The 72,089-nt window shown below is 43.1% G+C and overlaps 1 long non-coding RNA gene across 6 annotated transcripts; it reads left to right on the top strand.

The window, feature by feature from the left end:
- The first annotated feature begins 13,466 nt into the window (after positions 1 to 13,466).
- Positions 13,467 to 34,891, top strand: LOC119565586. 6 transcript variants are annotated; one of them, XR_005224320.2, is made up of 4 exons: positions 13,467 to 13,888; positions 13,985 to 14,052; positions 23,656 to 26,664; positions 32,813 to 33,361. It is a non-coding gene; the product is annotated as an uncharacterized LOC119565586 (long non-coding RNA). The 6 variants fall into 6 exon arrangements; XR_005224319.2 differs by having other exon boundaries at positions 13,985 to 14,070; XR_006288507.1 differs by lacking the exons at positions 13,467 to 13,888; positions 13,985 to 14,052 and adding an exon at positions 15,429 to 15,482.
- The last annotated feature ends 37,198 nt before the right edge of the window (positions 34,892 to 72,089 follow it).

Raw genomic sequence — 72,089 nt, 5'->3', positions numbered from 1 at the left:
AGGTACTTCTGATTCACTTGCCAAACGACCTCATTATTCATCTTCAAATTCCTCCTCAAAACTCTTCCATGACAACTACAAAAACTTGACACGGGTCAGATTGCTGGTGTGCTGAAACCACTGCCTAGCATGCTGTCATAAATAGAAAGGGAAGGGTAACCACCTTTCTGCATACAGTGCTATAAAATCCCTCCTGGCCAGAGGCAAAGTCCTTTTACCTGTAAAGGGTTAAGAAGCAAGGATAACCTCGCTGGCACCTGACCAAAATGACCAATGAGGAGACAAGATACTTTAAAATCTTGGGGGGCAGAGGGGAAACAAAGGGTCGGTCTGTCTGTCTGTGCGATGCTTTTGCTGGGACCAGAGCAGGAATGCAGGTCAGAACTCCTGTAAAGAGTCAGTAAGCAATCTAGTTAGATATGTGTTAGATTCTGTTTTGTTTAAATGGCTGATAAAATAAGTTGTGCTGAATGGAATGTATATTCCTGTTTTTGTGTCTTTTTGTAACTTAAGGTTTTGCCTGGAGGGATTCTCTATGTTTTGAATCTAATTACCCTGTAAGGTATTTCCCTTCCCGATTTTACAGAGGTGATTCTTTTACTTTTTCTTTAATTAAAATCCTTCTTTTAAGAACCTGATTGTTTTTTCCTTGTTCTTAAGATCCAAGGGTTTGGGTCTGTGTTCACCTATGCAAACTGGTGAGGCTTTTTTAACCTAAGCTGGTAAGAATAAGCTTAGGGGGTCTTTTATGCAGGTCCCCACATCTGTACCCTAGAGTTCAGAGTAGGGAAGGAACCTTGACACATGCTGACCAATATTGTCTCATTGCTTCCTTTTCCTCCCCTAGCTGACTGTGGATCCATTTGTTGTCTCTCTGTCACAGTTCATGGCAACTACACCTGTACTTCCCTTCAGTGGCCCAGCTGGGACACCCACCCTCAGGCTTCCAGCTCCACAGCAGTCGCCTTTCTTGCTGGGGGAGACCCGCAACTCGCTCCCTGCTGACTGGTGTATTTCCGGGCTGCACGGTTCCCTACCTTCACTGTTGTTCCCAGCAGAGAGAGGCTAGTCAAAGACAGCTGCTGGCAGAGACAGTTAGCTGTGTGATTGCCTATCAGTTATGGATACCACACAGCTCTTTTTACGCAACCTATTTTATTCTTAAAGTAAAAGCACTATAGAAAAACAATATATTTAAAATAACCTATACACATGCTAATAAACTCACCAGAGATCCCTCCTCGCTCTGATAAGAGTTTGGGTTGGTAATTAATCCTTCCGACCCTTCCATAAGGATTGGGGCCCACCTTGGACCAGAAATGCTATCCGTATGCTGCATCAGAAAAGGGGCCATGAGTCTGTTTAAAACCAGGCAATTTACCCAGAAATCCTTTCTTTGTCTGTTGGTCACTGGAGAGTCTAGTTTGTAGTAGTATATATGGACCTCTCCAGGGGGATGGCTTCAAAGGAGGAATTACATTTGCATCCCCTTCCTAGAAAGAGGTTATAATGCTGTGTACACAATTGTATTTTTAATAAAATGGACCGAAAGGTATTAACTTAATCCTTATTGAATTAGTTTTAATTCAGTAAAGTTTAATCTTAATTGTGTAAGGCTTTTCCAGGCTTGAAAGGTATTGTCAGTCTTTCATAGGCCAAGTCTACACTAGCGAGCTTACAGTGGTGCAGCTGTAAGATCACTTGTGTAGCTGCTCTATGCCAATGGGAGAGAGCTCTCCTGTCGACATAATAAAACCACCTCCACGAGTGGCCGTAGCTATGTTGGTGGAAGAGCATAGCGCTGTGCAAGCTACCACTTAGGCCAGTGAAACTTACGTCGCTCAGGGGTGTGAGGAACAGTCACATTTAAATAGGACTCATTTATGTTTAACACATGAAGGCAAGCACCTGAATATTGATAAAATGTACAACTGCTTATCTAAAAATGCTGGAAATCTAAATACTAAGATGAGTGCACTAGAGTGCCTGGCACTAAATGAGGATTTTGATATAATCGGTATCACAGAAACTTGGTGGAATGAGAAAATCAATGGAACACAGTAATACCAGGGTACAAAATATATAGGAATGATGGAGTAGGTGGTGCTGGTTGGGGAGTGGCACTATATGTGAAAGAAAGAAAGTCAAATGAAGTAAAAAATCTTAAATGAATCGAACTGTACCATTGAATCTCTGTAGATAGAAATTACATACTTGAACAATGAGAGTATAAGCAGTAGGAATATACTACCGCCTACATGTCCAGGATGGCAACAGAGACTGTTAAATGCTCAGGGAGAATAAAGAGGCTACAAAGGCAGAAAACACAACAATAATGGGGGATTTCAGCTATCCTCATATTGACACTGTATATGTCATCTCAGAAAGGGATGCAGAGATAACATTTCTAGACATCTTAAGCAACTGCTTCGTGGAGCAGCTAATACTGGAACCCACCAGAGGAGAGGCAATTCTTGATTTAGTCGTAAGTGGAGCACAGAATCTGGTCCAAAAGGTGAGTATAGATGAACTGTTCAGTAATAGCAATCATAATGTAACTAAATTTAACATCCTTGTAGGTGGAAAAATTCTGAAGAAACCCAGTGCAGTAGCATTTAACAAAAAGGGGTACTACACAAAAATGAGAGAGTTAGTTTAATGGAGATTAAAAGGAACAATCACCAGGGTGAAATGCCTGCAAATGGCATTTAAAAACACCATAATGGAGGCTCAGACTAAAAGGATACCCAAAATTAAAAAATAAATAAATAAAAGAACCAAACAAAAAATGCTACCATGGCTAAACCACAGAGTAGAGGCAGTTAGAGACAAATTCATTCTTTAAGAATTGAAAGTCAAATCCTACTGATGAAAATAGAAAGGAATTGGCAAGTCAAGTGTAAAAGCATATTAAGGCAGCCCAAGAAAGAATTAAGAGCAACTAGCTACGGACACAAAAACGACCAGCAATTTTCTTTTTAAGTACATCAGAAGCAGGAAGCCTGCCGCATGATCTGTGGGGCTCTCAAGGAAGACAAGGCTGTTGCGGAGACGCTAAATGAATTCTTTGCATCAGTCTTCACTACAGAGGATGTGAGAGAGATTGCCAAACCTGAGCCATTCTTTTTAGGTGGCAAATCTGAGGAACTGTCCCAGATTGAAGTGTGAATATAGGAGGATTTGGAACAAATTTGTAAGTTAAACAGTAATAAGTGAGCAGGACCAGATGGTATTCACCCAGGAGTTCTGAAGGAACTCAAATATGAAATTGCAGAACTACTAACTGTGGTTGTAACCTACTGCTTAAATCAGCCTCTGTACCAGATGATTGGAGTATAGCTAATGTAATACCTATTTTTAAAAAAGGCTTCAGAGTCAATCCTGTCAATTACAGGCCAGTAAGCCTGACTCCAGTACTGAATTGGAATTAATTTGCAAACTGGATACAATTAACTTAGGCTTGAATAGAGACTGGGAGTGGATGTGTCATTACAAAAAGTAAAACTATTTCCCCATGTTTATTTCTCCCCCCCCTCCACCCCCCACTGCTCCTCGGACGTTCCTGTTAACTGCTGGAAATGGCCCACCTTGATTATCACTACAAAAGGTTTTCTCCCCCCCAGCTCTCTTGCTGGTAATAGCTCACCTTACCTGATCGCTCTCATTACAGTGTGTATGGTAACACCCATTGTTTCATGTTCTCTATGTATATAAATCTCCTCACTGTATTTTCCACTGAATGCATCTGATGAAGTGATCTGTAGCTCACGAAAGCTTATGCTCAAATAAATTGGTTAGTCTCTAAGGTGCCACAAGTACTCCTTTTCTTTATAGTAAAGAACAGAATTATTAGATGTGTAGAGGAACATGATATGCTGGGGGAAGAGTCAAAACAGCTTTTGTAAAGGGAAATCTTGCTTCACCAATCTATTAGAATTCTTTGAGGGCAACAAACATGTGGGTAAGGGTGATCCAGTGGATATAGTGTACTTGGACTTTCAGAAAGCCTTTGACCAGCCTTGTCAAAGGCTCTTAAGGTAACTCTTAAGAGGCTTACCAAAGGCTCTTAGCCCATGACTGCTTAGTTGGCTTAAAAGGGAAGGGCCTGTCATGGACAAGTAAGTGGTTAAAAGATAGGAAACAAAAAGTAGGAATAAATGGTCTGTTTTTATAATGGATAGATAAATAGTTGGGTCCTCCTAGGATCTGTAGTAGGACCTGTACTGTTCAACATACTTATAAATGATCTGGAAAAAAGGGTGAATGTGAGGTGGCAAAATAAATACAAAATTACTCAAGATTGTTAAGTTCAAGCTGACTGAGAAGAGTTACAGAGGAATCTCACTAAACTGGGTGATGGGTTGGATCACAGAACCCCCCTGGGAGTTGCCATCTGATGTGCCAAGACTACTATTGCTCCTGCTTTCCTGCCTGTCAGCTTAAGACTTTAGTGCCCTGCCTGGTTTGAGCCAGACCCACTAGCCTGCTGCATACCCAGACCCAGGTCTGAACCTTGTCCCCTGACAGCTATAGGCTTAATTGAAAGCAACTTAGGAAGTGTCCTATCCTTGACACTCAGATGCCCAACTCCCAATGGAGTCCAAACCCTAAATAAATCAGTTTTACCTGGTATAAAGCTTATACAGGGTAAACTCATAAATTGTTTGCCCTCTATAACACTGATAGAGAGGTATGCACAGCTGTTTGTTCCGCCCACCCCCCAGGTATTAATATATACTGCAGGTTAATAAGTAAAAAGTGATTTTATTAAATACAGAAAGTAGGATTTAAGTGGTTCCAAGTAGTAACAAACAGAACAAAGTGAATTACCAAGCAAAATAAAATAAAAAACAAGGAAGTCTAAGTCTAGTACAATAATAAAACTGAATACAGATAAAACCTCACCAGTGCCAGTAAGCTTTCTTTTACAGACTAGTCTCCTTCTAGTGAAACTAGGTTCACCGGGGGAAGGAGATCAAAGCCCTGAGGTAAGTGAGGAAGCGGGATACCAGGAGGAAGCATGATCAGGAGCGTGTGAGAGGGGAGGGCTCCTGCCTCATACTGAGAATGAGGGGCGATCAGCGGGTCATCTCAAGTGCCTATACACAAATGCACAAAGCCTGGGAAACAAGCAGGGAGAACTGGAGGTCCTGGCAAAGTCAGGGAATTATGATTTGATTGGAATAACAGAGACTTGGTGGGATAACTCGCATGACTGGAGTACTGTCATGGATGGATATAAACTGTTCAGGAAGGACAGGGAGGCCAGAAAAGGTGGGGGAATTGCACTGTATGTAAGGGAGCAGTATGACTGCTCAGAGCTCAAGTATGAAACTACAGAAAAACCTGAGAGTCTCTGGATTAAGTTTAGAAGCGTGAGCAACAAGGGTGATGTCGTGGTGGGAGTCTGCTATAGACCACCGGACCAGGGGGATGAGGTGGACGAGGCTTTCTTCCGGCAACTCACAGAAGCTACTAGATCGCACGCCCTGGCTCTCATGGGCGACTTCAATCATGCTGATGTCTGCTGGGAGAGCAATACAGTGGTGCACAGACAATCCAGGAAGTTTTTGGAAACTGTAGGGGACAATTTCCTGGTGCAAGTGCTGGAGGAACCAACTAGGGGCAGAGCTCTTCTTGACCTGCTGCTCACAAACCAGGAAGAATTAGTAGGGGAAGCAAAAGTGGATGGGAACCTGGGAGGCAGTGACCATGAGATGGTTGAGTTCAGGATCCTGACACAAGGAAGAAAGGTAAGCAGCAGAATACGGACCCTGGACTTCAGAAAAGAAGACTTTGACTCCCTCAGGGAACTGATGGGCAAGATCCCCTGAGAGAATAACATGAGGGGGAAAGGAGTCCAGGAGAGCTGGCTGTATTTTAAAGAATCCTTATTGAGGTTACAGGGACAAACCATCCCGATGTGTAGAAAGAATAGTAAATATGGCAGGTGACTAGCTTGGCTTAACAGTGAAATCCTTGCTGATCTTAAACACAAAAAAGAGGCTTACAAGAAGTGGAAGATTGGACAAATGACCAGGGATGAGTATATAAATATTGCTCGGGCATGTAGGAATGAAATCAGGAAGGCTAAATCACACCTGGAGTTGCAGCTAGCAAGAGATGTTAAGAGTAACAAGAAGGGTTTCTTCAGGTATGTTGGCAATAAGAAGAAAGCCAAGGAAAGTGTGGGCCCCTTACTGAATGAGAGAGGCAACCTAGTGACAGAGGATGTGGAAAAAGCTAATGTGCTCAATGCTTTTTTTGCCTCTGTCTTCACTAACAAGGACAGCTCCCAGACTGCTGCGCTGGGCATTGCAACATGGGGAGTAGATGGCCAGCCCTCTGTGAAGGAAGAAGTGGTTCGGGACTATTTAGAAAAACTGGACGTGCGCAAGTCCATGGGACCGGATGCATTGCATCCGAGAGTGCTAAAGGAATTGGCGGATGTGATTGCAGAGCCATTGGCCATTATCTTTGAAAACACATGGCAATCAGGGGAAGTCCCGGAAGACTGGAAAAAGGCTAATGTAGTGCCAATCTTTAAAAAAGGGAAGGAGGAGGATCCTGGGAACTACAGGCCGGTCAGCCTCACCTCAGTCCCCGGAAAAATCATGGAGCATGTCCTCAAGGAATCAATTCTGAAGCACTTAGACGAGAGGAAAGTGATCAGGAACAGTCAGCATGGATTCACCAAGGGCAAGTCATGCCTGACTAATCTAATTGCCTTCTATGATGAGATAACTGGTTCTGTGGATGAAGGGAAAGCAGTGGACGTGTTATTCCTTGACTTTAGCAAAGCTTTTGACACGATCTCCCACAGTATTCTTGTCAGCAAGTTAAAGAAATATGGGCTGGATGATACACTACAAGGTGGGTAGAAAGTTGGCTAGATTGTCGGGCTCAACGGGTAGTGATCAATGGCTCCATGTCTAGTTGGCAGCTGGTATCTAGCGGAGTGCCCCAAGGGTCTGTCCTGGGGCCGGTTTTGTTCAATATCTTCATTAATGATCTGGAGGATGGTGTGGATTGCAACCTCAGCAAGTCTGCGGATGACACTAAACTGCGAGGAGTGGTAGAGACGCTGGAGGGTAGGGATAGGATACAGAGGGACCTAGACAAATTGGAGGATTGGGCCAAAAGAAATCTGATGAGGTTCAACAAGGACACGTGCAGAGTCCTGCACTTAGGACGGAAGAATCCAATGCACTGCTACAGACTAGGGACCGAATGGCTAGGCAGCAGTTCTGCAGAGAAGGACCTAGGGGTGACAGTGGACAAGAAGCTGGATACAAGTCAACAGTGTGCCCTTGTTGCCAAGAAGGCTAACAGCATTTTGGGGTGTATAAGTAGGGATATTGCCAGCAGATCGAGGGACGTGATCGTTCCCCTCTATTCGACACTGGTGAGGCCTCATCTGGAGTACTGTGTCCAGTTTTGGGCCCCACACTACAAGAAGGATGTGGAGAAATTGGAGAGAGTCCAGCGAAGGGCAACAAAAATGATTAGGGGTCTGGAACACATGACTTATGGGGAGAGGCTGAGGGAACTGGGATTGTTTCGCCTATGGAAGAGAAGAATGAGGGGGGATTTGATAGCTCCTTTTAACTACCTGAAAGGTGGATCCAAAGAAGATGGATCTAGACTATTCTCAGTGATAGCAGATGACAGGACAAGGAGTAATGGTCTTAAGTTGCAGTGGGGGAGATTTAGGTTGGATATTAGGTAAAAACTTTTTCACTAGGAGGGTGGTGAAACACTGGAATGCGTTACCTAGGGAGGTGGTGGAATCCCCTTCCTTAGAAGTTTTTAAGGTCAGGCTTGACAAAGCCCTGGCTGGGATGATTTAGTTGGGATTGGTCCTGCTTTGGGCAGGGGGTTGGACTAGCTGGCCTCCAGAGGTCCCTTCCAACTCTGTTATTCTATGATTCTAGTCTGGGTCCAGCAATCACTCACACCCCCAGTAGTTACTGTCCTTTGTTCCAATTTCTTTCAGGTATCTTTGGGGGTGGAGAGGCTCTCTCTTTAGCTAGCTGAAGACCAAATGGAGGGGTCTCCCAGGGGTTTAAATAGACTTTCTCTTGTGGGTGGAGACCCCCTCCTCTCTCCTATGCAAAGCCCAGCTGCAAAATGGAGTTTTGGAGTCACCTGGGCAAGTCACATGTCCATGCATGATTGAGTTCCTTACCAGCCAAGCCACATTCCTGGGAAAGCACAGATGTGGATTGGTGTCTCCAAGTTCATTGTTGGCTTAAGGGCTTCTTGATTGGGCACTTACTGAGAAAAGACTATTCTCAGCAAGTTGACCAACTGCTTCACTAAAACCTGCTTAGAATCAGACAAGTATACAGCAAATATTCATAACTTCGAATACAAAAATGATAGATGCATACAAATAAGATTAATAGATTCAGTAGATCATAACCTCTACAGAGATATGTTACATGGCATATGTAGCATAAAACATATTCCAGTTATGTCATATATATACATTCATAAGCATATTTCCATAAAGCATTATGGGGGGCACCATCACAAAATTTAGTGTTGAAAAGTGCATGAAGGAAAGTGCAGGGGAAAACAAATCCTAACTATACACACAAAATAATGAGGTCTAAATTAGCTGTTACCACTTGAAGAACATGGAGTCATCATGGATAGTTCCCTAAAACCAACTACTCAATCTGCAGTGGCAGTCAAATGAGCTAACAGAATGTTAGAACATTAGGAAAGGGATAGATAATAAAACAGAAAATATCAGAATGACACTCTATAAGTCCATGGTCCACCTTGAATACTGCATGCAGTTCTGGTCACCTCATCTCAAAAAGGATGTATGAGAAGTGGAAAGGTGTAGAAAAGGGTAACAAAAATGATTAGGGGTATGGAACAGCTTCTGTATGAGAAGAGATTAAAAAGACTTGGACTTTTCACTAGAAAAGAGGTGATCAATAGGGGGATGTATGACAGAAGTCTATAAAATCATGAATCATATAGAGATAGTGAATAGGGAAGTAATATTTACCCCTTCTCATCACACAAGAACTAGGGGTCACTTGATAAAATTAATAGGCAGCAGGTTTAAAACAAACATAAGGAAGCATTTCTTCACACAACGCACAGTCGACCTGTGGAACTCATTGCCATGCAATGTTGTGACCCCCCCCCAAACCCTCTCCCCCCTCCCCCCCCCGGGGGTTCAAAGAAGAAATAGATAAATTGATGGAGGATAGGACCAGCAATGCCTATTAGCCAAAATGTCAAAGACGTAACCCAGTGCTCCAGGTGTCCCTAACCTCCAGCTGCTAGAAGCTGGGACTGGACAACTGGAGATGGATCTCTCGAAACTGCCCTGTTTTGTTCATTACCTAGGAAGCCTCTGACACAGGGCACTGTCTGAAGACAGCTCACTGCCAGAGCCTTTCCCTGCTGCCAGTGTCTTTCACTGTGGTGGGGAAAGGCTCTGGCAGCAGGACACTACACTATTAAAAACATCAGTACTGATATGGGAGCACTGCTTGGGCTTATAGGGTATATACCCTGGAGCATAGGTGCCGACTTCTAATGGCGCCGGTGGGTGCTCGACCCCTCTCTGGCCCTGCCCCAACTCCACGCCTGCCCCGCCCCTCCAGCCCCCATTCCAGCCCCTTTCCCAAAGTCTCCGACCCCTCCCTGCCCCATTCGACTCCTTCCCCAAATCCTGGCCCCAGCCCCGCCTCTTCTTTGCCTCCTCCCCTGAGCACGGCATGTTCCTGCTCCTACCCCCTCCCTCCCGGAACTTGCTACAGCTGTTTAGCGGTGGCAAATGCTGGGATGGATGGGGGAGGAGCGGGGACGCAGCACGCTCTGGGAGGAGGTGGAGGAGGTGAGGTGAGGTGGTGGGGCAGGGCAGGGCAGGGAGCTGCTGGTGGGTGTAGAGCACCCACTAATTTTTCCATGTGGGTGCTCTAGCCCCGGAGCACCCATGGAGTCAGCGCCTATGCCCTGGGGTTCAGGTGTGTAGGACACTCTACTCACCTTAGCCAGGCCTCACCATCTACATTGCTATTTATACCCATGCTAGATTGGCAGGCAGTGTCTGTACTCTACACTCTGCCGCAAACGTAGACCTACCCTAAAAGTCCCAGTGAAGAAGAGAAACTATTATTCTTTATCAGCTCTCCCCACCCCCCATAGTCTGATCTTTTGTCTCAGTGCCAGATCCAATTCCCATAGTAGTCTACTGGAGTTTTTCACTGATTTTAGTGAAGCAGTGTTTTGGGCCTTAATAGACATTTCGGTGGTTCTCTGCAGCAGAAAGACTTTGTATCTACAATCTGCCAGCAGATGGCAATAGCGTAGGAGTTTGAAAATATCTCTGTTAAGAAGAGCACCTTTGCCACCAGTTGTTCGTGTTCTTGGTGTGCAGAATCCTGTTCTTAAATCTGACAAAGAATTGTGAATGCAATATTTTTCCTGTAAGAAAGTTTATCATCTCAGTAGGAACTTTTTCATCTATTAGTGAATTTTTGAAGTGTTTTGTTAGCACTGACTTTTCCCAAGTATGTGAAAATGATGTTAACTCTGCTATTATGTTAGTGAGACTAGATACTAATAAAATTACAGTAAATAGAAGATTGCTTACACACAATGTTGTTGTTTACATAGCATTTTCCCAGGGCCCCAAAAGGCACTCGTCCGTCATGTATTATTGTTTACTGAAATCCTTTACTAAATAGGCAGGAAGGTCTCTTCAAGATTCTTCTGGTTACAGATTATAATCTCTGGAAAAAAAAGCAATGACAATATGTCTGGTGATAGCAAGTGGGCTTCCACCATAGCTGAGCTCTCATTAAAACTCTCCTCTCCTGACTTCTGGTTTTTTTTCTTTTCATTTCTAAGAATACAGTGTTTAGCACTTATATGGAACTCCCCTGCTCTACATCTCAAAGTGTTTTTCAAGGACGGGTTAGCATCATCTCCATTTTCACAGAGTGGGATACTGAGACAAAGAGAGTTAATGACCTGTCTGATTTCACAAAGGAAGTCAGTGGCAGAATCCGGGTTAGAAGCCAGGTGTCCTGATTCTCAGTCTGGTGTACTGTTCATTGGATCATGAGGCCTCCTATTTACACTTCAGCCCTCCTGGCTCCCTAAGAAAGAACTTCCTTCCTACTTCCTAATCTATGGAATAACCAGACTCATATTTCTAGGGGTGGGATTTTTAAAAATGCCCAATTAGGTGCCCAGCTCCCATGTGTATGTAAGGCAGTTCTTTATATCGTATATTAATGATGGCATGCGGCGTCACATGTCCCCCCAGGTTTCTGCCTTCCATTTAGCACGGAGGTTTTCAAACTGTCGCCTCCTGCCAGGAGCCAGTGGAGTGGAAGCTGGTGGGAGCCACCTGGCCCACTTGGGCCCCTGGCTCTCCGTGCTATGGGAGCTGGGGCGTCTCTGCACACCTGGACGCTCCCCAGGCAGGGCAGCCAGCACAGCTGTGAGCTGTGCCCCGAGGTGCTCTTGGCTCTCTCCCCAAGGAGCCCAGTGCCAACTGGCAACACTTCCTGGAGCTGGCCCCTGACCATGGAGGTGGAGCCCAGCTGCCATGAGATGCTCCCGAGGGGCTCACTCACTGCTACCCTGGTGCTCCTGGCTCTGCTGCTGCTCCTCCAGAAGCATGTGTGGGGTGGTCATATGCCCCGTCTCTTCCCAGAACCCTTAAATTGGGTCCTCCTCTCCCACTATCCAGAGTTACATGTCCTTTCTGAACCAAAGGATACAGCTTCCTTATTGCATTATATTAAAAAAGCTTAGATGACACCTTGTCGGCCAGCTTAGCAGTAGCACAATGTGCTACCATGTGGGGATCAGAGTTTGAGAGCCTAACCCTTTTGTTCCTAAGATCTGCCTGGGGGCTTGCAAATGTGTTGTAGAGACAGCTTTCTCCAGGTGGTTTAGGGTCACTGTGGATTCCCTGGCTGATTTAGGAATGGCGTCCACCTGCTGCTGCTGCACTATATAGTTTTATGGTGGTAGGAGGGAAGAAATAAGAAAGGAAAAGGGGCGATAGGAGGATCTTTGGGGTTCCAAGATGAACTCAAAACCCACACCATGGCCTGGGAGGAATAGCAAAACCAACAGCAACCCCAGCTAAATGTTCTGAGGCATTTCCCCTCAGAAGTTGCTTCAAAGATAATCGTCCGGTTCATGGACTTTCAAAAGGAAAAAGCCCATTATTCTTTCAAATATTATCGGTGTTTGTGTTCTGGCAGTACCCACAATGCTCTAGGGGCTTTCCCCGACACATGAAGACACAGTCCCTGCCTCTAGGAGCTCACGGTCTTAGAAAATAAGCAACATGCAAAGGGTGGGGCAGAGAAATCAAACATATAATCAAAATATAACCAACATTTAATAACCATCAGCTACCCTGAAATGGCCCCAGCCAATGTTCGTTAGCCAACTGCTTGGAGGTATCTTGGCAGAGCTGAGCTTGAGGAGGGATTTGAAGGAGGAAGAATAGTAGCCTCATTGAACAATTTTGGAGAGGGGGGTGTTGCAAGTAAGGGGCATCATAGAAGAAGGTGGGAAGACAGTTGAGAGAAGTGGACAAAGGGGGAGTCAGTACTGCCCAACCCCAAATATTCAAACATGAGAGAGGCTTGAAAATAATGAGATTATGTTCAAACAATAAATTTGGTTTTTTTTATTTGCCTTCTGCTTTTTGAGCCTTTAGGGTGCACTGGGGGTCACATCTGGAAGCTTTCTCCACAGCCATGAGGGCTAGGAACTTACTTTTTCTTTAAGAATGAAGGCTGAAATCATCATATATCACTTGACTCCAGGAGCTGGGGCTTTAAGGAAAACAACTATTATCATGAGACTTGTGACAAAATCATTGGAGTTGGCAACACTGTGGGATCAGCGGGTGGGTTGGCAACCCTCCCGCTTTCGCCAGGAGTCTCCTGGAATCACGCACTATCTCCCAGAGGCTACTTCAGCCAAACCGGGAGATTTTGGGTGCTAACAGTCCGGTGCGGCAGCGGAGCTAAGGCAGGCTCCCTTACCTTCCTTGGCTCCGTGCCACTCCCAGAAGCAGCCAGCACTATTCCTGCAGCCCTGAGGGGGAGGCGGTCTCCGCGCGCTGCCCCTGCCCCGAGCGCCAACTCCGCAGTTGCCATTGGCCGAATACTGCGGCCAATGGGAGTTGTGGGGGTGGTGCCTGTAGGCAGCAGTGCACGGAGACCCCCTGGCCCTCCTGTCCGAGGATCCGCTGCCAGAGAGATGTGCCGGTTGCTTTCGGGAGCCACCCGAGATAAGTGCCAACCCCCTGCCCCAGCCTGGTGAAAGTGAATTAGGGTGGGGGAGAGTAGGTGACAGGGGGAGGGGGGATGGAGTGAGTGGAGGGCGGAGCCCTGGGGAAGGGGTGGGACAGGGGCATGGCCTCAGAAGGGGTGGGGCAGGGGGCAGGGCAAAAGTCTTTGTGTTTGCGTGATTAGACAGTTGGCAACCCGATGGGCAGCACAATAACAGAAAAGAGTAGATTGTGTGGGAGAGGCAAAGCTGTGAGGGGGCTTGGAGGGGAAGAAAAGAAGGTTGAACTTGCTGCAGTGGCAATGGTAGAGTCAGTGGAGTGAAATGGTGAGGGGGCTGAAATTAGTGCAGGAGGGCGTGGGGGGTGATGCGATTTGTTTGTTATGGAAGCCAGGGAGGAGAAAGCTGCAGTAATCAAGACTTTTCTCTTTCACTCTAACAGATGATGTGGGTGGTGAATCCTCCCCACCCCACAACCAGAAATGTCCTGACTTCTGGCTTGCTAGCTAACAAGTGCCTATGTATTCATAGGCTTTCATGCCACACACATGGCATTTGCCGAATCTAACTCATGCTTGTTGGCTGACATGAAGTAAGTGAACTTTGGTGCAGGGGAGGGAGTACATAATCGATTCCATATCTAACATGAAGGGTATATTTTTACTCCTTTTTTCTGTGTCTTCTTTAGGTCTGTTGCTCATACCCATTGTACAGTTGCAGTGCTGAATGCTGATGAGACCAGGCTTACTGCAACAGGTGATTGTAACATATAAGGTAACAAATGATTGGATCAGGAGGCATTACCTAATCACCTCTGGTTATTTTTGTTGTAGTTTTTACAACTTCTATCACATACAGAAAGATAATGCTAAGTACCAGCTGCTGCAAGAATGTGTTTCAGCCTTAAATCCAATATCATGTCTGTGGGACTGACCCTTGGGTAATGAGTTTTTTGTTTGCATTTTCCTTAGAAGCCACCAGAGTGTTTCATTGCCAAGTGCCAACTGTCTGCTAGTGCCAAACTCATCATCGTCTGGGTGGCATGAAACACAGGTGTTTGCTCCACTGACTGCCTTTCCAAAATATAAAAAAATAGATCTCCTCATTGATGCAATATCTTACATATAAGGGGCTGTGTAGAGGAGTTCCGAACGCAGTCTAGCAATATGTGAGTTTAGTGCTTTAAAATAACTGGAAGTGTTTAATAAAATAGACTGTTCTCAAAGATGTAATGTGTGTATGGAGGGGAAACCTGTACTCGAGTCCAGATCATCTTTATTTTCTGCTCATACAGCACCTAGCATGATGTGGTCCTGGTCGGTGACTAGGGCTTCTTGACCCTACTGCAGTAAAAATAATAAAATGTTCAGTCTTCGATGAGTGGTTTAACCTAAGTAATTTATCTAGCATGTTTCATCCATAGATTTTAAACCACTTCACAAAGGAGGTCACTATCATTGGCCCCATTTTATAGTTAAGGAAACTGAGACACAGAGCAGTGATGTAATTTGCCCAAAGTCATAGTGCTCATGGGGCAGGTGACTGTATCTGTTTACACTTCATGGGTACTGTCATGTTGCACTCTATATGACTTTTCAAAAATATGCTAATGAGTGTGAATATAATGTAACTGGAATATGCTTTATGCAAAAGGTCTCTTGTAAGGTATCATTACAAAGCTTATAATCTACTGAGTGTAGTCATTCTATTTGTATAAATGTATCACTCTTGCATCTGAAACTAGAAATATGAAATATAACTCCGAGGTCCTATTGTAGTTATGCAAAGTGTGGGCCATTAATGGTGGTTTGGAATCTTAATGGCTCTCATTAACCAGGACAATTGACTGTAGATGGCTCTGTTTTACTTGTAAGTCTTCCTGTATACTGGCAAATGAGTAATGAAGTCTTACAGCGACATATGATCATGTCACCTGAACTGGAATCCATCTTTAACCTGGTGCTTTTCCATTGAGAAGGAGGGGTCGGAACCCAGAGGGACAAAGGATTCCCACCTTGTGCAAAAGATATAGAAGTGGGTGGAACAGAACAAAGGGGAGCGGCCATCACAAGAAATCCCCTAGCTACCACCTGAGCTGGAACAAGGGGTGTACCAGGGGAAAGGATTGTGCCCAAACTAGGAAGGCATCCAGTCTGTGAAAGAAACTTATTGAAACATCTCTGAGGGTGAGATTTTATCTGTATTCAGTTTCTGACTGTATTAGCCATAGACTTGCATGTTCTATTTTATTTTACTTGGTAATTCACTTTGTTCTGTCTGCTATTACTTGGAACCACTTAAATCCTGCTTTCTGTACTTAATAAAATCACTTTTTACTTATTAATTAACCCAGAGTATGTATTAATACCTGGGCGGGCAAACAGCTGTGCATCTCTCTCTATCAGTGTTATAGAGGGTGAACAATTTATGAGTTTACCCTGTATAAGCTTTATACAGAGTAAAATGGATTTATTTGGGGTTTGGACCCCATTGGGAGTTGGGCATCTGAGTGTTAAAGACAGGAACACTTCTTAAATTGCTTTCAATTAAGTCAGCAGCTTTGGGGCTCATGGTTCAGACCTTGGGTCTGTGTTGGAGCAGACTGACGTGTCTGGCTCAACAAGACAGGGTGCTGGAGTCCCAAGCTGGCAGGGAAAGCAGGGGAAGTAGTAGTCTTGGCACATCAGTTGGCAACCTCAACGGGGTTTCTGTGATCCAACCCGTCACAGGTACAGGCTGAAAACTAATGATTTTGTGTGTTATTGTGATGTGATGTCATTATAACTTTGTTTCCACTGTCCTGCACCCTTAAATTATAAAGGAGCTGCCATTTTCTGAGGTAGAGTTAATGCAGCATGTTAAAAAGGGGGAGGCACTAACTTTTATGTTTTCTGATTTTGTTTCTCTTAATCTAAAATTAGTCATGCAATGTGAAAATATGGATGCGCGCTGTATGGGGATGGGGAGAGGGGCGGGGGGAGAGAAGGCAATAGTGATATAGCCAAGGACATAATTTCTAGTCATTCTCTGTTTTTGCTTATTGCCATAGGTTTTAAGGATGATTTTTTAAAAATGTGATGTTTAGGGTTTGTGGGGTGCTCAGAAACTTCCCTTTCACAGGGAAACCTAATGAACTGAGCCTCAATGCACCACTGTGAGGTAGGGAAGAATTATCCATATTTTACAGATGAGGCACAGGAAGAGTAAATAACTTGCCTAAGGCCACACGGAAAGTCTGTAGCAGAGATGGGAATTGAACTCAGATCTCCTGACTCCCAGTCCAGTGCCTTCAACACAAAAATATCCTTCTTCTGAATTTTTGCCTTTGAGTCTTGCTGGCTAAAGTTATATATAATATCCAGATTTGGTAGGCTCAGACCTAATGGGAATGGGGGAATAACAAAACATCTCCAAGGTGAAACATGTCTTCCCCAGGCTGGTCATCCACCCCTCTTGGATCCTTTCAGATCTCAGGAAGCATCACTGACCCAGCGAAAAGGCTTGTGGGGTAGGAGGTAGCCAGTGTTAGATGAGTAGAGGCAGGGAAGTGGTGCAGTAGTAGAAAGAAAAGGTCTGTGAGGTAAGTAGAAGGATTAACAGCCAGTCTGCCCAGTATTTTGTATAAGGAAATGAGTGACACTCCAAAGTGAAAGCAGCTGTGTTCACTATAATATGCAACCATCACAGCTGCTTTCAGTTTGGAGTACAAAGTGAAGAAACAGAAGCATTTCTGTCACTGAATTCTTCAGTGGTGATATAGAACATAGGGTGACAGATATGGCAATTTTGTGCAATATCTTTGGGAGATCTTACTGTGTTAAGTGTATGTATCGTTGTGGACCAGGAATTGTAGGTAATTCTGGGGGGAGGGTGACCACAGCCCTCCAGGAACTAAGAACAGTGAGGGTTGACGAGGCAAATTCACTCAGATTGTAACATGGCCAGAAGAGATGCTCCTCCTGGAGATGCTTGCCTATTTTCCAACTGCATTTTCCAGAGGCCAACAGACAAAGAAAGGACTTCTGGATAAATAGCCTGAGTTTAAACCAACTCAGAGCCTTCTTCCTGATCCAGCAAATGGACAGGACTTTCTGTTCCAGGGAGACCCCAGTCCTCCTTTGCATGGAGGTTCTTGTTCTGAGGGAAAGTGTTATGAACTTGAAATGAAGATGAAGTGAGCTGTAGCTCATGAAAGCTTATGCTCAAATAAATTGGTTAGTCTCTAAGGTGCCACAAGTACTCCTTTTCTTGTTATGAACTTGTCACCATAGAAAAATTCCTTGGTGGTGTTCAAAGAACTGTTCTCCAGCCAGAGCCCTTGCTGCAGTTGGGGTGATCTCTGGTAAGCATGCAGGTTCTTTAATTGTTTTTAATATGTTTCCTCTGTAACGCTTTCACCTTAAAAAAGAAAAGTGCGTGTTTAGAAAGAACAGTGTGGCAACTTATACCGGGGTATTTACACTGTTTACAGCCTCTGAGGAGCAGGCAAAGCAGGCCTGCTGAGGCAGTCTGACTTGCTGGTGATATCAAAGTGTAGGCAGGTAACTGTACAGTTTGGAAATACCCCAGTCAGGAGGGAAGCAGACCCGCATCTCTACCCCAGAGAGAAAACAGCTGGGGAGTCAGAAGCCTAAGTGTGGGTGCCCCTGGTGGGCCATGTGGGGGAAATACAGGTGTGGTTGCCCTGATCTGTGACACATAACACCCATTTTTTCAAGTTCTGTGTGTATATAAATCTCCTCACTGTATTTTCCACTGAATGCATCCGATGAAGTGAGCTGTAGCTCACAAAAGCTTATGCTCAAATAAATTGGTTAGTCTCTAAGGTGCCACAAGTACTCCTTTTCTTTTTACAGTGGCAGCATGTGTGGAATATGTGACAGTGTGAATTACTGTAAATGACAACAATATTGAAAGCAAGCATTATAGAAGGAAAAAGCACAGAGAAAAAAAAAGGGTCTCATAATCTTTTTGGAAAAGGAATAGAGAAGAGAGAGACAAGAGTAGGAATTAGGAACTACTGAAGAAACAGCAGCTGTTGAGCTTGTGTGAGCAGCAAGATTTGTCCACTGCTGATCTGAAGAAATGGGAGGAGGTAACCCATGCTGCACTCCGATGATCTGAGGCAGGATGGGGTACACCTAAAGACAGGGCCCCCCCTTTTTCCTCCTACAGGGCAGGCAGGAGACTGAGGAGACAGTGCCACAGACAGCAGAAGTAGCAGTGATTGTGAGAGGTCCAGATACTTGAAGGCTGTAGTGAAAAAGGCTACTCATGCAGGAGAGTTGAAAGGAGCTGGAGGGAGACAAATACCACTAGCTCAAATGGTCAAGGCATGCTCATGGGGCCCAGGAGGAAGGACATGAAGGTGTACCAATTCAGGGGCTGGCAGGCAAACAGATGTAGGTGTGATGAACCCCTGCTCTTTGCCTGTGGGCTGAATTAATATTAAGGTTCTTGGATTCTTGACTGTGAAAATACAGCTGCCGTTGCTCTGAAGTGGACCGGGTCCACTAGAAAGAGAACCCTTTTTCCAGTTAGAGGTCTCTTCTGATCTCACTTTTCCATGACACCAGATCTGCAGACAGGAATGTTAAAACTGGCTGATACTATTTGATTTATGGCTCCATTTCTTTAATCATCTGCCTCTGTCCCATCCTTCCACAATGCGGTGAGTTGAATGAAGTATAAATAATGTTGTTAGATGCTTTACCTTTGTATCCTGTTTAGTTTATTGATGAGGGCTAGTCTTTTTTGGTGTTTTGGAAAGTAGGAAACTCTAGTAGTACATGGATTTTATCCTTACTGTAAATGCCATAACATTTCAAGATACTGGGACCAGAGTAGATTTATGATATTGGAAAAATCTTTGAGGAGAACAGATGTGAACACTGAAACCAAATGAGAGCATGGATTTTTCACATTTGTCCCTTTTAATTCTCTACATCTTTTTAACTCTGTCTGGAACCTTGGAATGCTGTAACTATCTTATGCCAACAGGTGGCAACATTATAAGTTCATTTTTAAAGATGATTAGAAACAATTAAGCTCCCAGCTGCTCCAAAATTGGTCAGAAAGAATGTGGGGAAAATAGTGATTTGATATTTCCTTGGGTAAGTGCTTGGGGTTTAAAACTTTTGTAGCATGTCAGTAAAACATACAAACATCATAGATACAATTGTGTTGTGGGTCCCTCCCACCATTTAATTAATTCAATGTTCTGTCACTCATTGTTTTTCTTTATACCTAATTTGCTTTACAGTGGATTTAAAATTCAGCATTATTTGACATGGTTTTATTATGCTATCCTCTTACCAATGCACGGGCAACAGTTTCATAAAATTATTAAGTATAGTATCAGCAGTTTCCTCAGCACTTAGCGAACCCATAAGTAATATAGCTTTGATTTAAATAGACATCCAAAGTTTGGTTTCTACAGGTTTCCCTAATTTGGCTGCATAAAATTTATACAGGAGTCATGTCAGATTCTGCCAGGCAGCTTTGTCCTTCAGGAGCATAAGAATAACAATATGAAATTTGTTGTTCTGTACTATGTAGAAGATCAGACTAGGTGATCAGAATAGTCCTTTAAAACAGATATATTATGACTGTAGCTTTAGGGTGGCCAGGTGCCTGGTTTTCGATAGGAAGGTCCATTCAAAAAAGGGGACCTGACAGTGTCTGGACATTGCAGGCAGGGGAGTTGGGGAGGTGCAGTGTCATCACCCACGTTAGCCCCTAATCAGCCAGGGCCACCTGCTACCTGCATTGGGCGGTTGCAGCTCCCAGCCCCGGCTCCACAGGTGAGTCCCTCCTGACCCAGGTAGCGGGGCTGGGGGGGGAAAAGCAGCAAGTGACTTGGGTTGGGGGAAGAGGGATGGAAGGCGCGGGGCCTCAGGTGAAGAGGTGGGGCAAGGGTGGGGCCTCAGGTGAGGAGGCGGGGCAGGGGAGGTTCCGGCACTCCTGTTGGAGTGTCTGTTTTTTAAATATTACCAAATTGGCAACCCTACTATAGTTGAATGCAGATTAAATGTTAGTGTTACATAAATGAACGATACATACATAAACAAACAAGGTATCTGCATTTTGCCCCAGACAAAGTGCAGATACCTGCATTTTCAGTGATGGAAACAGCTTCCAATTAAAACATATCTAATAAGAGTCTGTCCATCATTGAAAAGCAGTTTTATATAGGAACTAGCTTAGGGCCCAGTCGGCAAGCCCATGGAGAGTGGAATTCCCATTGACCTCCAGGGGCATTCCCTTTGATTTCAAAAGGAGTTATGCATGAAAAAGTCTTGTAGCATTGAGTCCAAATTTTGTAAAGTGTTCTGGGATCCTTTGGGACTAAAAGTTCTTTATACATGTGAGAAGAATTATTGTTGTTGTGCCTAATATTAATGTGAGTCTAAATATTTTGTACCTACCTGGAATCCAAGTACAGTATAATTGAATTGAGAGTTCAAAGAATGTAATACATGATTTTGTTACAAAGCAAAGCCTAATGACACCATTGCAGTTTGGCTTTAGGCCAAAACCAGATGCCTCTCATAATTAATTGGCTTGTTAGCTAATTAGGAGGAAAGCATATGACTTGTATTAAATGGTGTCAAGTCAGTCTTAACAGTGGTCAGTGCAGGTTTACCTCCAGGCATAGCTGTCCCTTGGGTACAGCGAATCGGGGTGACTGCCCCGGGCCCCGCGCTTTGCAGGGTGGGGCGGGGGCAGAACCAGGGTGAGCACCTGGGTCTGTCGGTGTTACAACCACTTCACTGGTTGGGTTTGCTTTACATTGTATTAGTGGATATGCTCCTCTTCACCAAAACAATAACTTATTTCATTGCGTATTTGGTGATCTGTGCTTTTCACTTATAAACATGAAGACTTAGCGATAGGTTCTGTGCTGTCTCCAGAGGCTTATGCCACCTTCATTCCTCCAGATTCTGCCTGCACTGGGAAGCTAGTGTGGCCACTGGCATAAATTAGAACAACTGGGGAGGCAACCAGACCCAGGCTACATATGGACTGCAGAGCCTTTATATGTCCGGTTTCAGAGCAGCAGCCGTGTTAGTCTGTATTTGCAAAAAGAAAAGGAGTACTTGTGGCACCTTAGAGACTAACAAATTTATATGCTCAAATAAATTTGTTAGTCTCTAAGGTGCCACAAGTACTCCTTTTCTTTATATGTCCCCTCATACACTGAGCCCCACTCCTGGCTCAAGGAGGGCAAGAGAGTGCTATCTTCTCCAGCCCTAAGCATGCTGCTTCTGCCCCAGCAAAATTCTCCTTTTGGCCTATTGTGTCTCTTCTCTCTCCATGTGAAGGCACCCTCATAGGTTGATGAGCTGAAGCAGATGCAGGGTAGAGGTTAGTATTAGTGGTGGAAATCACACTTTGAGTCTAATTCATTGTGGTGTGGAGAGATTTTAAAATTTTCTGTGTTAAGAGCTCCATGTAAAGAGCTATGCAGAGGAAATCATTTGCAGGGAGCACAAATTTTATTGATCCTATAAAACCTAGGAACTATGTTCTAAATTCTTGAGCTTCATCTATTGGCACTCTGATATTAACTATTTACATACACAGACAGCTATTGTTTAAAGAGCACTCCTGTAACACTGTGTTTCAGCTGTGATGGCAAATGGCACGTCTCATTTTTTCCCTCCACCATTAGGCCCATGAAGTCTCGCCCAGCAAAATTGCTCTGGGAAGTAGACAATTTAGTAAACTCTGGATCCCTCCACTCAGAAAGAGTGTGATTTTTTTTTTTTTTTTATTATTTATTTGATGCTATGAGTAACTTTCTATTTTTTCTTGGGCCTGGACTGTGTCCCAAGAGTTCATGCCTTGTGATTTCTAGCCTGGATTAATGCACCTCCACCGGGACTTCCCTTGGCAACCACTTGGTGCACAATGCAGCTTCTCACCTGTTTGGTGGTGTCAGCCTCATGGAAATTATTATGCCATTTCTCGAGACAACTACACTGGCTTCCTAGCTGCTTCCATGTGCAAGTTAAGATGTTGACTTTGGTCTAAAAACCCTATATTGGGTCGAGGCCTGGCTGTTTTAGAGACTACCTCTATTGACTACCATATCAGACGAGAGAAGGTCACTGAGCTAACAGTTTGGAGACTGGTGGCAGGTAGTATTTTCTTGGGGAAGGGCCTTTGATTCTGGAATTCATTGCCCCTGCTGAACTGACACAGCCAGAGTCTGCTGATCTTTAGGGGATAGTGCAAGGGAGGGTTTTGTTTGAAATGAGTGGCTTGGGGGTGAGTGGTGAGCTTTGTAGCAGGTTAGTGGGGAGAATGTTGTCTTTTCTGCTTTTAGTTAAAAAGTAATTAAAATTGCATATAATTAAACATAGCATAGGCACTGTGGGACCTGGTAACTCTGTGCATGTTATACATTAAAGGATGGATCTGTAGTAATGGTGTGGTAATTATCAGGGCTTTTGTCATTTGTGTCTCAGATGTTTCATGTTGTGAATGTGGAACAGCACAAACAAATCTGCTATCCTTCAGTCCAAGGCCCTTCCTTACCCACCCCCACTATCCCACTTAAACCTCCCACTCAAAAAAAGGTGTCTTCTCTCACCAGGCTATCCTGGTAAATAAAGGAAAGAAAGAAAGCCCACCTAGTCACACTGGAAAAGACCTGTAATTCATTATAGCAATGTCACCAAAATCTAGTGTGGAGGGGGGAGGTAAGTGTTACAAACTGCAGATTTATGCAAGTATTTAATAGTGGCTTGCCAAGAGAGTCTGTACTCTTTTCAGAAGGAATCTTTCTTTGTGTCTTTTGATATTTAAAGAGCTGTAATTACAATGGCAAAGCTTTGAATTCTTTTTTTTTCTGTCCTCTTATACACATTAATTTATGGACCAATCCAACATTACAGACAACCTAATGAAAGAATCACACACTCCCTTTATACTTTTTTTTTTTTCCTTTTTACAGTTTCACTTTTGTGGATGAATGCAAAGTAGTTGATGCTATAAATAAGTTTAATGATGTATCTCGCCCCTCAATTGCTGGTTGTTGATGCTGCAGTCCTGCATAATAGGAGAAGAAAGGAACTGAATTTCAATCTTTATTTGTCTGCCTCTCTTTCTCTCTCACTCATGATCCAAAAGGCTCCTCCAACTACTAAATTCAAATGTTCCTCTTTTGTTTTTTTTCTTGATATTTCAAGCTCTTAACATGATTCCCTCCCATCCCCCTTGCTTTGCTTTGCTTTGTTTTGTTTTGTTTAGCATTGTGAAAAAGATCAAAATTATATCAGTGAATGCTGGTTGGTTCCATCAAAATATGAATACCCTCTTTAAAATAATGCTGTCTTTTTTTTAACTGGCCAGAGTTGTTGGAGAGCAGCAGCAGTAGGAAAAGGGTGGAAAAGCTGCTGTGAGATTTGTGCTACTGTCTGTGAAATATCCCCAGGCTGAAATATCAGACAATTTCGGATAAAGTGCACTGTGACGGGGTGTACCAACCCTGCACTGGGCCAATGGGGCGTGACCAATCACTGTGGGCCCAGGAAACCACACCCCCTCATCCCTGCTGGGCATGCTTAGTGTGGAAGGGACAGATAAAAGGAGGCAGTCCAGATCAGCCTGGGTTGCCTGAGGAGGAGGAAGGACATGTGCTGCAGTCTCCTGCAGAGGTGTCTGTGACTCTCCAAGCGGTGGGAACCATGGATCTGGACTACACTGCGGACGACCAGCTGACCACGGAGACTGACTGGGACGCTGAGCTGCTGCCAGCCGAAGAGATGCCTGAGATGAACTTTGCGGTAGGAAGTGCCCCAGGGAATGCTTAGAAGCTGATGCTTGAACTCTTAACTTGGAATTTCCAGGCTTCATAGGATCCTGGGTCGGAACCCAGTGGAGTAAGGTGGGCTCGGGTACCCCTACCCCCACCCCCCCACAGCATTTGCCACTAGGTGTGGCTATTGGGGGCTATAGCTATAGACTGATTGTTTGCCCTGCCCTGCCCAGGGACTACAAACTGACTGCTTGTCCTGTCCTGCCCAGAGGATTATAGCCCCCTAACTGCTATTGTTTGTCCTAGCCGGGAGATTTAGGAGATTAGAGACTGAGCATTGGCTCTGCCCCACCTATGGACTGCAGACTATTTGCTGTCTTTACCTGGCCCAGAGTGTCAAAGCCCAGCTGCGATTGCTTGCCCCAGCCAGGAAGCTCAAGAGGCATAGACAGAGAGTTTACTGGGCCCTACTAGAAGCCCTGAGTCCCTCTAACTGAAATTGCCTGATCTATCAGGGAGTCCCGACGGCATGTATCAACCCCCTCAATGAGCCAAAGGGGGTGGGCCCGCTCAACATGCAGGGCCCCCCATGACACACCCACTGTCAGAAAGTATGGCTTGTCATTAGAGACCGTTGAACTTGCACCATCCTCAGGGTAAATGGGGAAATTGGCCCCCACAGAGAGATCCCAAATAACAATGTCTATGCTACAGTCAGACTGCAGAGCCGGCTAACAATCTGATTGACCCCTCCCTTGGTTTCCCAATTGTAGTGGAGATGAGGCCTTAATGAAACCAACAGGTTCCAAAACACAGTTAAAGCTCAGTCAATGCTATAAATTGGAACCATGTTTACAGATCAGTGAGGGAGAGCGAGGTTGCCTGAAAAGACTGTAGCTGTGAAGTGGGCATGGCTGTAACTTCTATATGAGGGGTATAAACAGACGAGGGACCTAGCTGTGCCCTCTACCCTAGAATATATTTTTGACTCCTGGATATTGGTTACAGAAATGAGCCATTTAAAAAAAATCCACTTGCTTATTATTTGGATGGGTAAGGGATAGAGGTTAGCCATGGCGATATTTCTCAGGCCACCCAGGGCTGTGAATCACCTTGTTGCCACCTTCCTCCAGTGTGAGGGAGTCTTGCTTGTGCCAGCTGGGCATTAGCTTTAACGCACCCAGCCCATCAGACACTCCCACACTCTCCTCTGGGCTACACCAGCCTTGCAGGTTGACAACAGCTGCACCTCAGCCCCCAAGTCCCTTCATAGTGTCCCTCTGTGGTATCCAGTCCCTGATCACTGGGTACCCACAGAAATCCCAGATCCTCTGTCCCCAGGTGTATGTCTAGACTGCAAAGAAAAACCCATGGCTCTAAGTCCCAGAGCCTGGGTCAGTTGACTGGGGCTTGGGCTGCGAGGCTAATAATAGCTAATAATAGCAGTGTTGAACGTTCCCACTTAGTCTGGAGTGTGGGCTCTGAAACTCAGTGAAGGAGGTGGTCTCGGAGCCAAAGCTCCAACCTGTGTGTGACCATCTACGCTGCTATTTTTGCCCCTGCGAGCCCAAGTCAATTGACCCAGGTCTGAGACTCAGTGCCACGGATTTTTCTTTGCAGTGTAGACATTCCTAATGGAACAGTGTACCTGAGTTCACCAGTTTTACCTTAGCTCACCACTCCTCTGTCACATACACACCACTTGAATTTGATTATAGTAAAACAAAAGGAAATTTATTTGAGAGAATAGAGATTCAAATAGAAACAAGACTGAGTCATGGAAACAAATGGTTATATTCAACACAAAATCAGAAAACTGGGGCCTACACTTATTAATAATTATCTTTCCTATCTAATCAAATAGATTCTCACTCCAAAGAGCCAGTAGCTAGTCTTTCATGAAGCATTGCCATTCATTAAGGTACCTCTTCAGTGAATAGATGCAGAGCGTCTTTCTCCATCCTGTGCTATACTGAACCAGTCTTTTGTCTTTATTCACATACATGGCAGTCCCCTCGCTGTCTTATCATTCCTCTTCACTTCCAGGTGATTTCAATGTTTATACTTTGATGGTTTTCCATTGGCTTTTCTGGTTTGGTGCAATGGTGGACAATTGAGCAATGCAGTACATAATTGGCTAACTAAGGCGGGGTGACACCCCCCCTCCCACTTGAATGGCCCTGAATGGTGACTGAGACATGATTCCCTTGTGACTCATAGGTTTCACTCCAAGACCAGAAGTACATTTTCAATGTAGTTATATTAGTCCTTAAATATTACCCATACACACATCTCAGAATGATTGAGTATCGATAAGTTACAAGATTTCAGTAGAGACCTTGCATGCTAACCTTTAGCGATAAATACCATGAAAACAGTGTACTAGGTGTAGTGAGTTTGTCAGGGCTGAGACAGGAGTTGCTTGTAATTAACAGTGAACTGTTTTCTAGTTGGGACCAATGGGCCTCTGGGTCACATCTTGTGCACTTTGCCATCCTGGCCTGATGCAGCTGTGTGACAGCCTCTATACTGATGGAGCTGGTGAAGAATCTAAGCACTGAAATGCCAAGATGCTTTGGAACCAGAGATTGGACTCATGGCAGGTATGACTTATCTCTTAATCTTTCTCTATTACAATTAGCTTCATGCAACTGGGGCCTGATCCAAATGGTCTTTCCACTTACTGAAATGGGCTTCAGATCAGGTTCTTTGGGACAAGGTTGGGAGCTTCTCGACAGATTCCTTTTGGCTTTGGATGGACATTAAAAGGTCCTGTGACAATTTTGTTAGAACGGGGCTTTGCTTCAGTGTTCTCTTGGTAGCCTTCCTTCTCACTGTTACTGTGCAGCCATGAAGTGTCCTGGCCACCACTTACCACCCCTGAGGTGACTGCGTTACAGTGATGCTGGATGTATACAATTCCCAGACTGTATCAGATACAGATCAACTGTATTTAAGGTGATCTAAACAGTCCTATATCTGAGGCAATTATTGGGGTATTAATATAGCTCAACTGTCACTTATTATAGGGACAATCCCTCATTTCAGACCCAAATTTACTTTCATTCGGGTGCTCTCTCATCTTAATTTAGGAAAAGAGGAATAATTGATCCCCAGATCATTTTAAACATCCCTATTCTTTTTCTATAATTTTTGTCTCTGTTGTTGATTGTAGCCCATTGTTGGGTATGAAGTCTGGAACACTCTAATGATGCAGGTTGCCAAATTTAAGACGCAGGCCTTTTCTGTTATCTTTGGCTCCGGGCATCTGATCTTGGGCCAAGCTTTTGCTGAAGTTCCATGAGTATCGTTTCATAATGGATTACAGGCAGGTGAGCATGGAATGAGTGACTCTCAGTGATCTATGAACACAATACATTTGTGGCTTGAAATTGCTCACTTTTAATATTATTTCAAGCCTTGAAAGAACAAAAATATTAATTACACCTGTGATTTGCCTCCCCTCACCCCCATCAAAAAAAAAAAAAAAAGGGAGAGAAGAAAAGAGAGAGAAAGCAAGAAGCAAGCTGCCACGGGGCTTGGTCCAGAGCCCATTGCATTCAGTGAGCTGCATTAAAACAGACACTTTTTAACATATACTAACAAGCACTTAAAAAAGCTAGTCTGAGAACAATTTTTTTCAGTAAAGTTTGCATTGCATTGTACAATATTTTTTCAATGAACTCCAGAAATTACTCTCTGTTGTTTAGATTTCTTGGCAACACACATTGACTGTGAAAATACGGATAGTACATTGTTGTGCTCTTGACAATGGGGAAAAAGTGACTCAGCCGGAACAGCCCTGCAAAATCCTTAAACATGAGTAGAGTTAAAATGAGAAATAAAAATAAATAAATAAATAACCTCCCTGAAAAACATGTTGCTCGGGTCCTGATCCAAAGCCTACTGAAATCTATTCAAGTCCATAGGCATCAGTGGCATGGGATCAAGCCCCAAACTTTACATGGCTTAGATCATGAAAGCACTCAACTGTGTTCTTGAGTTCCATTGAATTTGATGAGAGTTAAGCACATGCATAAGCACTTTCTTGAGTTGGGACCTCAATGTAGAAAGACTCTTCCTTTTATTGCAAAAGTAATGTGTATTCAAATCAATCCTGTGAGAGCTTTCATTTTCTTCATAGAATTTCTTCATATATTTTATTCTCCCAATTTCCAATTGATTACTACATTTGTGACGCTCAGTTATCCTTAGAATACAAAAACTCTTTGCATTTAATGAAAATATTTAAACAACCCTTTTTGGTGAAGAAGCAAATTATGGTTAATCTGTCTGAGGTTTTGCATACAAATTATAAACTAGGGAACAAGTTTTATTTGATCTCCATAGCTCTTATGTTAGACTGTATAAAATGTATGAAAAATGTTCCATGTAGTGTTCACTATAATTCTATTGCATTCAGGGAACAATAGGAGAGCCCTCTTGTAGGTGATTAAACACCTGCAAATTTTCATAGATCTTAATAGGAAAGTGTGTAGGTTAGTACATAATGTGTCCTTTAAATTGCATAAGTAGAACATTTGAAATACCGTTAAAGCTGCACTTGTTGATACTTTTGAGCACTTTCCCCATCAATGCCATTACATATTAAGAAAAAAATAATTGTCTTAGGACAATTAACGAAGGTAAATTTTTGGTAGACTAGTTGAAATTTTTCTGTCAAAATGTGGTTTTGATAGAAAATACCTTTTGTACAAAACAAATATTTTAATGAAAAAAAATAGTTTTCGTTAAAAAGAAAATTGAGATTCTCATTACCCACATTTTTAGATTTTAAATTTTGCAATGAAAACCTGAATATCTAAAAAAAAAATTTGTGCAAATGAAAAAAAAATTGTTGAAACTCTTTGTGGGGATATGTCCCGTTGAGATTTGGAGCCTAATTAATTTGGGCTGAACTATTAAAAGGAACCTAAAAGAATCTGGTTGTTAAAATTGTACCATAGTTGTTAGACTGAATTCACCATGGATATAAATGACTTCAAGAACTGGCCCCTAGTGAAAAAGGTCTTATTGGAAGAAATATTAAGGCTGTATGTGGAAGAAGGCTGGGAATAGGAACATGGAAATTTGTCCAACTAATCCAGAATCCTCTCGTCAACTGTGCTCAGCATTAGATGCTTCAGAGCAAGATGTAAACCCCTTATAATGGATAGTATGCCAATAAAGTATGTTTCTTCCTAACTTCAGGGAGTTAGTGCTTGGCATATATCCTGAATCACAAGGGTTAAGAGCCCTATTAAATCTTTGTCCTAATTAGGATAATTCCATCTCCTGTTTCCCCCTTATCAATAACCAGTTATAATGGTTCCTTGGTGTCCTTTGAAAGAGGAGGTGCTGTATTTTCAGATAAGGTTTGGGGATGTGTTACGTTTTAGTGGGAGGGCCTAAGACTTGGTCTTCATTTACTTTTTGGTCAGTGTGAAGGTGACAAACCTAGATGTAGGCCACTAGTTCAAATCTGGCCCCTAATTTGTCTAGGTCAGGTATGAAGGAAGGGTGTTAGCATCCTCCCTGAGGGCAGGGAGGGACCCATCCCAGAAACAGAGAGAGAAGCATTTCCCCTCCCCTGCAGATGGACCCTGGACACTGGTAATCTCTTTTTACTTTCTTGGTGTGGACTACCCCAGCAGGGGAAAGCCTTGGACTGAGCTGGCCTGGGGGGTGGGGCGGGGGATAAGAAGTGGCCCAGGGAGGGCAGCCATAAGCACCCTTGGTTGCCAGATCACTGGGTTGGAGCCTGGTGGAGTGGCAGCGCCTGGGCTCCCCAACCAACACTGTCCTGCTGATCACAGGTTGTAGCCCTGACCACTAGGCCACACTTCATGACTGACCTCTGAGTGAGGACGGTTACATACTTCCAAAACCCTCAGACTGAACCCAAACCAGAGACCAAAGCTTTGAGGTTCATGAATGCTTAGAATAACATTTTTTCCTATTATTTTTGTGCCCTCCTGCGTTTCCTTTGGGGAAGTTTGTGTCATCCGGATATGGTTTTGGATCCAAACTTTGTGACTTAGGCTCATCTCTGTTACTAACACCACTGGCCCCTAATTTGTATCGTTGCTGGCAGTCTCTGCAGGAAGCCAGTCTTAGTAGGCATGGAGAATGAAGTGCTCTCTCACCTCTAGAAGTGAGCACTCCAGCTCAGGATGGGCAGACACTCACACTGCTGCTGTCTGGGTTGTACTTGTACTGTGCGTATGCAGAAAACTTCACAAATCCAGATGTTTGATCTGCCCAAGCAGTAAAATTCCTTTAAAAAACACAAGAATCAAAGCCGAAGGCACTGGTTGCAAACACATAAACCCAGAATTAGTAAAGAGATTTGATCAAAACAAAACAAAAATCCCAACTAAATAGGTGACAGAAGCGGGGAAGAGAGATGATATTTAATGATGCCACTCTAGTGCTGTTTTTCCTTTCCCTCTCTTGCTTTAAGCCGCTAGAGTCTGAGCAGTGCTTGACAGGGCAGGATTGACTCACAGAACTGATGTCAGATGTTGGCTTCAACAGACACTGGAATCCAATAGCCACTCCTGCATTTAAAACTGCTAGTTCTGCGTTGTAGGCATATGACGCTCTAACCCTTCTATTCTCCTGTGGAACTGCCTCTCTTCTCCCTGCAAACACGCAGTGCTGGAGAGATTAATGAGAATGCCCCTCTTTTGTTGTTGCGATACCTATTTTTGTACATTGGTAGCTGTTTTTACGACTGTGTCACTATCTAAGTACCCAGAAAGCATTAAATAAATTGGGCAATGCTTCTGTGACCATGGAATTATGACAAGCCCTGACTCTGGAATTCAGCTGCCGACAGGGGATTCTGTGGGTGTGAGGCTGCAGATGGCTATGCGTTATTACAGCCGCAGAACAGAAGAACATTTGCTGCAGGATTCTCTTGCCCTTGCTTTAGAAATTGACCTTGGAATCCTGCAGAATCCCAGGTCCTACTTCAGAATAAAAGTAGCAAAAGCATGATTATGCTGGAAATGTTTGTTTATGCTATACAGTAGCAGAGTAGATTATGGTCTGATTTACTTAAATGGACTGCTCTCGATTGATTTGAGCACACTCTGTATTTCTTAGTTGTCTAAAGACTATATGCTGTTCTGTGGTTTCTTTTTCAGCAATGACACATCACATGATCTCCTTTTCCTGTACTTATCTCCCTTCTCAGTCTCCTCAACTTCTTCCTCATGACCCTTTTTTAAATAACAAAAAAAAAAAAAATAGAGGATGTGAACGAGAGAGAGAGAGAGAGAGGGTATGATTATCTGCTGAAATCATCCCTCATACCCAGCGTTTCCTTGCGAGTAGTCATTACTGTGAAAACAGTGGTTGTAGACAATGAGCATGGTTTAAAACTGCACAAAAATATGTAAACTGAGAGTGAAAATGAGGAACTTTTCATGTTTGCATACCAGGAAACTGTGGTTTTTTTTTTTTCTTTTTCTTTTCATATATTGGTGGTCAATGGAGGAATCTCCTTAAATTTATAAATTCCTTTTTCATTAATTTTTTATTTTATCTTTTTGTCCCATTTGGTACATTATGCAAGCTCCTGGTCAGGGATGGATTAAAGGTGGCTCTAACAGGTCTCTGCTGAGCTGGGTTTTGCATTCTGATGCCCCTTCCTCCTTTTCTAGCCTGAATTGCAGCAGAACATGCACCGTCCTTCCTTCTCCCCATACTCTTTCCTCCATTTCAGAATAGGTTTGGGATTCCACACATCCCTGTCTATCTGGATGTTCCAGTGTTGCTAGCTCTTGTGATTTCATTGCGATTCTCATGATCTTCAGTGTATTTCTTAAATCCCTAACTCCTGGAATCAGGTGAATAGAAGAGAATCTCAGCTTTTTTTTTTTAAAACAACAACAACAATATTTCTAGCCATCTGTGGTCATAGAGAAAAACTTGAAAATATGACCTGAGTACCACCTGTATGATTAAAAAAACAAAGTCAATAAAAATAATCTAACATTTAGTTTGGCATAAAATCAGTAGATTTTTTTAAATCTCATTTTGAAGTGCCTGTCTCATGATTTGTGAGTATTTGGGGTTGTTCTGTCCCTGTACCTATCTGATCATTTGCTGCTATGATCATTTGACATGGAGGGTTTCAAGAATTATAACTCTCACTGGCTGCCATATCTGATGGTATAGTTATAGACCTCATAAAGCTTTACCTATAAAAGCAGCTCACTCTCCTATCACTATTTCTAGTCAGAGTGTTTATACTGCAGACAAATCAGCAAATTCATCCGATCCATCACAAGGAAACTCTCTTTTGAACTGAGGTCCCTTTTCCATTCCTGTGGCACACTAAAAGGTCACCTAAAGTTGAATAATGTAGATGGATGCTTGATTAATTAAATGAAAAATTGCCCTCCTCATGATTTTGTAAGAAAGTAGGGTCAGTTTCCTCTTCTGATGGCATAGGAAGAATAGATGCCAGAATTTGTCATCTTTTAAAAAAAAAAAGTACTTTTCAATTGTGAATGAAAGATGAATACACAAAACAAAGCAGCACAGGTAACCCTGGCAAGGCATTTTAATAAAAGTTTTCAAGAATTATTGAATCAATACCTCTTTATTATTTATGATGAATTCCAACATACACAAATGAGAACATTCTATAAATGTAAGAAAAGAGAAGTTTCAGACTATGTAGATGTTTCCATCTAATACAAGAATTTCATTTTGATTTTTTTTTTTTTAACATTTTAGATTGAAAGAACAAAATAATGTCGGTCCCTGGGGCAGGATGGTGTCGGTGTGTCATCTGTAACAGACTGTATCTGAACTGAACACAAAATGCCGGCTACTTCTAGCAAATCACAGATGCCTACTATGACACTGCACCCATGTTCTTCACAGTGATATTATTATGATATGATTATGGCATAATTATGAAGCATTTTATGCAAGACAAGTTGTGAAAGGTGTCCTTGAAAAGGGTATGATTTGCTGAACATGATTATCCTATTTGTATCCATGTATCAATTTTGTATCTGAAGTTATAAATACTGATTATGTATTTGTACTTCAAATGTAGTTTGCCCTGGGTAACACACACTAGACAAGATGCTTTCAGTCTGGATAGTGGATGGGGAAGTGCCTATTCAGTGTAATGGGCCATTAGAAAAAACTATAGGCCTTAGGAGAAGCTTATCCACCACCTGGTGAGCCTTCCTGAGAATGCTACAGACAGCCTGTGAGTGATGTCCTTGTAGAGTCATAGCAGCCATGTGACCAGGCCACATGACTTTGGACTCCATCTTGGGATGTCAGTATTTTTCCACAAACCAGTCTGCGAACCAAGTTTTGAAATAAATGGTTCCCACCATATGCAAAAGCTATATAAGGCAGGGAGTGAAATCATTTAGGGTTCTTCACTCCCCACATAGACTCCTGGAAACACCTGAGGAACAAAGACGGAACTGGGGGAAGTGCTGGACCCAGGCTAAATGGATTTCTAGCCTGTATATGAATGACCTGGGGATTTCAAGCTGTAAAGTAAGTGCAGCCTGCCCCTTAAGAATTTGCAGCCTGTTTGTATCATTTCTCAGGGTGAGAATCTGCTAATTCATATCCAATCTATTTAGTGTATTAAGCTTGCGTTTTTTGTTTATGTGCTAGGTAATCGGCTTTGATCTGATTGATATCACTTATAATAATTTAAAATCTATCTTTTGTAGTTAATAAAGTTGTTTTTGTTTTAATCTAAACCAGTGAGCTGGAGTGCTTGGGGGAAAAATCTCTGCTTGGTTACCACAAGTGTACATTGTTCTCTTCACATTGAGGGAGAGGCAGACCGGGTATTAAACCCATATACTGGCCAGATTTGACCAGGGATGGATGGTACTGCTCTGGGGTCCTAGATTGGGAAGCTGGTGGTTAGAGAGCCTGCATGTAACTGCAGCTGGGTATGTTCCTACCTGTGTGAATGCTGGTGAAAGTGCAGGCTGGAGGGCTTTGCAGCTTGTCACAGCAGCACAGTGTGAGAGGGAGCTCAGGCTGGTGGGTCAGAGGGCTCAGTGGTACCCCAGTTCCAGGTGGCAACCTGGGGCGAACCTGTCACATCTACAAATTTAAAAGTGAAGTACACAAAAACAAGCCCGAAGTCACCTAGTTATCTACCCCACACAACCATGCACTAAACCTTTACAATGATCGTTACAAAGGCCACTCCAGTCCTGGGGGAATCTGGAAGCAGCCTCCTGACTCTGCGACTTCCCACTCCCAGCACAGGCAGCGCAACTGGCTTGTCATTGTACTGTCATAGCACCATCCTCTCAACCATTTGCACCCACATGCCACTCCCCCACCATCACCCTTGAGAAGATTCAGAGAATGGGCAAGTTAAGTTGATGCTGTCACATTAGCATTAATGTATGCTACTTCCCATCTCTGCATCTTAAGTTGTTTACAACCCTGTTTTCACACTCTGTGCTGACACAATTTCCATGAGATTTTGTTTCTTTTGCAACAGCAGAATAGAACAAAAGGGGCCCACCATCCCTCTCTCTTTGAACTGCTATACAACTTGCACTCATCTGGAAAACTTATGCTCCTTGTCCAAAGGATGAAGGCTTTAGTGCTAAGAGATTCTCAGAAGCAGGCCCTCACTTCTAATCTGCAATTTACTATCACCAGAAATTTGCCCATCCACATTCAGATGATACTGTGTGTGATGTTATTGACATAAATGGTGACCGTATAGATCATTGTTGCAACCAAGGTCCTGTAGCAGCACCAAATATTGTACAAAGGTTGTCGTGTGAGGTGTCTGTGAAAAGGTTATAATTTGCTGGTTATGATTATGCTATCTGTGTGTGTGTATCATTTTGTGGTTGAAGTTATGAATATTGGCTATGTACTTGTATGTGTTTGTGTTTGTTTCTAAGTAGCATTAGTGAAGCATTTCGTCAGCTTCTTGAGAAAGGAATTTGCAGATCAAGTGCCCAGTCAAGAAACACTTAGCTGACAATGGATCTCGGAAGACTCCAATCCACATATGAGAAGTCTTCCTGGGACATTCAAAGTAGCATGTGAACAATGGTGTTGGCCTGTAAAGAATGGAGTCATGCATGGACATGTGGCTTGCCCATATGACTACAAACTCCATCTTGTTGCTGTGATTTTGCACAGAAGAACAAAGGGATTTCTGCCCACAAGAGAGAATATAAAAGGCCCCGGAAACCGCTCCATTTTGTCTTCAATCCTGCTTCTTACTTCTGGAGGAACCTTGCTACAAACTGAAGCGCTGAACAAAGGACTGACTGACCCATCCAAGCTGTGGATGAATATGGTGCTCCAGAGACTTGATTTAAACCAGCAGTCTGTTCCATCACTGCTACAAACCTGAACCAAGAACTTTGCCATTACTCTATGTAATTGATTCCATTTAACCAACTTTAGCTCTCGTCTATATTTTTTTCTTTTATGAATAAACCTTTAGATTTTAGACTCTAAATGATTGGCAACAGTGTGATTTGTGGGTAAGATCTGACTTGTATATTCACCTGGGTCTGGGGCTTGGTCCTTCAGGATCGGGAGAACCTTTTTTCTTTTACTGGGGTGTTGGTTTTCATAACCATTCACCCTCGTAACGAGTGGCATTGGTGGTGATACTGGAAAACTGGAGTGTCTAAGGGAATTGCTTGTATGACTTATGGTTAGCCAGTGGGGTGAGACCAAAGTCCTCTCTGCTTGGTTGGTTCGGTGTGCCTTAATGGTAAAGGAAACCCAGCTTTGGGCTGTAACTGCTCTGCTCTAAGCAATTTGTCCTGAATTGATACTCTCAGTTGTGTCCCGCCAGAAGCCAGCATCATTACACTGTGTCATTCTTTTAATTTACCAGAATTTTCCATAAGGGCTGGCTCAGTTTCCCCTGTTCGCTGTTATCAATATCCTCCTCATCTCTGACCTCTTAACCTTGAGTGCTGATTCTGCTAGGTATGTAACCATGTACATCACACTAAGCATGTGGGTAGCTCCAGTGACTGCAAACTTTTTGCAGAATCAGGGCTTTGGTGCTCATGGGTGATATAGGTTGTTACTACTTCTCTATAAGATGTGATTTGGAATTTCCATCTCCCACCCCCATTCAAAGTTACATGTGACCAGGTACTAAACTGATGGTGTCTGTACAAATACCTGTAATGTATTTATTATACGCTGCTGTAAGTACTTTTCCCCCCCACAGGGTAGGAAGTAGGGATGAACCCCCCTTCTGAGTATGTTGGGGCCATCTCTGACACACCAGGAATGCTTTGGATTTGTGATTGTCATAGAAAATCATAGGGTTAACTACTGTTATTGTGGTGCTACCTTTAAATAATTTGTGGGAGAACAAACATATTAACTGGGCTCTAGTTTACAGCCTTTTGCTACAGATGTAAGATTTTGTAAAGACATTGATGCTTAGATGTTCCTTTGCCTTTTAGTTATTAATAACAGATTTCTTTGAAAAGTCCACCACTTTTAATTGAATAGGAAATACTTGAATAATTGAGTTAGTACTTTGAATGTTATATTGGTATTATTTAGAAAACCATAACAGACTATTCCAAGGAAATAAATTGGAACACGTACGTGTTTCTTCTATGTGCCTGGAAGATTATTACTATTATTAATAACCCAGGAGATGATATGAAATGCCTCCTTTTGCTACAGTCTGATATGCCTGCTTTTCTATAGCTCTAATGTCTTGGGGGGATGTCACATAAAATAGCAACTGCACACCCTGAATTATAATATAGAAAAAATGGTTTTGTGGTCGGTTGTGATTGACAGCTGCACTGATTTTCAGACAGTGATCTTTTTAAGAATATTTACATGCTTCATGAAACAGGTAGAAAACAAAGGCTGGAATTCTGTCCTTGTACATAGTCAGCTTTCGTGGTGGAAGAATTCAGACTAATGATCAGCACACAGGTTCCCCTTCTTGCCCGCCATACTCTCTAAATCCTACAGCAGTAGGTTGATTTTAAAATCTATTGAGAGCTGTCAAATGAGAAATGTTAAAGCAAAACCAGTGCAGCACAATAGGAAGAATGTGAACCAAACTTGTGTGTGAAGCCAACAATGTACTTTCACTATGAAACATAAAAATCACTTCTATCTGCATTTTTTAGGAGCATGGGAATTTCCATACTGGAGTGGGCCAGAGACTGGAGTGAGCCAGTGGTCATTATCAGATGTTGCAGTGGATGTAATAGACTACTACCTATTGTTACAAGTGCCCCCTAAGATTACTGGAACAGAGAGGCTGAAGAAAACAATTCTCTCGTAGTTTTTCAGTTTATTTGTGTTTAACCTTGTTTTGTATATAGCCAGTTTCATGACTTTTCCCCATATGGTTGGTTAGGCTTTGAACCTGCAAATACTTACATATGTGCAGAATTTTACTCACATGAGCAGTCCTGTTGAAACAATGGGAACTGCTGGCACTTTTGAAAATCAAAATATTAAATTAAGGGCCTAAATATGGATTTAGGAGCATAATTTTAGGCACCCACTTCTGAAAATCTTAGTATTGATTCAGTGGGAGTATGTCCTGTCTGTAATAAGCAGACTTAGTGGGATGAGGTTGCAATCTAGCTTGGATAGTTTTTTTCTTCAGCGCTTTGGAGGAAGCTAACTTTTTAACCTTGGCTAAGTGATCTAAATTACTAGAGAATGGAAACTGAAACTTCAAGGACTCTGAAGCTCAGCAACTGTTCGCTGAATATGATATTTTCTCTTATTCATTCTTGTGTGGAATGAAATAGTAGCATGACATTCTTGAATCTTTTCTTTGCAAAATTGCATTCTAATCAGAGCACAGAAGAAATTTAATTTTGAATTTAATATCCTTGATTGTTACTTAAGTTGTGTATCTGAGAATTCCATAATACTCATCTCTTTTGGTGAAGCTGATTATAGAAGTTTATGTGATTGGCCATGGGGCAACTTACTCAAGACTAGCTGTGTGTGGTGGGGCTCTCCCTAGACACCACCTTAGGTTGTAAGTCTCTGGTGAGACTTTCATGCCTGAGAGGAGACACATGGTTCATCTGGCTATAGCTTGGCCTTGACTTTTGCACCCATTGGAGACCTGCTGGAGCTAAAAATTTACATGCCTACATTGCTGAAATGGTAAGAATTTTTTAATCCCTCCTATGCAATATATACTTTGTTCTTTTTATATCTATTGTTTTCTATATAATTGTTTTTCATTTATACTTTCTACCCATCATCTTTTAATTTACCAACTAAAATGATATGTGAATATGTTGATCCTGTTTTAATATTGTTTGAATTCTAGTGGGGGAATGTGCAATAAACACTCCTGCTCTTTCTGATGCTGGCATTGGTTGTATTCTATTAAGATATATGTACTCTTTGGACCAAATCCTTGTCTCACTGAATTCAGGGCAAAGCTCTCATTGACTTTAATGTGATCAGTCTTTGACCATTTATTACATATTTGTATTAAGATGCACCCAGAGGCTCCGGGCAAGAGGCTCCAATGTACATATTCATGGCAAGAGACACTCCCTGCCTTACAGAGATAAGACAGAATGTGGGAGAAAGAACAGAGAAATGAAGTGACTTACAAGGTCATACAGAAGATCAGTGACACAGTGAGGAATAGACCCAGGTCTCTTGACTCCCTGTTTAGTGCTCTATCAATGGAACTACTGCCTTTATGTGGTTTTGTTACTCTTATGTGCAGTAGTTTTCAAAACCAAAGACTGGTAGTTTGCAAGGGATCAGCTGTTTGAATGGTTCTGGATGTTCCAAGATGGTAACAACTTACAAGACTTTACATGTAAAAGTAATTTCTAGAGATTTCAATAGGAGCTTTCATTATAGTTGACATTCTTAGTAATAAAACAGTTCTCCCTTAGAACTAGTCAGTGAATTACGCACAATTATTCAGAGTCCTGGAACTGCCTTTGTTGAGCCCTTTAATTTTTCCCTTCACAAATTCATTCTTCCTGTACTGTTCTCTACTGAGCTCTGGATAAGAAGCTGAAAGAACTCTTCACAATTGGAGCAGTGTGAGATTATCAGCATTTGCCTGTGTAACCCTTCTGCCAGGTGGAGTCAGCAGCAACCAGAGCCGGGTTCAGTATAGGGGTTCCTTTTCAACAATATAACACAGCACCGGCTCGAGCCCCCATCCAGTATCTTGGGAAAATTACACACCATCCCTGGATGCCTCTGAGAGGCAATACTTCCCCACTTGCAAGCACAGAGTCTGAGTGTAGAAAAGAAACTGTTAATGAAAGAAGGGAAGTCACCTGACACTAATTAGGGGAAATGCCACAAACAGGATTCATAAACATAAAACTGTGAGCAGGACATCCACCCCAGAGTGTGTCAGGCAGAGTCTTCTGCCTCACGTTCTTGAGTTCTACAACCAAAAGTTCCTTTACGGTGCCCTCTCTGTTCCCTCACCATACCCACAGTGGTTGTCCTTAGTCAGTGAGGACCCAGGTTTCAGAAGTGTGAGTTCACTTCTGTGACATTCCCCTCTGGTGTTGTCTGGACCAGTGACCTGGTAGGTCACTCCAACCTTGACTCTGGGAGCCAGCCTTACCCTGCTCTGCTGTGAGAACCCCCACTCTTGGGCTGTTCACTCACAGCCTCTGGCATGTAAGCTGCTCCCAGCTAATTGCAACCGAATGACACTAGCCGATATCTCCAGTCCCAGACACAACCCTAGGAACCTCCGTCTTGTGGTGTCCAGTTATGCCCGTTGGATGCTGCAAGCTTATATGAGTTCATCAATTTAACAAAGAAATTGATATGTACGAGGCTTGTTATCCCAAGGGGAGCCTCTGACATGCTTCAAACCAAATGCACTGCTTCAGGTAGAATAAACAAACAGATTTATTAACTATAAAGATAGATTTTAAGTGATCATAAGTCAAAGCACAAGAAGTTAGATTTTATTCAAATGAAATAAAAGCAAAACACATTCTAAGCTGATCTTAATGCTTTCAATGCCCTAGATGCTTCTCATCACAGGCTCGCTGGTTACTCTTCAGCCAAGCTCTCCCCTTTGATCAGTGCTTCAGTCGCTTGGTGTGGTATCTGTAAATGTAGGTGGAAAAGAGAGAGCATGGCAAATGTCTCTCCTTTTATGATGTCCTTTCTTTCCTCTTGGCTTTGCCCCCCATCCTTCAGAGTAGGTGAGCATTACCTCATCGCAGTTCCAAACTGACCAAAGGAAGGGGGCTGACTCCCTCCTGCGTCTAAGAGATTCTTTTGTTGCTGCCTAGGCCAGCACCCTTTGTTCCTGTGAGGCTGGGCTGGGTTTGTCCCATCCACACCCTGATGAGATGTGAACGGCCCCTCTGCTTCTGGAGAGTTTTTGTCTGGGCTTGCTTTAAGCCTTGAGGATACATTTTCAGCCTCATAACCATATACATGAAATTATAACCTATAACATCACTAGAACAACAATGCTCAATACATCATAAGCCTTCCGAAGACACCAGAAATGACAAACTTTGCATTGGATACCACTCAATCAATTTACCAAGATGAACATGGGGGTGCTGGGTGTTCCCCTGAGGTACAGAGTGTCACAACCTCCCACCTGGGGAAGAAGACACCTGGCTTGCTCCGCCATCTGAGCACTTGCTCTGGCTGACCACCTCACCAGCCACTGTTCCTCACTGCTGCCGACTGCTCACCACTTTCACTGGCCACCTGTCAGTCATCTTGTGCTGCCACCTGCCTCTCTGCTGTGACCTCTGTAGGTCAGTCTCTTAGTGACTTTTAGCTCTCAGCAGGCTGGGCAGAAATACTTCCCCACCACAAGTGATTTCAGCTCTCATTGAGTACTTAACATAAGAAAAGTTTCCTAATGAAGCCTATTTAGCTCTATCTTTGAACAGTGAGGAGAAACAGGTTAAAACAAACCAGGGACTCTCCATAAGAGTCCACATCTCCTGGTCCCACCCCTCTTACTTTCACAGGTCCTGGCATTTGAGCCCCTGGCTTTACGAGGTCCTTTCAGCTGATGGTGACCCCCCTCATTTAGGACAGGTTAAGCACAGTTCTGCTCCCCTTTATTTATACAGTAAAGACAAGAACAGTGATAACAACATTTCTCTGCATTCAGTACTAAAGTGATTTCTAACCTAACACCAGCCAAAGTTGATCACTTTAAGCAACACTGCTCTATCTGCTGGATATCTAAGCAGAGTAGGTGTGTTCATGTAAATACAGTTTGCTCCTGAAGTCCCTCCCCTCCCAGCTAGCTGTCAGGGGAGAGTTCATTCATACCCTGGTTACACCTGCAAAATGTGAGAATCCCATATGTAGGGTGATCAGATGTCCCGTTTTTATAGGGACCATCCTTTTTTTGGGACTTTTTCTTATATAGGCACCTATCCCCCCCCCCCCACCCCCTGTCCTGTTTTTTCACAGTTGCTATCTGATGACCCTACCCATATGGAGTGTGTGTGTTTGTTTTTTATTTTGTTTTTGATTTTGGCTAAGGGTGAGTTTTTGCCCTTTCTGACACTTTATCTTTGCTACCATAAAAAACTGGGTTAAGTTAGATCTTGAAACATATAGCAAACTGGGCCATGTAAAAAAAAAATCGCAATTTAACTGCAGCATCAATTCTTGGTTTGTGAAAACTGCTTCCAATATACCTGGAAAACTGTGAAAAATTTGCAATGAAACAGAGCTGACAGAAACGTGATTTTTCTTTTTCTGGATGACAGTGTGAATTTTTCCATAAAGTTTTGTCAGCTATTTTACATAGTACCATCAGACCTCTTAACACTCTCACTTCACTTGTGAGACTAAACATTTGACTGGAAGGCACAGTACTTTCTGTATTCTCGTGAGTAAGAACCAAACCATTTTCATTAATTTTCCTGAGCATTTAATGAACCTGAAGTGTATTATTTTTACCTTCCAAGATCTGTGATGGTTAGAACTTGAGAAGTATGAATTTTTTAAATTTTTTGTCCGGCAGTGTGGTATTCTTCTGCTCCTTTGCATATGGCAGAGAAGCACAGCTCAAGGTGTGTCTTTATTTCAAGTGCAGAATTAAATGTTTAGCCCTTATGTAAAAATTAAAGTGAAACAAACATATACAGAACATCAGGGGATCTGAAGGCTTTTAATGTATTGTTCTCTTTTGACTTAACTGAGCTTCTAATGTTCCTGGCAAGACAAGGAAACCTGAGTCATCAGAATAATATCATCATCCTGTCAAAGCATCCGATTCCATTGACATTGTCTTTCCATTATGCAATATTTGCCCGTGTTTAGTTATTATTTATATTTCAGAAAAATGGGCATCTTTCTCTTTTATCTCACTCAGACTTTTATTGGCAATGTCAGTCGTCTCACAACAGTTGACTACTTAATCAGAGAAAGCTACTTCCTTAAATTATGCAGCTGGAGTCCGAACCTATATATTAGATTATATCAACTTGATTACATTTTCCTTTATGTTTCTCCATTGGCAATGCTTTCTGTGAGTAAAATAACGACCTTTTAAATTTGCCTACTGTTTGATCAGGACGCTGTCCCATACCCCCCCCCCACCCCCCCATTTTTTTTTTTTTGATCAGGATATAGTTCTGCTAATTAAAAATCAGAGCCAAAATCTCAGCCAAAATCCAAATTAAATCAGCAGCACAGATATTTAAGGTAGTGACTAATATCTATACAGGGGGAAAAAAAACCCCGACCTTCCTTCATTACCATTTACAATTTAGGGTTGAAGCAGAGTAATTACCACTGCAGGGTAATTTAATGCTCTTTTATTAACACTGACTTACATCTCAGAGAGCAGTTCTGGGATCCATGAGGATGTCCATTTTCTGTGAAATATTGTCCCATTTAAGGAAATTAAACTGTAATGTACAGTTTTATTAAAAAAACATAAAAGATTAAAGATGGATTGGAATTTGTTCATGCAATAAAATGTAAGAAACCATTAACCTGCATCTTTGTTGGTTTTTGTACTGTGTGCTAATTAGGATATGTAATATTTTGGTGATCTCATGCCCTTACTTTTCTTGAATTCCTGCTCTGCCAATATAAGTTTTAAGCACCTGGGGTCAGCTGGATGGGCAGATGCTTAAGTTTTCACAAAAGCTTTGCCCAGTGGCTAAATAGTGAAAACCCTTCTGGTAGGCATGTTTTACATGTTATAGTGCAACTTGTAACCCTGGTTTCCAACTGGAGTAAGGTTCACTTGTGCAAATCATGTTGCTCTGGTGTAAATTGTATCTGTGCTAGAGGTTTGCACTCATGCAGCTACATTGGTGGCTAAAATCCCTTTGTTGACCAGCCAAAAGCATGGATATAAAATAGTTCCAGTTAATAAAAGTTGTTGTTTAAATGTGTGGATAATACTTCTTGCAAATGCCATGGGCTTTTCAAATTACACTTTATTTTCCACTAATGACCATACAGGACTTAACTAAATGTGGTTTCAGGATCTGTGTATTTTCCAGTTACTACACATAACAACTCTTTATAGCATGTAGGATTCAAGAATTGTTCATAATAAATTATGATGTGCATTATACCAAAGTTCTGAGCTAGCACTACACAATTGTATGCCAGGATTTATTTTAGCACTAATGAGCCATTTGGAAATGTCTGTCTATGATGTAATTATTGGTTGGAGAAATTGAAGGCTAGAGGTGAATTCAAGGGTTTTTTTAAAATTTAAAACTAGGGATCTGTTTTGATGGCATTAGCCCTTTTTACATTTTTCTATGAACAGCCTGATGAGCAATTTATATTTGTTATCAAGAATGTTCCTGTCCAGTGCCAGTCTTCTGAAAACTTGAAAACTGAAAAACTGAAAACACAAGTGTCACTGCTGGAAGTATTTATACAGCCATCTTGGAAACTCATTCAACAAGTGACTTATTCAAATCATCTTCCTGTTTACACAGGTTTTAGTGGCACAGAAGCAAAACCACACATGATGGTAGGAAAAAAGAATTCCCAATATACTTAAAGGAATAATCACTGGAATAGATTATGAGCAATCATTTGACTGAATTACAGTTGTGTGAAACATCTGTGGAATAGTTTGTTATTTAAAACATATTTGTGAAAATCAAGACCTGTTCAGAATGGGCTAAATCTGTTGAGGAAATTCTTTATGATGAATAGTTCATCTAGCTCTAATCTTGTCTAACTGGTAAAGACCATGAAACACATCATTAGTGTTGTATACAACATGTCAAAAAGTTGGTGTCATCCCCCCCAACCCACAGATGGCTGTGGTTTTTTTGCGGTGGGTACAGTGATTCCAGTAGCTGCACACATATGGGTCACCTGAGTAGTGTTGTGGAAGGAGACTTATCACCCATGTAGCAGTGCCAAAAGGCAATATTTATTTAAAAGGCATAATGCCTCCATGAGTGCTGAGGAGACCATTGGGCTGCAGGGCTTGGAAAAGGGGTACTCACCCAGTGCAGATCTGCTGCCACATAGTAGAGACCAGATGTGCCTTTACCGCATCCCCTTAGGGCTGCTGAACCATGAATGCCTCATGTGTGGGTGTATGATGGGAGGGGCAGGGAGTAGGGAAGGAAAGAAGGGCTCTCTGCACCTTCTCTCTCCAGCACAGATCCAGCCATAAGTTGGACCATACTGTAAGTTTGTAAGGTGCTTTGGGATCTTTTGGGACAAAGAGTGCCCTATGGCTCTAAACTACGATTATGCAGTGGCAGATCTATTCATTCTTAGTTAGAAATTAAAGGATTTCAGAAAAGCCCATGTGTGGAACATCCTCATAGACATTGTAAAAATGGAATAATTAACTTTCATTGCATCACAGATCAGCTATGGAAAAATATAGGGAGTTTTTCATGTCTGAGCATAGGACGATTTGACTAGTTAATAACTAGTCTATTATTGTTTAACATTTTATTATGGTAGCACCTAGAGGCCCCAGGCTGAACATTGCAAGCACACACAATGAAGACAGTCTTTGTCCCTAAGAGCTCACAACCAAAGTAATTTATTTTTAATACTCAAAGTCTTTACATATGAGTTAACAATCATTTTTCAGCCAGTCAGATCACAGGATTCATAGGAGTGAGATGATTCAAGTAATGACCCATCATCATGAGTTCTTCTTACCCATTAAACTGACAAGACAGAAAGATGAAAGGAAGAGGGTAAAGGTCATTTGCACTACTGGAAATTGCAAGGTATGTAGCTATGAAACTTATGGTTTTTGTTTTCTCTGTACCATACCTTTAAGGAGACTGCCGATCTGCAGAGACAGCTGTCATTCTGTGAGGCAGAGCCAATGTAGAATGTTACATACTATGATCTTTCATGGAGACTTAATTGTTTCCTCTTTTGTTTTGTTTTTTTTCTTCGTCAAAAGTAAGTTTTGTTTTTTTTTCAGGCTCATGATAAAATTCTAGCCCCATTGAAGTCAATGAGAGTTTACCCTTTGACTTCATTGTAGCAAAGATTTTGCCCAGAAAGTAGAGTCACTTTTGGAAAACAGGGCAAAAATATTGTTTGACACTTCTTATGCTAACATGTAAATTTGGTGGTTATACAAGAGGTAGACATTACGTTAGAATTGGCATTAGTGCAGAAAGGCACTGTGATAGTTTCCCTTACAGAGCTCTGTCAATGGCTTTCAATCCTGACCTGTTACATCCGCCTAATTCTGTTATAGCAACTTGACTGATACTTTTTTTCTGGGACTTTCCATGAGCAGAGTCTGATAATTATGCTGATTTGCTTGATGGTTTAATGATATGGACCATCTCCACTGGGGACTAGTGTGAGACACCAATCTCATTTACACTTGTGATTTAAGTAGGTTCTGAAGCCAGAAGTGAAAGATTAGCATACTATTCCAATGCACCACACCAGCCTCTCTAAACTAGAGATGGCCTGAGCTGGAAAACTTGGACCGGGATCCCAACTTCTCTGCAGCTGGATTAGGGGGTTTGGATTCACCCCTTATCTTTCTCCATTGCTGGCTGGAAGATACCAGATAACGGCAGAATAATATGGGCTCGAGGAAAGAAAGACATTAGTGTCTAATAACGCAGTATGGCCATTGGCCCTGGAAAGAGATGTTCACCAGACTCTGGAGATAGGGTGAGACCACTATGACCTTCTAAATAAATGCATAGAGGATGAGAAGAGGGAGAGTCACGAGCATTCTCGGGAGTCATGTTAAAACAAATGGGAGAAGGTCATTTTAAAAACGATGCATTTCTTGAAGATTTTCCCTGTTCTGAGGGGACTTCCCTTATCACTGCTGCTTAGGGAGATCATTTTTCAGTATTCAGGTCTCTTTTATGAGTCTGCTTTTTCAACCAGGCAGCTCAGTTCTAAATAGCAGAGTATTAAAAGGTGTCTAATTATTAATAGCAGGCAGTCCCATAAAAACAATAGGAAAATTAATTGTAAGAGGAGATGAAGTAATTTAGTTAAGTATAATATCCTTAGGGTGGGTGAGCACAAAAGTACTGTTGGACAAGCAGTGATACATCTGCCTACTTTAACAGCTACCCTTCAAATGGAATTTAAACACTGTATACAAACGTCTTTTCATGATGGTATTGAAACTGTGATACAGCTGCAAAGTTCCAGAGGAAAATACTGCATTGCAGCTCTCCTTCTGCTTTGTAGCAAATCTCTGTTGGCATATAACATACAGAGGAGGAGCTACAACACAAGCAGGCTGTTTTCAGCTTCATTATGCAGATCTACCATCATCCACATGAGAAAAACATCTTTGACTTCCTTTCGGAGGGAGGGGGGGAAGGTGGTCAGATGGCTTACACACTGATTTCCCCTGGCACTATTGTTCCAATAGCTCCCAAAGGATAACCTTTTGCCTTCATACGAGATGCAACAGATTTTGACATCCCTGTTGCTTAATTTGAACAATTGCTTATCACTAGAATTTAGTGTTAGACTCCTTGGCTGGGACTTTGTGGGAGTCGGAAAGGAATGCTCTGTGTTGTCTTAGCCAGCGGGCAGCACTTCCCTGTGGGCTGAGTGGACGTTGTGATTCATGGTCACTAGCTGATGTGAGAAAGGGAGGGAGACCTTTCAAATAACCTTGAGACTAGGCTGGCCAGCAGCCTCTCGCATGTTTAAATTAAAGAGAGGGAATAGTAGCACTACATTTGGCCCATGGCGTAGCTGGTAACCTCCCTGGGAAAATTACATATCACCTCTGGGCACCTCTGAGAGGCAATATTTCCCCCTGCAAGCACAGAGTCTGAGTGTAGAAAACAAACTTTTAATGAAAGGAGAGAAGTCACCTGATATTAATTAGGGGAAATGGCACAAACAGGATTCATAAACCTAAAACTGTGAGCAAGACCCCCACCCCAGAGTGCGTCGGGCAGTGTCTTCTGCCTCATGTTCTTGAATTCTTGAACCGAAAGTTCCTTGACCATGGCCCTCTCTGTTCCCACAGCATACCCGACTCATTGTGGTTGTTCTTGGTCATTGAGGATCCAGGGTTCAGAGCACTTAACAAAATAAGAGACTCCTAATGGCGCCTTAGTTCTATCTTTGAACAGTGAAGAGGAACAGCTAAATCAAACCAGGGACCCTTAGGTAGAGTCCACACCTCCTGGCAGGGACACCTGTCCCCACCCCCTCTTACTTTCACAGTGGTCTGCATCCAAGCCCCCAGCTCAGTGAATTCCTTTCAGTTGAGGGTGACCCCGCTCAATGAGGACTGGCTAAGCACAGTTCTGCTCCCCTTTACTCATACAATAAAGATAACACTGATAACATTTCACTACCCCTGTTTTCAGTACCCAACACCAGCCAAATACTTTGGGTAACATAGTTTGTCTGGTGGATATCTAGGCAGAGTAGGTGTGTTCATGTAAATACATTCTGCTCCTGAAGTCTTTTCCCCTCTCAAGTTAGCTGTCGGGGAGAGCTCATTCAGACCCTACTTGCATATGCATTCTCTTGTCCTGGCTTATTCATCGATTAATGTTGCCAATACCCATGCAGAAACCCTGAATGTATTGTATCCCTGCTGGGAGCCGTACCCTCAGAGTGATCACTTTGGCCAACAGCTTCTACCTGAAGTATCAAAGTGTTTCATTTTAAATTTCATTCAGAAATAAATTCCTCATGTTTCCTCTGAGCAAGAGGCACACGTGGCAAATTGTTACTTACACTGCCAAATCCTTTCTAAATACAACCTGGCTCCTCAGGGGTGGGGTGGGGGGAACCATGTTTCACATTTAAACAAAATAGGAATCCACATATATTCCTAAAAAAAATTGGTTCTCTTGGAAGTGTATGTTTGCAGCAGAAAGCAGGTTATAAAAAGAGAATGCTTAGTGAGTTTTGTTCTTTTCTATTGAGAAGCACAGGCCCATGTGAGTTCAACTTTTGCATTTGAAGCATAATGCAGAATCCGTTAAGAGGCTGGTGAATCTGCAGTGAATTCTTGCTGTTCCTAGGAGGATGCTCACAGCTCAGTTAACAAGGCTGAAGTTGCATGGCCCCAGGCTACAGCTTTTATTTTGGGGGGGAAAGCCATACAACGCTTTTTTTGCTCTCTCTTAACTTTCATTAGGAATGAATCATTTTTGCTACACTGTTAAAACAATTGCAGAATGGTGGGATTCAGCCAAAATATCTGTAATCTTGCCTCGTAGATCCTGTGTACAGAAATTCAATTAATTAAATACCTGTCTTATTTTTCCATGTATTTGTTGTTGTTGCAGTGTAGCTGAAATGGAAGGAGTAGCTCAGAGAAAGAGCAGCGTTGTACAATATGGTGCATTTGCACAACGTTGTGGTTAACTGACATAAGCAAGGTTTCTCACATTTGGCTATATATGTTCATTGCATAGACCAGGGATCGGCAAACTCTGGCACGCAGCCCATCAGGGAAATCCGCAGGCAGGCCAGGCCAGTTTGTACCTGCAGCGTCGGCAGATTCGGCCTATTGCAGCTCCCACTGGCTGCGGCTCACCGTTCCAGGCCACTGGGGGCTGCGGGAAGCGGTGCGGGCCGAGGGATGTGCTTGCTGCTGCTTCCTGCAGCCCCCATTGGCCTGGAACGACGAACTGCGGCCAGTGGGAGCTGTGATCGGCCGAACCTGCAGACACTGCAGGTAAACAAACCGGCCTGGCCTGCCTGCAGATTTCCCTAATGGGCTGCGTGCCAAAGGTTGCCGATCCCTGGCATAGATACTGAATAAATACTCAGGTATTTCTAAACCAGTATGAAAGTTACAAAAAATGCTTTTTCATAGTGGAAAATTTTTAGTCTTCTGGGTTAACTGTGAGTGCTGGCAAAGGGATGTAAGTATCAGAGAGCTCCATATTCAGCCTCCTTACTCGTGTTTGGGCATTGTGAGAATGGCTAATGGTTTGGTAAGAAAGAAATGTATTGTTCACCATTCAGTAGCACCTGCTCTCTGCCATGTCATCAGGCTGAAGAAGTGGCTTTGTATACCTCCACACTTCACTTTGAAATGTTCATAGGTCACTTATTGCTTGAGACTGCAGAGATTTCATATAAAAATAATCATATTCCTGAATTGTCAAAGGTAAGAACAAAGTCATTTATTGTCTCATTCATTTTTATGGGAATTTTAAACATCTGAAAGTGTAATAAATAAATTTGCTCAAGATGTTTTTAACTGCTTAAAGCGGGGAAGGGTTAACTCTTGCCTAAAGAACATCTTCTGAATATATTTCAGAGGGACAGAGAAGTCCAGTTCCTGATGGTTAGTTTCATAACATTGAAAGTATACATGGCCTGAGTTACTTTAATGCTCTGTTGGCTATAAGGGTTACCAGCTAAGGTAAGGCATGTTACGCATGTTTCTCCCTAGTGGCTGACCATGATAATAGTTTCAGCATTCTATTAGCCTTGAATGACAGATAAATACATAAAAGCTGACTTCCAGTGCTCTTGTGTCAGCCTCTCTGAAGCCATTGGGGTACCTGACTATGCCACCTACCTTTCAAACTGAGGCAATGTGCCATTTTGAATAACATAGGTCCAGCGGGCGCTACCTGAATGTGTTGCCACTGGAAAGAACATCACAGCATTAGACAAAGCCGACTGACCAAGATGGGGCTTTGTCCCCTGAGGTACTATTTTCTAGGGCAGTGGGTATTCTATAGTGACCCACTTTAAAACACTGCCTTTATAACCCAGCATGTATTGGAAGATGGAGGTGGAAGGAAAACAGTCAGTCTGTGTTGAATACTGAGCCATCCTTGAGAAGACAATGGCTTTTTTTTATTTACTGGAGTTAGGAATCAAACATTCAATTTAAGAAATAGAATGTTTATATTGAATGTACATTGTGAGTTACCATGCAAAAATGTGTCACCTTCCTGACATTGTCTGTGTAAGTTTTCATTGACACAATTTCGTTTTGCTTAGTGCGGAGGTAATATATAAATACTGCTGTTATTCACATACACTTTTGGAAGCTCTTGAATTGAAAAATGTCCTAATGTATTAAGACTGTTCTGTGGGGAAAAACTCTTGACTGACTACCTGTCTACTCTCATCATAGGTAGCTTAACAGAACCGGGTCTGCTCACTGATAGGTAGCAGTGTACCTCACAATGTTCTTTTCTCTTTTAAATATGTACCTAAGCACTTTGTAGAACTACGCAGTTATTTGTGTTTATTATTTGTCATAGAGTTTAAGGCCAGAAGAGACCCACCAGATCATCTAGCCTGCACACTGAACCCAACAACCCAAATTAGACCAAGTTGTATTGCTCTTTTTTCTGCCTTCAGTCTCTTCCACACAGCAACTCTTTGTGACCGATTATCAGCATCCAGTCACTGGAAATGTCTGCAAACGGGCCCAGTCTGCAGTCATTGCTAAGGCCCTGATCCTTCAACTGGCTCCCTAGTGGTCCAGGGGTCTTCAGTATAGATCCAGTTGCAAGACGGGGTTCATAGACCAAGAGTGGGATTTTCAAAAGTCCTCATCATTGGCCTGACTCTGCTCCAATGGGAGTTCAGAGGTAGCAAAGTTAGGCCAATGCCTACCACTTTTGGAACCCTCACCCTAATTTCCATTAAGTCCAGTCCCACAGTAAGCCATAAAAATGAAGGTACAGAATGGAAATGGAAACAGTTCAGCTATAACTATAGTACAGGATTCCATTTTCCAGCACTCAGTCCAAAAGCACAAATATTGAAGGGGTCAATCAGTTTAGGCTTCAAACTTCAGTTCCTTTGTAAAAGACTCATTGATTTAGGACTATTAGCATGGAATTAAAAAAAAATATTTTTTTAAAATGTGCACACACCTTTATGGTGATGGAAAACCCAGCATTACCCTCGTGCAACAGACCCCCAGAATGAAACTAACCAATCTTCAAGCTAAACAAAGTACAAAAAGCAAACAAATGATGACAAATTAAAATAGATGTTAAAAATTCTCCCAGTTTAATAAAAAAGACAATTAAAATTTAAAAAGAGAGATTTCTGATGGCATTCCTTAAAAAGCACATATTGCAGTTATCCAATTTATCCATTTTGGAGCTCACTCCTTTAAATCATAATCAGAGCAATTTCTACATCAGTTATATTCTTTGTGAACACAACTTTTTCAGTATCCTTCTGTTAGACAAATAAATAAGCATGTCTCAAATGTTGGTCAAGAGTCTGAGTATACTGCAGCGGTATTTTCCTTAGTGTAGCTAGCTCTGTGATGGTCACTGTGGAATATTAAAGATTGGAAATCAATAGCACAGTTGGGCTTTTTTATAGCATGCTTTAAGAATAATTACTAATACCATAGTCCTCAGCATGTCAATATTTACATCAGCAAAAACTGGTCTTGACAAATTAGTAATATGAACAGTTGACTTACTTAAAACTGTTGGACTGGAAAGCTAAATGCCGGGCAAGTAATTTATTGCTTAATAAGTAAGGTTCTGTGGAAAGTTCGCATGGGTCATTATAAAGCCCTGAAACATACACCACCACTCAGGGCAACAGGCACATTAACATTCAACCCCCATTTCCCTTTTGCTTTTTCCAAAAGCAAATATAATATGCTCTGAAAGGAAAACCAAAAGTGTCCATAATCAACCTTTAGATCTAAACTTATGTAGCTCCTGTCACCATGGTATCTGCCCACCTCAGACATGAATGAATTCCTCCTCCTAGGGGAGTATTATTTTTCCCAGGGAACTGAAGCATGTAAGGCTCTGAACCTGCAGCAGGGTCTGCTGGAGTGGACTCCTGCAGACCCTCACTGACTTCACTCTGACTCCTCACAGACCTAGGGTACATGCTAGCAGATCCTGATGCAGAATTAGGGGTCTAATCTTGGCCAAAAGCATGTAGAAAGTCTGTGTCTGAGACAGGAATTGAATTCAAAGCTCCTGAATCCCTGTCCAGTGTCTTAACTGCAAGTCATCATTTCCCTTTTAATAATATTGCACAGGATGATAAGCTGGGGCAGAATTTCGTTCTCAGTACCTACCAAAGAGTGTTCATATGGACTTTTATAGAACTCAGGTGTCTCAAAATGCTGAGACTTTGGGACACCCAATTACAGCAGAGATTGTGGGTGGGTAAAAAAAATGCTTTTCCTTCACATTCTTTGTTAACCAACTAAATGGTTCTTCCAATGATAGATATTTTGATGTGTGTTGGTACATGTGGCTGTTTTTCAGGCTCCTGCTTGTCTTTTGACTAAATTATAAAGTGCACTCGCTCTGTTTGGGGTGACGCTAAAGAAGCATTCATGTGTCATTTGTGGTGTTGGGATGGGAAGCAAGGCCCTTTTATGTGGTAATTTATTTTCTCTTTAATAGTTCAGTGTTTCTGAACATAATGTACAGTCAAATGGCTTTATGTAGGAAAAAAGACTATGGGTTCCGACGTTGCATTTCCACTGACTCCCGCCTTGTAGCTGAAAGAGAATCTGGTTTGCAAGCTAACGCAGCCCCCAGATACGCTGGAGAAGAAATGGTGATATCAGTGGGGTTAAATTACAACTTGGAGGACCATACAAAGGGGGAAAAGTGATGCCATAGCATACTAATACATTTACTGTGTGATTTAAAAGAGTTTCCTGAAGTAATGATAAAGAAGAAAGAGAGAAGCAGGTAATAGCATGTTGGGGAGAGTACACAACTAGAGATGAGCTGGTGTAGAAAATACCCAACACACACAGGTATCTCCAAACCTCCATTGTCCAATGGCTTTGTCTTGTGTTTCTATGCAGCTCAAACACAATGTGTGATTTTTAAGGGAAATTTAAATATTTTAACTCCTGTGATGGATTGTTGTAAAAGGGAACCTATTCAATATTTTACAAAGCACTGTGGAGTATGCTAAGGCAAAGCAAAAGCTCCTGGAACTCATCTCTTCCTGGGCAAGTACTGCAGTCTTTTAGACAAAAGATCAGAGCAAAATACAAAAGTTTAATTGTGTTATCCCCCACAACCACAAGAGGGGGTTTGAAGAACACAATCTGTTTTGGAACTTCATCAGAAGCCTCTGCTTTAGTGCATTATACAACTCTACAGAGTCCTCATACATTGTCTCCAGCAACATGTATATTGCTTAGGAAGACACACACTATGGAAATATTTTTCACACCTTTGTGTTGTATGCCCTACCTATTGGGAGAAAGGGGAGGGAAGGGAAGGAGCTGCATGTTGTAAATCCATTAAGACATATTATGCCACAGCAAGCTAAAATAGTTCTCTAATGATATGAAGAAACATATTGTAAATTGGAATAGAATATACAACCTTCTATGCAGGATATAATTAGCTGTAACTTTCCTTTCTGCAAGGTGCCACCTGACTTCACTACAGTGGCCTGGCTTTTGAATAGAAGAAATCACCCAAGTTTGAGAGGTTTTTCCACGGTAATTCTGTGCTTTCTGAGAAGACAGCTTTGATGCACATAGAACCCTTCAAAGAAGTGTAAATGACAATACTTTCTTCTTCGCCTTCTATTTCCCATGCCACCTTCTTCCTGTTTTCTTGAACCATCGCATCAGGTCAGGAGTGTCTCCTCTTATAACCTTGGTAGGTTCCCCCTTCCCATGAATATTCTGATTCCATTCAATTTTTCTTTCTCCTGTGCATTTTGCTCAATTCTTTTGGTGTTGTATGAAATAACAATTCTGTAACTAAGAATACAATATACTTGCCTCCCCATTTAATTTGCTTTTATTCCTCCTTTTAGAGGACTTAATTATTGCCTTTTAAACTTCCAGGTTAGACCAGCAGGGCACAGAAGTGCTGTTCATCAAAGCCAGAGTACTGATGCTGATGCATAAACTGCCTGGCATGGGATACAACAGAATGCCACAGGTTCATTATTTCATTTGTTTTTGACATATGACTTTGGAGAATGGGAATGTTAAATCTATGATAATTTGAGACTTTATTCTGTCATTTAATATAAACAGGCACCTTCCTTCACTTTTTTCCTTTTCTTTTTTCCTTCAAACAGTAATTTTTCTGTCCCCTAGGGAAAAACACAGGCTGCAAGTTATTTTAAGTTACCCCCCTGAAAGATGTTACCAAGCAATGGTATGTTACTGAAATATGATGAGTCAATAGATTCAGCGTAAACTTTTCAAAAGTGCCTATGTGATATAGGCACCTAAGTCTCATTTTCAAAAGTCACTTCGGGCCAATACTTTTAAAAATGACTAGTGATTTTTGGGCAACCTAGTTTTTGGGTGTCCAACTTGGGGCACCTTAAAGGGCCCTGATTTTCAGAAAATGCTGAACACATCCATGCTGAAAATCAGGCCACTTTAAGGTGCCTTACGTTGGACACCCGGAGGCACCTGGAATCAGTCACTGTTGAAAATCTGGGCCTTAGGCACTTAGGGATGATAAGTTCCATTGAGAGTTAATGGGACCTAGGGTATATATACATAGCAAGGCAGGTCACAGCATTCCTTCCTTAGCAGATAGACAAAAAGAACACACTAGGGTATTTCTAAAATAGTCTACTACACACACAAATGGAACTTTTTACAGTCAGAAAACCCTGAACATGTCACAAAACTGACCACTGACAAACAGATATAGGAGCTCCAGAGCAAAATGTTGTGTTGCTTCTCCTGAGCCCATCCAAATGCAGCCACTAAAATGGAAAGAGGCAAATAGAGTGCTCTTCACTTCTCAAAGAAACATGGGCTCCCCTGATTTGGAAATAGTGAAGAAGTAAAAGTGGTGATTCTGTATCTTACAGACTTCACATCAGCACTCTCCCAGGAGTCATATATGAGACTTTTTTTCAGATTGAGCCAAATCTATTGTCATATAAAGACTCAAACCAGTTAATTTTGGTATAATTTGATCTATCTTGGGCCTTTCTCTTTCTACAGATCTTTGGTGTCTTCAATGTTGCTTCTGTGCTGTGTCCATCTTTGGAAGGCACTTTTAATTTCATCCTAACACACAGTCACAAAGGACCTGAAGAAGAGCATGTGCCAGAATGGGATTGAATTTGAAAGGATGGTGGCCAAGAATAAAGTAATTATTTTTGACTGCTTTTTAGAATGCACGCGACCTAGACATCTGATACACGACCTTGCAGTATAGGACAAAATGGAGCAGAGCATAGGCAACATTGCAGGTGAGATTGATCTAATCCCGAATCTTAATTTTTGAAAGGAGTCTAGGAGTTTAGTGAACGTTCCATCCATTTATTTAACCAGGCACTTTGGACCCTGGACAAACCTATTTTGTTTAGTGAGTGCAGCTCATATTTAAAGCACATTAATACACACTTCAGTTTTCAGAAACATGACGCTTAATGCAAAATGTGTTTTTTAACTACATGCCTTAGCAGGCAGAGTCTGGCTGCAAGCACCATTGATGTACATATTGGTGGACTACATTGAAAGCCTGATATGATGAGCTCCCTCATTACCTAGTAGGGAATTGAGAGAGCTCAGCATCTTACAGGATTGGGCCCTTCTCCATAATTTCCAGTGCCATTTATTTTCAGTGGATTTTTAACCCTGTCCTTAAAGCAATGGAAGTGAATGTGACATGCCTGGTTTGAATTAATTATTTATATTACAGCAGCGACCAAAGGTCCTTGTCAAGATCGGGGCTCCATTGCTATAGTCACAGTAGGAACACATCCAAAGGCAGGCTTCTGCCTTGAAGAGCTTACAATGAGAGCTGATCAGAAAATGTTGGGGATTTTTCTGTGGAAAATTCTGATGTTACATCAAAAAACTGCTTTTTGGCTAGCTAGACTTCAGCTTTTCAATAAAATGTTGAACTTTTCTGCAGAAAGAAGAAACTTTTTGCAAAAAATTGTTTAGTCAAAAAACCCAAGTTTCTGTCAAATAGTTTTGATAGAAGTGTTTTCATCAGATGAAGAACTCTTTATTTTGTGTTCCTCAAGGTGGCAAGATCCCCTTTCAAGTTTTTTTCCTTCTTTGAGTGATTGTACCTATGTATAGTGCACATCAGGATTGTGCATGTGCTCTATGTGCCCAGGACTGGAGAATTTTCCCTAGCAGTATATGTGTGGTCTGTTCATGTGCTGCCCCTCCCCCCATCTTCTTCACTGAGGGACTAAAGGGGACTGCTGGACTGCCACCATTTTAGTTCCCTCTACTGCTCGTGATCTAGGGCAGAGTTTCAGTGTTCTTGCTGACTTCAGCTTTTTCCTGTAAAAAGTTCTAAAACTCTCAGATAAGTTTGTAGTTAACAAATACCATCAAGTTTCAGAGTAACAGCCATGTTAGTCTGTATTCGCAAAAAGAAAAGGAGTACTTGTGGCACCTTAGAGACTAACCAATTTATTTGAGCATAAGCTTTCGTGAGCTACAGCTCACTTCATCGGATGCATACTGTGGAAAGTGTAGAAGATCTTTTTATACACACAAAGCATGAAAAAATACCTCCCCCAACCCCACTCTCCTGCTGGTAATAGCTTATCTAAAGTGATCACTCTCCTTACAAAGTGTATGATAATCAAGTTGGGCCATTTCCAGTACAAATCCAGGTTTTCTCACCCCCTCCCCCCCCCCCCCAAACCAACTCTCCTGCTGGTAATAGCTTATCTAAAGTGACCACTCTCCTTACAACGTGTATGATAATCAAGGTGGGCCTTTTCCAGCACAAATCCAGGGTTTAACAAGAATGTCTGGGGGGGGAGGGGGGTAGGAAAAAACAAAGGGAAAGAAGTTATCTTGCATAATGACTTAGCCACTCCAAGTCTCTATTCAAGCCTAAGTTAATTGTATCCAATTTGCAAATGAATTCCAATTCAACAGTTTCTCGCTGGAGTCTGGATTTGAAGTTTTTTTGTTGTAATATCGCAACTTTCATGTCTGTAATCGCGTGACCAGAGAGATTGAAGTGTTCTCCAACTGGTTTATGAATGTTATAATTCTTGACATCTGATTTGTGTCCATTTATTCTTTTACGTAGAGACTGTCCAGTTTGACCAATGTACATGGCAGAGGGGCATTGCTGGCACATGATGGCATATATCACACTGATGGATGTGCAGGTGAATGAGCCTCTGATAGTGTGGCTGATGTTATTAGGCCCTGTGATGGTGTCCCCTGAATAGATATGTGGGCACAGTTGGCAACGGGCTTTGTTGCAAGGATAGGTTCCTGGCTTAGTGGTTCTGTTGTGTGGTATGTGGTTGCTGGTGAGTATTTGCTTCAGGTTGGGGGGCTGTCTGTAGGCAAGGACTGGCCTGTCTCCCAAGATTTGTGAGAGTGTTGGGTCATCCTTCAGGATAGGTTGTAGATCCTTAATAATGCATTGGAGGGGTTTTAGTTGGGGGCTGAAGGTGACGGCTAGTGGCGTTCTGTTATTTTCTTTGTTAGGCCTGTCCTGTAGTAGGTGACTTCTGGGAACTCTTCTGGCTCTATCAATCTGTTTCTTCACTTCCACAGGTGGGTATTGTAGTTGTAAGAATGCTTGATAGAGATCTTGTAGGTGTTTGTCTCTGTCTGAGGGGTTGGAGCAAATGCGGTTGTATCGCAGAGCTTGGCTGTAGACGATGAATCGTGTGGTGTGGTCAGGGTGAAAGCTGGAATAGGAAGGAATAGTGGTCAGTAGGTTTCCGGTATAAGGTGGTGTTTATGTGACCATTGTTTATTAGCACTGTAGTGTCCAGGAAGTGGATCTCTTGTGTGGACTGGTCCAGGCTGAGGTTGATGGTGGGATGGAAATTGTTGAAATCATGGTGGAATTCCTCAAGGGCTTCTTTTCCGTGGGTCCAGATGATGAAGATGTCATCAATATAGCGCAAGTAGAGTAGGGGCATTAGGGGACGAGAGCTGAGGAAGCGTTGTTCTAAGTCAGCCATAAAAATGTTGGCATACTGTGGGGCCATGCGGGTACCCTGTATACCCTGATCTGAAGGTATACATTGTCCCCAAATGTAAAATAGTTATATTTGTGACAAAGTCACAAAGTTCAGCCACCAGGTTAGCCGTGACATTATCAGGGATAGTGTTCTTGACGGCTTGTAGTCCATCGTTGTGTGGAATGTTGGTGTAGAGGGCTTCTACATCCATAGTGGCCAGGATGGTGTTTTCAGGAAGATCACCGATGGATTGTAGTTTCCTCAGGAAGTCAGTGGTGTCTCGAAGGTAGCTGGGAGTGCTGGTAGCCTAGGGCCTGAGGAGGGAGTCTACATAGCCAGACAATCCTGCTGTCAGGGTGCCAATGCCTGAGATGATGGGGCGCCCAGGATTTCCAGGTTTATGGATCTTGGGTAGTAGATAGAATATCCCAGGTCGGGGTTCCAGGGGAGTGTGTGTGTGCAGATTTGATCTTGTGCTTTTTCAGGGAGTTTCTTGAGCAAATGCTGTAGTTTCTTTTGGTAACTGTCAGTGGGATCAGAGGGTAATGGCTTGTAGAAAGTGGTGTTGGAGAGCTGCCGAGCAGCCTCTTGTTCATATTCCATCAAGTTTGTTTCTCTTCCTCACTCCTCCTCAACATGCTTTTTTTGTTTTTGTTTTTTTTAATTTTTAACTTTTGAAGTGGGGAAGCAACTCAAATAGGTGAGTTCACCTGCTGTTATTCTGAGGCTGGTGAGATCTGTCGTCTCTTTGCTGTGTTCTGGGATCCAGACCCTGAGTCATGGTCCTGCTGTGAGAAAGCTCTATATACCCTGAGCACCTTATGATTTGAGCTGTGGAAGGCAGGTGCCACGGTGGAGCAGAGGGATTTCTCAGGTCTTTGGGCCTGGTCCATGGAGTATGGTGACTATTAGGACAAAACCCTTGACTTTTGATTCTGTATTCCATGGACAGCCAATGTAGAGAGTGAAGCACTGGCATGTATTCAGTGACCTGAGTTCTGAGCAGGCAGGCTGCGGCATTCTGAACTAGGTGGACCTTTTTTCAGCGCCGGCAGCTTCATACCTAGGTATAATAACATGAAATAGCCCAGCCTTAGAGATAGTGAATCCATGGATCATAGTGACCAAATCAGAGTCTCCCAGCAAGCCATAAGAGGGTGTTTTTTAGCAGCCATAGCTGTGTGGATGTCTAGAATTATTAGTGCAGAATCCAGAAGGACTGTCCTGATGATTGGAAGACAGAATCTCTTGATGAAGGATGATATTATAGACAATGATGAGTTCTCTTTCTTTCCTGGAATAACTTACATCTTGCCCAATCAAGGCACCCAGGTTTATGTACCCTTATCTTGTGACCAATTCATTACCATACCATAAGGAATTCCATACATTAGACATGGCCTGCAAGTGTCCTGATTCACCTTTGACACAACATGGCACAGCTTCAGTGAGCACCACCAGTGAAGATTTAGAAGGAACCTAATAGAAATGATATTTCCTGTTAGAACATTCCTGTGCTCACCATGCTGTCCTAGGTTGGGCATCCTATTTGCCTGTGATGGTCCTTGCCAGTCTCCAAACTTTCTGGCCAGACCAGGGACTTAACTCATGAGTCCTCCTAATATTGTGGAAATAGGACAAGCTGTCTCACCAGCAGCCAGGTGAGAGGGGCTCTGTGACACAGGGGAAGTGTCCACTCTCTGGTTAAGAGATCTCTTCCTCTGCTCAGCATTGGTCTGAGGTCTATGATGGGAGATTGATTTATCTGCACTCTGTCCATGACTATCCTTAGACTGGTGTCATATGACCAAACCCTGCACAGTATTTTGAAATAGCATCATTAGGAATGCTCTTGGTATATAGTTCAGCCTCTGACTGTAAAGAAGGCAACTTTAAGGGCCTAACTTAAGGAGAACTGTGTTACTTTACACTGTGACATTGATATTGTAGTTTTATCAACAGGAGACTATAGTATCACTATGTTCTGTATTACTTGCTCTAAGCACACAGCCTCCATCTAAATATCATCTCCAGCTGACCATAATATTTAAGCTCTTTGGGGCAGGAACTGTCTTTTTGTTCTGTGTTCATACAATGCCAAACACAATGGGGTCTTAGTCCATGATTAGAGCTCTTAGGTGCTATGATAATACAAATAATAAATATAAAAGAAAAGAAAAGGAGTACTTGTGGCACCTTAGAGACTAACCAATTTATTTGAGCATAAGCTTTCGTGAGCTACAGCTCATCATGCATCGGATGCATCCGATGTAGCTGTATATCATAAATATAAATGGAAGGGTAAACACCTTTAAATCTCTCCTGGCCAGAGGAAAAACCCTTTCACCTGTAAAGGGTTAAGAAGCTAGGATAACCTCGCTGGCACCTGACCAAAATGACCAATGAGGAGACAAGATACTTTCAAAGCTGGAGGTGGGGGAGAGACAAAGGTTCTCTCGGTCTGTGCGTTGCTTTTGCTGGGACCAGAGCAGGAATGCAGGTCAGAACCCCTGTAAAGGGCTAATAAGCAATCTAGTTAGATATGCGTTAGATTCTGCTTTGTTTAAATGGCTGATAAAATAAGTTGTGCTGAATGGAATGTATATTCCTGTTTTTGTGTCTTTTTGTAACTTAAGGTTTTGCCTAGAGGGATTTTCTATGTTTTGAATCTGATTACCCTGTAAGCAGTGATGAGCTGCCAAAATCTTAACAACGGGTTCTCTCCTCACCCCACAAGGGGGCCGTTGACCACCCCTGCCCCCCGGGACTCCTGCCCCATCCAATCCCCCCGCGTTCCTTGACTCCCCCCCCAGGGCTCCTGCCCCATCCACCCCCCTCCCCTGTCCCCTGACTGCCCCCAGAACCGGGCAGGAGGGTCTCGTGGGCCACCGTAGTGGGTGCCCACCCCTAAGAGCCAGAGGCATCTGCCGGGGGGCGAGGTGGGGAGTCCCGGCGGTGCTTACCTGGGGCAGCTCCCAGGAAGCATCCGGCAGGTCCCTCTGGCTCCTAGGGGCAGGGGAGTGTAGCTGGGGAGGAGCAGGGGGAGCTGCTGCTCCCCCCACTGATCACTGATTACATCAAAAGTGGCGCCTTAGGTGCCGACTCCATGGGTACTCCGGCAGCTCCCCGCCCCATGCCCGGCCCCAGCTCACCTCTGCTCCGCCTCCTCCCCTGAACGCGCCACCCCGCTCTGCTTCTCCACGCCCCCTCCCCCGCCAGCTTCCCGCAAATCAGCTGTTCGGCGGGAAACCGGGGAGGGCTGAGAAGCAGGCCGCAGCTTCCCGCTCAGGCTGAGGGTTGCGGAGGTGAGCTGGGGCGGGGAGCGGTTCCCCTGTGCCCCCCCCGGGTTACCTGCTGTGGCAAGGGTGGCCCTCCTCGTGCCCCCCCCCCCACCAGAGCTCACCTCCACTCTGCCTCCCTGGGCCTGAGCAGGAAACCGCGGCCTGCTTCTCAGCCTGCCCCGGCTTCCCGCATGAACAGCTGATTCGCGGGAAGCCTGGGGGGGGGCGGAGAAGCAGAGCGGGGCAGCGCGTTCAGGGGAGGAGGTGGAGGCAGAGCGGAGGTGAGCTGGAGCTGGGGGTGGGGCGGGGAGCTTTTTCCCCTTGGGTGCTCCAAGGCTGGAGCACCCGTGGAGTCAGCCCCTAAGGTGCCACTTTTGGCCAGTTAAATTTAGAAGCCCTTTTAGAACCGGTTGTCCCTCGCGGAACAACTGGTTCTAAAAGGGCTTCTAAATTTAACAACCGGTTCTAGCAAACCAGTGTGAATCGGCTCCAGCTCACCACTGCCTGTAAGGTATTTACCATCCTGATTTTACAGAGGTGATTCTTTTACTTTTTCTTCAATTAAAATTCTTCTTTTAAGAACCTGATTGCTTTTTCATTGTTCTTAAGATCCAAGGGTTTGGGTCTGTGTTCACCTATGCAAATTGGTGAGGATTTTTATCAAGCCTTCCCCAGGAAAGGGGGTGTAGGGTTTGGGAGGATTTTGGGGGGAAAGACATTTCCAAGTGGGTTCTTTCCCTGTTATATATTTGTTAGACGCTTGGTGGTGGCAGCAATAAAGTCCAGGGGCAAAAGGTAAAATAGTTTGTACCTTGGGGAAGTTTTAACCTAAGCTGGTAAAAATAAACTTAGGGGATTTTCATGCAGGTCCCCACATCTGTACCCTAGAGTTCAGAGTGGGGAAGGAACCTTGACATAGGGAAAAAACAACCCTATAAGATAATAGCCTGTGCATACAAATACAGGTATAGATATGTTTCTTTATTTTGAGGGTTATATATAGTTAACTACACTTAGTAGTTTGTGTGTGTGTGTGTGTGTGTGCGCGTATGCATAGATATATTTGAACTGTTATACAATTTATTAATATAGATATCCTTTCATCTATTTAATGTTGTTGTAGGTAGCTGGAATCCAGTTCCGTTTATTCTGGTTTAAATTAAATCAGTTATGTTTTTTGACAACCAGTTGCATTATTTTGGCTACCACTAAATAGCTTTTTATCATGGTGTAACACTCTCCCTCCCAAGTGCTCTCCTGCTGGGTAAATTATACCACCACTGTCCTGGACCATTACTAAATCTTGGTCAGTCATTTTGGGATGGGGTGACCCTTGTGTTATAATTTGAAATGCATCCAATAATTCTCATCTGAGAGGTCTGTTTACACAAGGCTTCAAATGCAGCAGAAATTCCCTATATCCACAACAAGGGGGACTCCCTTTATGGCACAGAGCAGCTCTCGGCTGCAATCTGGAGGATGTATTGTGGGGGGTGGGGGTTACCTTTTGGTTCTGCATTGTGTGGCACTCCCGGGGTATGCCCTGAGTATGGATAGTGGTGTGGGTCATAAGCCCCACTCCTTCCCCCCAAGTGGAGTATCAGCTGTGCAGACAGCTGCTGGAGGATTCCATCCCTCACCCCATTACCTGTTCATGCAGAGCCCAGCTCTCTTACACGGGCTGTGCTCCATGGCGCAGGAAAAGGCTGTATGTGCTGTTATTTCTCGGAACCTTGAACAACGTGATGTGTTGTTTATTTGTGACAAAGAAAAGAACAGTCCATAAAGGCTAAGGGGCTTTGTCCTGGATAACAAGAGAGGCTTTGGGAGATTAACTTGCAGCTACTGCTCCTACATGTGGGCTGAAATAATCACCACTTCTGGTTCATGACCATCATGTGTGGATTTTGGGCCCAGCTGTAGATCCCACATAACATCCCTTGGACTAATTTTCCCATGTACTCCTCAGCACAGGAGCATGTATGGCTCCAAGGCGCAGGGGTCACGGGGGCTGTGTGCACTGCCCCCACCCCCAGTGCTGGCTCTGCAGCTCCCATTGGCTGGGAACCACAGTTAATGGGAGCTGCAGGGGTGGCACCTGTGGGCACTGGCAGCACACAGAGCCCTCTGACCCCTCTGGCTAGGAACCAGATATGTCGCTTCCGGGAGCCACCTGAGGTAAGCACCGCCCGGCCAAAGCCCGTATCCCAACCCCCTCCCGCACCCCAATCCTCTGCCCCAGGTTGGAACCCTCTCTCGCACCCTAACTCCCTTCCGGAGTCCGCACCCCGCACCCCAATCCCTTGCCCCAGCCCTGAGCCCCCTCCTGCACCCCAAACCCCAGAGCTCACACCCCCAACTGGAGCCCACACCCCCTCTGGCACCCTAACCTTTTGCCCCAGCTCAGAACCCCCTCCCGCACCATTTCTGGCCCCACCCCGTACCCCATCCCAGCCTGGTGAAAGTGAGTGAGGGTGGGGGAGAGCAAGCGACAGAGTGGGGATGGAATGAGTGGGGGTGTGGCCTGGGAGAAGGGACAGTGCAGGAGGCGGGGCAAGGGTGTTCAGTTTTGTGCAATTAGAAAGTTGGCAACCCTTTACCATAGCTAGCTGGCCTTGTGCCAGACCTCCATTCCACGGGGGCCTCATTCTAATCAATGGCTCATGTTCCATTGACTTCAGCGAAAGCAGGATTGGCTCTCACATATCTCAAAGGCTGAGGACCTAGGGCACCACTTTGATACTGTGTTAGGTTAAATAGTTATTACTTTTTCCTTTAAAATAATATTTTATTTTATTTATTGTTTGAATTGTGATACGATGCCCTAGTTGCAGCCAGGACCCCATTGAGCTAGGCACTGTACAAACACAGTACAAAAAGATGGCCCCTACCCCTCAAGAATGTACAAAGACAACAGATGATGTGCAAACAGACCGATCACAAGCAAACAGTGCTGATCAGCGTGACTACAAATGTCTTCATCGTAGCAAGGAAAAGCCTACCTCCTTATTGCACGTTGACTTGAACCCGAGGCAGCAAGTCACTGTAAACTAAAATAAAGTTCTCAAGGGGAAAGATCCTCATCCTTGCTCCGGCCCCTTTATTCTGGCTTGGTAAAAGGGGTTGTAAAAGCCATGGTTCCAGCTGGAGGGAGAATCCTGCCAGCATGGGCACTCTGGAAGACAGCCAGCCGTAAGGCTGCCTTTCGAAGAACCTCTTGCAATCCCTGCCCTGGGAGGACGTGTCCCGGAAGCCAGACTGGGGGTAAGAGGTTGTATGAGGAGGTGTGCTGCAGAGATTCGAGGCCCCACTGTGCACTGTGGTTCATAGGGAAGCCCCAAGGAGGTTGCCATAACTTAAACAGACCCTCAGGGCTGTCTCAAATATGTCAGGGCCCCAGAGCAGCTAAGGATTGGGAAGGCACAAAGGCAGCTTAAAGCCACCAAAGTCTCCTGTTCCCCCTTGGCTGCGAGTTCTGCACTGCACTCTGAGCTCTCACCCAAGGTATGCTAATTGCACCTAATTAGGAGATTTATTTGCATCACTTGTGCTTTTTCTATGAGAAGATAAATTGTGACAAATTTGCAATTTGTAAAATCTCTATTCTTCCACTTTGCCAGGATTTCGATGTATCGAATGGTGTGGTTTCAAACAGATCTAATAAATATATCGTTTGTTGGAATCCTGTCTCTTTTTTTTTTTGTTATTTAGGCAGTTTAAACTAGCCTAAATTAGTGTTTACTTCTTTTATCCTCTTCTCTTCTGACAGGCAGAGGGGAGACAACAACAAGAGGTTGTGTTTCAGGATCTTCGTACCAAAGCTCTCAAGTATCTGTCATGTTTTTCTCTTCTCTCCTGGCAAAGTGGGTAATGTGAAGAAATGCAGCTGATCCATTCCTTGTGGTTTTTAATAGAAAAGCCCATTCAGTCCTTTATGGTGGGAAATTTTACACATGCAGCTGTTCAGTCAAGTGTTTGTTTGTCACTGAGTTGAAGCTGCACAGGGTTTTCTCAAGAGCTGCAGTCAGTTTTTGATCTGGGCAGCCCTTGCAAAGCATCCTGTTGAACTGGCATTCAGCACGTATTTTACTTTTGTGCCCCTATCCTCCATGATGAGCTCTATTGAGATAGTTACTGTCATGCTCTGGGTTCTGGGTGATCTGGCCTGATGGCTAGAGGCATAGTCAAGAACAGGTACTAAAGGTGAAAAAGCAGCTGTAGACTCAGGGTAGTGCTGAAATCGGGCTTTGTGGACAGGCCGTGGGACATAACTGGGGTCAGAGTCCATAGACAAGCCAAATCAGGATTATAGTCAGAGTCTGGATACAGGCCAAAGGTCCAAGCTGGTTGGAGTCAGTCTGGGGGTCAGGCAGTGGGTGCAGGGCTGGAGCGGGTTGTTAACAGGGCTGGAGAGTATGGCATGGACCAGGCTGAAGTGAGCTGAAACAAGGCTCAGTCAGGGCTGGGGTGGGAACAGGAACTGGATCAAGAGCAGGCTGGAAGCCTAGGGAGTCTGTAACACTGAGGCAGCAGGAGGGTTCCCGGCTGAGTAGCACGGTTGCACAGGCTAACCTGCGGTTCTGGTGGGGTAAGTGACATATCTGTGCCTGCGGTTCATCTGATCTGGGTCCCGCCCAGGGATAGGCTGCTGCTGCTGCAGCATGCCTGAGGGTTGAGTGTCTGGCTATAGATTTGCTTCATAGTTACCATAGCTGTCAAGCGCTGCTCCTGGCGATTCTTATTCACTTAAAGTCTTGGTTTTCTGATGGGCTTCACAGCTCACAATAAATAAATGGATGAAGAAATTAATAACTGAGCTACCACTGCTATGACAAATAGATTTTCCTTGATGCCACATTTGTTCTTAATAGGGTGGATGAACTTGTTTTGCCTAACTTCTCACCCAAGTTTGATTCCAATCTGTTTGGGTTTGTGTTCCTCATGGGAGCCAGTGGGAGAGGGGATCAAAGTGGAAAATGTAGTCCAGAGTGAAATACAAATAGAGAGATTATTCCACATTGGAACTTGGAAGGAGAAATCCTGGCCCAGTCCACATCCTGCATGAACTAGACCGTATACTGGTTTCCCTCCATGGGATAGGGTGTGATAGGCTTGCATCCCCTCCCCCAGGATTTGGAGAAGAAGTGGAACCACTTCATGGCCTCAATTCCAGCCTCCGAGATGCAGTAAATCCATGACTTCTGCACCCCGGCTCTGCTGGAAGGAGGATGACCAGTCAAATGTATTGTGATCGTGCCTAGGGGGTCTCAGTCATGGACCACAGCCCCACTGTGCTAGGTGCTGTACAAACACAGAACAAAAAGACAGCCTCAAAGAATCTATGTCACACAATCCATTTTCACTCCTTGACTGACCCACCCCTCTGCACAATGGGTGCAGAGAGCCCGCAGGGAGCACAGCTCTTCAGCTCACAATTAGGGCTGAGTTGCTGCACTAGGTGCTAAGTGCTTTTCACAATAATGCTAAAGACATTGGTGAGCTTGAAAAGAGACTATAGTTGGCTGGAAAATACATGGTAATCCTTAGACCTATTGAAAAATCTCTTTCAAAATGCTGGTATTGCTAACATGATGTCATCTGACTGGACAGAGAAACAAGAGATGTGTGTTTGTGGTGGGTTTAAGACTATGTAACAAGTAAGGTGTATGACTAGTCACAGTACATGAAAGCCTCTACTGCAGGGATCGGCAGCCTTTGGCACACAGCCCACCAGGGAAATCTGCTGGCGGACCAGGACGGTTTGTTTAACTGCAGCATCCCCAGGTTTGGCTGATCACAGCGCCCACTGGCCGCGGTTTGCTGCTCCAGGCCATTGGGGGCTGTGGGAAGCGGCAGCCAGCACATCCCTCAGCCCACGCTGCTTCTAGCAACCTCCGTTGGCCTGGAACGGCAAACCACGGCCAGTGGGAGCTGCAATTGGCCAAACCTGCGGACGCTGCAGGTAAACAAATCATCCTGGACCACCAGCGGATTTCCCTGACAGGCCACATGCTAAAGGTTGTCGATCCCTGCTCTACTGAGTACCTACAGCAGGTCGATTGCTCCTCTGGTATTATGACACCTTTAGTAGAAGAGCTAAAGAAGAGAAAATTATGAATCAAGTTTTTCTCCTCTCTTGGATGAGGAAAATAATCTGATTTACTGATAGGGAAAAAATAGATGATGGCAGTTTACAAGTTGAGGAAGATTATCGAACATCTTGCTGCAGTGCTTTTATAGATGGAGAATCTGCTAAATTAATTAGAGAAGATATTTTATGATTAAATCGGGGATCAGTACTTGTTACGTTCTCTCTCTCACCCCCAACACCTTACCCGTCCCTGAAGACATCAATTCATTTTTGATCCAAAATTTAAGAGCTTTTTTGTGTAAGGAACTTAAAAACAAATATCAATGTCTCTCTTTTTCAGGTGGTATAATTAATCTTTTGACTGAGCTTCTGCTGTGACACGGGATAAGGATTAATGTGCATTTTGTAGTTTGTGTTTATTTTTTGTGCTGGGAATAAAGGGAGATTGAATAGTTTGTATGTCAAACATGTGCTGTATATAGTAATAACTGTATTTCTTTCTTATGTAAAACTTTCAATCTTTAATTCTAATTAAATTCACAGATTTTAAATAGAAGGGAACAAGGATTTAGCGTTATATATCTAAGGTGACCTCCATTACCATAATATCTGAGCATCTCTCAGTCTTTATGTGTTCATCTTTACAATATCCCTGTAAGGTAGAGTTATCCCCATTTTACAGATGAGGAAAAAAGAGCCAAAGCATGTGGGCATGAGCATCTCCCCAGTGACAGTCTGTGACTATCTTAATTAGAGAGAAGTACAGCAAGTGCTAAGTGTGTTCCTGATTGGTCCAGAGAGGTGGTTGGTTCCTCTACCTTGTCAATCAACTGGGAAAACTGAATGGAGCTGGTTGATTGAAGAGGATAAATCAAATTGCCAGTTTCAGAATGGAACTCTTAGACTGAGCGATGAAGGTGCTCAAGAGGGATGAAGATCCCATCGCATGGAGTCTGAGGAGGAAGAAGGATAAAAATCACCCTCTCTATCCCTCTGCCCATAAAGGTACAACTTTTAATACATGTGTTGGGAATCCGTTCTGGTGCCCCTCTCCCCCACATTGCTGCTCTGTGAGTGGTAATGCAGCCCTGAGCTGCAACAGCTTCTGCGGATCCAATTTGTGTTTGGGGAATGAGCCACTAAGCTTGGGGTGGGGCGGGGGGTGTGGAGGACGGGGGAATGTCCCTCTGACATGGGATGGATGTGTAGCTCCTCCACCTCCTTTTCTGCACTTGGCCCAACTGTCCTTAGAATCAGCCAGGCTGATGGAGTCACATTGCGTGGGTCTAACACTTATTTCCTCACTCCTGCACTGTGCTCTTTCTGTGGCTTATTTTCAAATGTAAATAACTTGGCAATATTGTTGCTTTTATCATTAGTGTTAATTGTTACTTTATTTTGAAATAGGCTACATCGACTCTTTATTAAAACAGAACGCGAAACAAATCTTATCTGATATTTCTTATAAAAAGCAACTTGTGAGTTTTAAAAAAGTTAACGTATCTTGCATCATTACATTACTTTCTCCTTTTGCATATCTATCTCTCTAGCTCTTGATGCCTTATTACTGTAGTATTCGAGGGCCTACATTATGTAACTTACATGGTGCAATGGTAGAAAACTTTAAGCTTAAGATGGAGCAGATGTCTGAAAAGCATGTAGTTTTTTTGTTAGAGAATTTCAATATCAAAGGAAAACAAATGTATGTAGCTATTTCAATTACGCCAGCCTCTAGTTTTGAGAAAATCCAGGATGTTTTCCATCCAGAACTGTGACCATTGCAGACACACTTCCAGGATCTATTTTCTCTCTCAGTGCTTAGAACTGTATAGATTTATCCTCGTATAAGAATCTTTCCTAGCATGCTTTTCTGGTAGCTGTCCCTTTACATTTGGGGAAGATAAACAACTGCAACTTCACTGTGGCGATTTTTCCCCACACACCACCTTTGCTAGTAGTTGGTAGGTTTCAGAGTGGTAGCCGTGTTAGTCTGCATCAGCAAAAACAATGAGGAGTCCTAGTGGCTTAGGAGTCCTTAGAGATTAACACATTTATTTGGGCATAAGCTTTCATGGGCTAGAACCCACACATTCTTGGCTCCTAATATGTTTTCCCTTTCTCTTATGCCTCGAGAGATGGTGTATCCTCACACCCTAAAATTGATCGAATATGATTTTTGAATGTGTGTACAGAACAGTGCAGTGCATCTGAATGGAATGGTGGACATTTATTAAGATAAGAGGGAGGAGGGTGAAGCAGAGAGAAGAGAAATTAAGAGACAAAAGTAACCTACTGGCAGGCTCAGATCTTGACTGTCAAGTTTCAGACCAGATCACCCCTTTCTATAATTTTGTGAAGAACGCCACTGTAATTAGAAAAGGAAAACGTAAATAGTGAGCTAAAAAAGGTGGGGGAAACTTTGTAAATAAAGCAGGAAAAATAAAACCAATATTGTAATTGGGCTTAGCATGTAGAACACTGTAGCCTCCGGAGAAAATTGGTGGCCTTTGATAAAATTGAGGATATTTATCGTAATTTGATTAGACCAATGAATATTATGAACAGGCTGGTCTGTATCATTGAATGGGGGGAAAAATCCAACACGGAACCTATTTTGATTTGAGCCATTTTTGGAGGGCTATTTTAATTTAATTAATGAAAAATCACAGGTTAATTGCCTCCTGCTTTAATGTGAGGATATTATGCATGCAGGCATATTTTATTTATATCTTGACTGTTTGATGTACACAATCAATTCAAAAAGGGATAATGAAGAAGTGTTCCACCCTGCATGGAATAGTAATTAGGGACTCTAGTTCAGCTTTTTTTTTTTATTAATTGTGCAGTTCTGTAAACATGTTTGACATAATGCTGAGAAAAGCAATTGTCAAATTTTGCCATTCTCCGCTTTTTTTCTTCCACTTATTCAAATCCCATTGTATCATATTAACCCTCTATGCCTCAGAAGCACCCTAACTTTATGAGAGATATACAGTAGTCAAAAAGACACCAAGCAAAAGCTCTTTCAGAAAGTGCCATGACACGAGAAGTACATATGCCCAGAATATAAATGTTATGGTTTGCTGGCTTGAGATAAATCCATGAAAACTTGCTGAGCCGTAATGAGGTTGCAGATCTTGGATAAGCAACAGGCTTATGTATTGAACAGAGAGGTCAATGTGGCAATGAAAGTAATAGTTCTTATACACAAGTCCAGGCCACATTCTGCCACAAGGGCAGGAGAGATCATGCTAATGAAATCTTCTTGCTCTGCTCAGCTTTCTATTCCATCAGTCATTTTACAGTGTGATCTGCAACAACACAGACTATTTTCAGCACAGGAAAATATCACATTGCAAACTAGAGTATCTCCCCATGCCTGACTACCCCCCAAATCTAAATTACACCCAAACCTTTCAAAAAGAAAAAGGCATCTAACTTTCAGGGAATTGATTTGACTGTGTGTTGCAGAGCTGCTTTCTACCCTCTTGCCAGTTCCTCGCTCTTATCCCTCTTTGAGTCTGGTATGTCATTTTGAATGTCCAATGGTAGTCTCATTTTAGAGATCATTCAAGAATAGCATGTCCCTGCTGATACAAAGTGAATCCATAAGAATGATCAAATTATTGTGGCATCCACTCAGTAACAGCTGAGTATCTCACAAAAATGTGTTCATCTGTACACTCTCTCTCTGAATTTTATCCCCATTGCACAGATGGGGATCTGAGGCAGAGAAAAATTAAGCAACTAGGCCAGGATCTCTGACAGGGCTGGGAGTTACCCCAGGTCTCCTAAATCCCGGGACCCGGCGTTAACCACAAGGCCATCCCTCCTTGCTCCCAGATTGCACTGGTGGTAGCTGATTTGCTTATATGACTATCATGACTAGTGAGCAGCAAACCTCAGCATCTGGGGCTTTGGGGACTCAAAAGCTTTTTCGTTGACTTCAGTGAATGCAATGTTGGGTCTTTCGTTTGGATAATGTGCGAGAAACCTAGAAGGCTTCTTCATGTGATTGAATTCATCTTCCTCCTCCAACCATCCTTTTCTTTCCCCCCAGCTTTTCTAAAGCCTTATTCCTGCTCTAACACCCCCAACCAAACCTTGTTTCCTCTAATGTCCACCGCTTTAACGTGATTCTCCTCTGGATCTGTATGAATAACTGATTCTTCAATTTGCTGGTGCTTCTGAAAAATCAAAACAAAAATTGGTTCAGGTCGAATCAAAACCAACATTTTTTGGGATTGTCAGCAATCAAAAGAGTTGGGAAAACTTGTTTCAGGTTGAATGAAATGTTTCATTC

This window comes from Chelonia mydas, chromosome 2, assembly GCF_015237465.2.
Source record: "Chelonia mydas isolate rCheMyd1 chromosome 2, rCheMyd1.pri.v2, whole genome shotgun sequence".
Lineage (NCBI taxonomy): Eukaryota > Metazoa > Chordata > Testudines > Cheloniidae > Chelonia > Chelonia mydas.
Note: the sequence above shows the minus strand (reverse complement) of the source record. Positions and strands in the feature narration are given on the sequence as shown.